Source organism: Phyllobates terribilis, unplaced genomic scaffold (assembly GCF_046119375.1).
Source record: "Phyllobates terribilis strain yellow unplaced genomic scaffold, ASM4611937v1 Scaffold_1__5_contigs__length_1240528914, whole genome shotgun sequence".
NCBI classification, from domain to species: domain Eukaryota; kingdom Metazoa; phylum Chordata; class Amphibia; order Anura; family Dendrobatidae; genus Phyllobates; species Phyllobates terribilis.
The window spans coordinates 302,403,061-302,475,149 of NW_027362761.1; positions in this window are offsets into that span (position 1 = coordinate 302,403,061).

Sequence of the window (72,089 nt, forward strand, 5' to 3'; positions counted from 1 at the left end):
GACATGAATATTCCCTCTTCTCCACTCCCATGGGTGTGGAGAAGAGGGAATATTCATTCTCTTAAGTAGCAGCTGTCAGTGCCCGCTGCTAAAGAGAAAGAATATTCACGCTTCTCCACACCCATAGTCCCGGCATGGAGAAGCGTGAATGTGCCGGCAGCAGCAGCTTACCTCAGCTTCTGAGAGCGCGCGTTGCTCAGAAGTCGACATGAGCTGCAGCAGACAGGACTCAGCGCTGGAGCAGAGGTGAGGAAGGAAGGTGAGTATAAGTGTTTATTATTTTATGTGTGCAGTGATTGAGGCCATACATAGTAGGATTGGGGAATGAGGAGGCCACACATACCAGGATTGAGGGATGAGGAGGCCACACATACCAGGATTGGGGTGATTGGGGAGGCCACACATACCAGGATTGGGGGAGGATTGGGGAGGCCACACATACCAGGATTGGGGGGGGGATTGGGGAGGCCACACATACCAGGATTGGGGGGGAATTGGGGGGGATTGGGGAATCCACACATACCAGGATAGGGGAGGCCACACATACCAGGATTGGGGGGGATTGGGGAGGCCACACATGCCAGGATTGGGGGGGGATTGGGGAGGCCACACATACCAGGATTGGGGGGGATTTGGGAGGCCACACATACCAGGATTGGGGGGGATTGGGGAGGCCACACATACCAGGATTGGGGGGGGGTTGGGGAGGCCACACATACCAGGATTGGGGAGGGGATTGGGGAGGCCACACATACCAGGATTGGGGGGGGGATTGGAGAGGCCACACATACCAGAATTGGGGGGGGGGATTGGGGAGGCCACACATACCAGGATTTGGGGACTGGGAAGGCTACACATACCAGGATTGGGGGACTGGGAAGGCCACACATACCAGGGTAGGGGACTGGGAAGGCCACACATACCAAGATTGTGGGACTGGGAAGGCCACACATACCAGGATTGGGGGACTGGGGAGGCCACACATACCAGGATTGGGGAGGCCACACATACCAGGATTGGGAGACTGGGGAGGCCACACATACCAGGATTGGGAGACTGGGAAGGCCACACATACCAGGATTGGGGGATTGGGGAGGCCACACATACCAGGATTGGGGAGGCCACACATACCAGGGTTGGAGAGGCCACACATACCAGGATTGGGGGATGAGGGGCTGCCACACATGCCAGGATGGGAAAATTTACCAATAGCTGCTGCATTTCTCACCTTAGGCTTATACTCAAGTCAATAAGTTTTCCCAGTTTTTTGTGGTAAAATTAGGGGCCTCGGCTTATACTCGGGTCGGCTTATTTAAAATGTATGGTATTTTAAAATCAGTGCGTACGTGGTGCCCATAATACTGCAGGACTGTGGGGTGAATTATACTATATGGGGGCTGCATTTTACCCTATGGGGTGTGTAATATACTGTATGGAGGACTATGGGGAGTGCATTATATTCTATGGAGGACTATGGGAAGTTCATTATACTATATGGAGGATTATGGGGGGTGCATTATACTATATGGAGGATTATCGGTGGTGTATTATACTCTATGGAAGGCTGTGGAGCCATTATAATATTTTGAGGGCTATGTGGGGGGCCATTATGCTGTATGAAAGCAATTATACAGTGTGAAGGGTTGTGTGGGGTCCATTATACTGTTTGGAGGGCTCGTGCGGGCCACTATACTGTATGTAGGCACATTATAGTGTATGGAGAGCTTTGGGGGTCACAGTTGGGGGATCATACTGTGTTGGGGTCACCATACTTTGCCTTGGGAGTTGAAGTTGGGTACAATAGGGTCATTATACTGTGGATGTGGAGGCTAATGTGGAGGAATGCACCATGGGGGTATCATACTGTGTTTGGGGTGCACTTTTGTTGGAATCACACTTTATGGCGCAATGAAAGAGGAATCTAGGACTTCAGCAGGAGGAAAATTACTGTGTAAACTATGTACGCTCCTGCAGTGAACCACCCTCCTTTTGCACTCTGAGATGTCCCCTAGTGTATGACGGTAGTGACAAAAGAAAGTATTTTTTTAGTGTGGATGAGGCCTGTATAACATAGGAGATATGCTTCGAACAATTTCAAACTGAGATGTCCTCTACTGTATCACATTAGTAATACTGTATCACATTAGTAACAGAAGAAAGTATTTTTTTCTTGTGGATGAGGCCTGTATAACATACGAGATAGTCTCCAAACTAATTCAACTGAGATCCCCAGCTGTATAACGTTAGGAATCAAAGAAAGTATTTTTTGACTGTGGATGAGGCCTGTATAACATAGAATATATGCTCCAAGATATTTCAAACTCAGATCTAGCCTGCTGTATCACGTTAGGCACAGTAAAAAATAGATTTGTTTACTCTGCATAAGCTCTGCATGCAGCTGAATTTCACCGCCACTAAAATAGTATGTGGCTTTTAGCAAAGTGTATCACGTTTGTGACAACAAAAAAACTTTGGTGGACTGTCACTAGCAACAAAAAAAATATTTTTTTTTACTCTGAAAACAGTTGAATTTCACCGCCACTAAAAGCACTAGGTGGCTTATATCAGATTTTAACACGTCTGCGACACAAAAAAATCTTTGGTGAACTGTGGCTAGCAACAGCAACAAAATATTTGTTTTACTGTGCATAAAGCTGAAGTTCATCCACCAAAAAAATGACAAACTGGGCTAACACAGCTTGCACTATCATATTAGCAAATGAAAAAAAAAATTTTTTTGTGCTCTGCACTCAGAAGCTTTGCACTGACAAGCTCTGCAGATAGATGAATTTCAGCCCCACAAAAACAAAAAGTGGCCTACAAGGACTTGCTTGCTTGATTTATCTCATTAGCAAGTGCAAAAATAGATTGAAAGTCTACATGGAGCACAGTGCAACCGATGCACAGCACTGTTCTGAGCCATAGGCCCTGCTCTTTCTGTGAGAATCTCAGTAATTGCACAAAAACAAAAAAAGGTTGGAAGGTCGATTTAACAGGTGCACAGCACAGGACTTATCTACACTATCTGACTTCCACAGAAGCGCCCGTCTATCTAGCTAATATCTCTCATTACACAGGAGCTGGGTGCAGGAGCAGCGTCTAACACAAGTGACATGGCTGGTTTTTATATGGAGAGGACATGTGTTTTCAGCAGCCAATTGCAGAAGCCCTTGTGTCTGGGACACTGTGGATGCTTTCTGCTCACGCAGTAGTTGCCCCAAAATCACGTAACCACGTAAATTCGCCGAACTTGACCGATTTTCCTGAATTTAACAAATTTTGCTTGCCTTTCCGATCACGAATGTGAATGTGCAACATTTGTGTCGAACTTAAAATTTGAGATCTGATTTCGAACATATTCCCTCATCACTAGTGCTGAGATGCCATGAGAAAGTTCGGACCCCCCCCATTCAGATGAATGAGGTCTAGGTTCGAGTTCAAGTTCGGGTACCGTTCTGGTACCCAAACCAAACTTTTTTTAGACATACACGGGTTCGCCCATCACTACATATGACTCCCACCAACAGATAATAAAAAATTTGGGTACACACAGTACTATCATGTACACGGGTGCAGAGCACATATAGAGAGTGTTTTTGGAAAACTGCACACACACAAAACCTAATCCTGTCCCTCACTACAGCTGTGTCCTGTCTTTACACTATGCAGAGCAGAAATAAAAAAATAATTTTGAACCAGGAGGAACAAGTCCAAGTGGAGGAGGAGGAGGTCGGCGTAGCGGTATAGGTGGAAGGGGCAAGGGAAAAGTAATCCAACACTGTTTTTTTTTTTTTTTTTTTTAAATCTAGGACCAGGAAGCGTAGGTCCAAGTGGAGGAAGAAGTGAATGTGGCGGTACAGATGGAAGAGGCAAGGGATTAGTAATCCAACAATATTTTTTTTATTTTTGGTGTATTTTTTGTATTTATTTTTCTTTTTTTCATAGTTTTTTTTTTAGATTTTTTTTATGAAACTGACTTAAAACAACCTAGAATTAACAAATCTAAAACTAGCAATCTAGAACCAGGAGGCTTAGGTCCAAGTGGAGGGAGAGGTGGACAAGGCAGTATAGGTGGAAGAGGCAAGGGAGTTTTTTTTTTGTTTTTTGTTTTTTTAGTGAACTTGCTTAAAAGAACATAGAATGAACTGAAAATAAACTAACAAGCTACAACCATTGAGTGGAAGTCCGATTGGAGGTGGAGTAGGTGGACGTGGCAGGTGTAGGTGGAAGAGGTGGAGGAGGAGGTAGTCAACACAGTGTTTTGGGTTTTTTATTTGTGGAGGAGGCACCCAAATAAAACGCCTGTCTGTGATGTTAGACACACGATCCGACAGTACACTTGCAGCAGGGAGGCCAGCCCCTCCAAGGCATAAAGGGCAAGTTCGGGCCATGTGTCCAATTTGGAGACCCAGAAGTTAAATGGGGCAGACCCTTCAGTTAGTACGTGGAGACGTGTGGACGGGTACTCTCCCACCATGTTGTTGTAACGCTGGCTCCTGCTAATATCAGATGATGGTGCCAGATGTTGTGGCATGCTCATAAAGTTTTGCCACATACAGGCCATGCTAACCCTGCCTTCTGAGGTTTTGGCAGTGCCTCAGCTGCGTTGGTGACTTCATCCTCTACCTTGTTCTTCCACTGAGCCCCTGCTGTAAGGTAGGATAGCCATCAGTAGTTTCTCTACCAGCGTGTGCTTGTATTTACTCATTTGTGTTCCCACTCCAGTGATGGAAGTAATGATGGTACGTTGTCCTTGTAGCAGAGATCCAGCAGGGTGGCCACCCAGTAATATGTCCTGGTAACAATATGGGCAACTCGGTGGTCATTGCGCAGGCACAGCAGCATGTATTGGCTCATGAGTGCCAGGCTGCTCAGAAGCAAAGACAAGCTGTCCTAAGTGGGAGGTGTATCTGTAAGCCACGCTTCAGTGATGCCTGAGAGCTACTCTGAATGCCACAGTGCTGTGAAACACAGTAGTTTCTCCTCAACCTCCTTCTCATCTTCCCAATGGTCCCCTGGCTGCACAGTTGGGTACCTGGTCACTGTTGGGACAGTAATCCACCCTCCGAGCCATGTGTGGACGACAGGCCTGATAATGGTGTAAATTGGCCTTCTCCTCCTGTTCCTCTTCCTACTGTGCCACCAACTCATCAATGAAAGCCTGAATTGTTTTCTCCAGCAGGTATATAAATGGTATAGTAACATTGATTATGGCATCATCAGTGCTGGCCATATTGGTGGAATATTCAAAGCAGCGCAACATGGCACACACGTCCCACATGGAGGCCCACTCATTGGTGGTAAAGTGGTGTTGTTCTGCTGAGCGACTCACCCGTTCGTGCTGCAGCTGAAACTCGATTATTGCCTACTGCTGCTCACATAGTCTCTCCTGCATAAGCAAGGTGGAGTTCCACCTTGTTGGTATGTCACATATCAGCCGGTGAGCGGGAAGGCAGAAGTGACACTGCAACGCAGACAGACGAGCAACATGAGGGTGAGAACAGAGAAAATGCGCACACACTGCCCGAACTTTCAGCAGAAAGGCACAGGATGTGCAACAAACTGGCTAGGCCCAAAGCTGTTACAAGATTTTGCCCATTATCGCACACCACCAGGCCAGGCTTGAGGTTCCCCGGCCCCAACTATTCATCTGTCCGCTGTTTGTTCCTCATCCACAGACTCTGCGCATTGTGCAATTTGTCCCCTAAACACAGGAGTTTAAGAACAGCCTGCTGTCATTCACCCCTGGCTGTGCTGAAGTTGGTAGTGCAGGTCTTACTGTGACTGGATGAGGAAGCAGAATAGGAGCAGGAGGCAACTTGGACAGAGAAACGTCCAACAATCCTCGGTGGTGGTAGGACTATGGGCTACCATGCCTTCTGCCTCTGTCCCAGCCACTACTACATTTACCCAGTGGGCAGTTAGGGAGATGAAAAGTCCCCGGCGTGCTTACTGGTCCATGTTTCGGTCGTTATGTGGACCTTGCCATTGATGGCGTTGCTCAGTGCACATCTTATTTGTCCACAACATGTGTGTGCAGAACAGGCATGGCACGCCTGGAAAAGTAGTGGTGGCTGGGAACCACACACTGCGGGACAGTCATCACCATCAGTTTTTTTAAACTCATCTCCACCAAAGTCCAGTGATTTGGAAATGCTCTCATTCAGGACCAGGGCTTGTGTGTGGCTAAGGGAGTATCTCCTCTTTCAAGGGTTTGGGTGATGAAAAGCTGAACACTTCCAAGGGACGGTGTGGAGTTGCTCTGTGACACTGATGGTGGTGCTGTCACATCCATCGTCAGTGGGAGGAAGAGGCCAAGACCACAGCAGAAGAGGAAGCAGGAGGAGGCTCAGATCTGTCATGCTTTTTAAAGTGTGTACTCTACTGCACCTCATGCTCAGAATTCAGATGCCTCGTCATGCAGGTGGCCTCAGGTTCAGAAGATTTATGCCTTGCTTCAGGCTCTTACGGCACAGCAAGCAAACCACCCGTCGCTTGTCATCAACACATTCCCTGAAGAAATGCCATGACAGTGAGTTCTTTTGAGCAGGACTTGTTATGCTGATTTTAGCGGTGCGGTGGGCAGTAGTAGCCGACGTATTGGCTAGGGGCCACCAGCTGTGTCTTTCCACCCTGCTCCATCTTTTTTTGTGCTGCTGGGGCAGAGTAACCACCTCCTCTTCCTCCAAACTGTGCTCTTCTCCAGGATAGCCTCTGCTGCATGTGGGGTCTAGGATCTTATCTTCCCCCGAATCATCCTCCACATACTTCTCACCCCTGCCCTCCTTGCTGGTCTGCACTCTGAAGAAAGTCACTTCAGTTGGCAACTGTGTTATGTCATTGTGAAGAAAATATATAATTGTAAGGGAAACTACAATATCAGTAAAATAACATCTGCCTACTCTTATTGCAGGAACTCAGAAGCACAGGGGGGCTCTGCTGTGAGAATACTCAGAAGTGTCCAACTTAGCTTCAAAGGGGTTAGCAAATGGTCTGTACCAGGCAGAATATTTCCTATTGACTGTATAGAGAGGAGGAGGGGAGACACAGGATATTTGACATGCCGCAACTTAGCCCATCGTCCATTCACAAACAGCAACTTTTAAATTAGCCTATCTGGGTCATCCTGGAGATATGAGCCTATGGTCAGGACTATAAAAATCTGGGTGGCACAAAAAGAAGTTTTTCACATGTGGGGGCTGCAGATGCTGCTTGTGATCCATAATTCAATTTCTCCTTCCCTCAAGGAAACCAAAGAACAATAGGTATTTCTGTTATTTCTCCCTTTTTATTTTATAACTGTTTTGCATATTTGTTTGCCCTTTTATTTATTCCTTTTTATATCTTTTATTGTAAGCACTGTATATTTTTATATTAAAGCTTAAAATCTTTAACAAGTCTGATTCTTGTATGCTCTGAAGAACCCATAACCTTTCAGAGAGTGTGAGACCTTTTAATTGTTTGACAGTAACATATTTGGGGACTCATCACCCCGTATGTTTGATGAGTGGTGACAGCAGCGTTAAAAAATCAGGGGGCGCTGAATGTATCTGGGTTTGATTTATGCTCACTTTGTTTTAGACTATAAAGGTTGAGAGCTGTATTGAGTGAGAGGAGATAAATTACCTCTTGCAGGTGCACCCCACATCATGTACTAAGAAGTGTGTGTGTGACAGTCATCCTCTGGCATGTGCTTACCATGTGCACTAGCCCTTTGACATACTAATCCTCCAACAGAACGAGTGGTTGGGCATCAGTGCACTCAGCCTCTTCCACTTGTGAAGCAGGAGCAGGTGGATGGGCCACAGAACCCAAGCCAGCAGGGCCATGAAAAAGCAGAAGAGACTGCCGGATGACTTGGGGCTCAGACTGCTTGACTGATTTGCAAGGGGGTGATGTGGAAGCTGAATGACCATGTTCCTCAGGTGCCAATTGTGCACTTTCTGCAGTGGACCAGGTGGGAGATAATGCAAAGGAACTGGAGCCACTGGCAGCCATCCAATTTAACACATTTTCAACATCTTGTGGCCTCACTATTTGTGCAGCAGTTACAGAATGGCCACATTCTCTCACTGCAGCAACTACACCACCACCAACATGAGCAGCTACACCACCATGGCCACGTCCACTTCTCCTATTTGATGCTCTCCTCATTTTTGGAAATCATTTTTCTGCATAATACTCACAAAGAGTTGGCAGAAGAGTAGATTTATTTTTTTGCCACACTACTCGTATAGACACAGCGGTACAGAAAAATGGCAAAGAGACGACTGCCAAGATTTATTTATTTGCCACACTACTAGAAAAGACACAGTAGTCCAGAAAAATAATTTTTTGGCCTACAAATGGCAAAGAGATGGCTGCTGAGATCTATTTATTTATTTGTTTTCCACACTACTAGAAAAGACACAGCGGCCCAGAAAAAGTATTTGCTTGGCCTACAAATGGCAAAAAATGGCAGCAGAGTAGAATTATTTTTTATGCGCACTGCTCATACAGACACAGCTGCAGAGTACACACTGACTTTTTTGCACAGTACTCCCACAGGCGGGGTTGCAGAGTACACACAGATTTTGGCACAGTACTCCCAAGAGGTGGGGTTGCAGAGTACACACAGGAGCTTTTGTCACAGTACTCCTACAGATAAGTTTTGCACAGTACACACAGCGGCTTTTGGCACAATACTCCAACATACATAGGTTTCATATATATGGGTTGCAGAGTACACACAATGGCTTTTGGCACAGTTCTTCCACTGAGACAAGTGCAGAGTACACACAGCGGATTTGTGGCACAGTGCACTTCCTAACATTGTTCCTCACTCCAGCTGCATCCTGACCCTACACTACACTACACTACACTAAGCAGAGCAAAATGGCAGTGGCATCCATTATTCAGCATTTATACAGTGTGGGTCATGTGGTGTGCTGGCCAATCACAGCCATGCCAATATTTGGTATGGCTGTGATGGCTCCAGTGTTAGGGTTTTGCTGGATTTGAAATGGGTCCAGAACCTTCTGTGGTCTCCCATTGTGGTCTAGCCAGAGCTGATGCTACTCAGCATCATCATCAGTCCCAACACCAAGCTGGTCCATGAGACATACAGGTTGTCTCTTGGGTCTTTGTGCCTAGCAACATGAAGCATAGGTTGCGGAGGGAGACAGGGCTGCTAAAGCCTAAGTCCAGGTTTCTCTGTACTGAGCATGCCCGTGACACGGCGGGCCGTGATTGGTGGTTTGCGAGTCAGCTGATCCGGTGACCTGGGACCGCCTGATTGGTCGTGGGTGACGTCACCAATGGTGCGACGGTGGGCAGGGCTTAATCTTTAAAAAGCCCGCCCACAAACATGGCGCCACGCTCTGATCATTGAGCAGTGATGGTGTTGTGTGGACGCTAGGTCTCTTGGGCTCCACATGTGCTTTAGTTTCTGCAGGCAGGTTTAGTGGAAATAGGCAGGCTAGATGAAATAGGCAGGTAGCTTCATCTGACAGCCTGGCTTTGACAAAGGGGTCGCCTTACACCCCGAGCAGTCTGCAGACACCCTATTCCCGGTACCTCCTGTAGGCCACGTGGAGTGATACTTCTCAGTCCGGTAGCACGCCGGCTGAGGGTACGTATTTGCCGACGTGAGTCACACACGCATCCTAGCGCCAACAGTGTAGTCCCTGTGCCGCAACAGGACTACAGATATATTATTTATCGCACATCTCCCGTGCAGTTAACGGAGATAGTGCGAATCCGTATTCGCGTTCCGGTGTGCTTTAACATGGAGGGGATTGCTATTTAAGTTGGTTGTTTCCTTCTCTCCCGGAAGGTGTTCGGCCGCAGTCCACCAGGCTGCACCACGGACCCCGCGTTCGGTTGCGTTCCATTATAATAAAGTTGTTTGCAACCGTCCCCTTAACAGTATCAGAGCACCAGCAACTGCAGCGCTATATACAGCAGCTTGAGACCAGACTTAGGACTCTGGAGCAAGCTGACCCGGTAGCTGATATCACTGCAGTAGCTACCCAGGCGGCTTCTCAAGCAGCCAATCTGGTTAACTCGGCTGCGATAAATGCTGCGGCAGCTACAATTGCTCCATTACCCCGTTTTGCTCTCCCGGAAAAATTTTCTGGTGACAGCAGATTTTGCAGAGGTTTCATTAACCTATGCGCCATTCAATTGGAGATGATGAAGGCACGGTTCCCCTCCGAAAGGGCCAAAGTGGGTTATGTCATCTCGTTACTCTCCCACAGGGCTCTGGAGTGGGCTTACTCCTCTGTGGGAGCGCAATGACCCGGTAGTGGCTAATGCGGGTCTCTTTCTTAATGCCCTAAAGAGTGTTTTCCTAGGTCCTCAGGTCACGCATGATACGGCTCTTAAGCTTCTTGCATTGGTCCAGGGTTCGGTCACCGCCAGCCACTATGCCATCCAATTCAGAACCTTAGTGGCTGAATTGGATTGGTCTGAGCGGTCTTTAATCCCGGTGTTCTGGAAGGGTCTGGCTGGGCATATCAAAAATGCTCTATCTACCAGAGAGATTCCAACCTCCCTGGAGGAGTTAATATCTCTCGCTAACCGAATAGATTTGCGTCATGCAGAACTCAAGTTAGAGCTGGAGGTCACCAGACCTCAATATCGGTTGGCACCATCCTTCTCTAGACCCATTTCCAAACCCGCGACTCCCGACCCGGAGCCTGAGGCTATGGATATATCCCGAACAGAGTCTAGCTCTTCTCGTTCCTGACCTGCACATCTCTTGGAGTCCCCCGTTAATAAGGGTTCCAAGCAGTCGGGTAAACGAGTGTGTCTAACCACCGTTGGAGGAGGTGTGTTCGATTCTGGGGCTTCTTCCTCCAAATTATTGTATAAGGTGACATTGTCCTGCGGAGCATCCGCAGTTACTGCCAAGGCGTGGGTGGATTCTGGCGTCGATGGCAATTTTTTGTCATCTATGTTTGCCCAGAGGCATGCCATCCCTATAGAGTTACTGCCAAGACCAATGAACATTAGGGTAGTCAACGGTTCACTCCTGGACACACAAATCACCCACCAGTCGATTCCCCTCACCATGTCATCTCCTCAGGGTCACCGGGAGGTTATCTCCTTTCTTATTATTCCCGGTGGATTAGATGAGGTGTTATTGGGTCTTCCATGGTTACGTTGTCACACTCCACACATTGACTGGAATACAGGGAGAATTTGTTCCTGGAGTGAGAATTGTGTGTCTCAGTGTATGGTTACAGTCACCCGGAGGGTAGTCTCTGACCCTTCTACCGTTGTGGCCCCAGTGCCCTTAAACCAGGTTCCTTCGGGGAGGACGTTCTTTCCCCCTAATCTACAAAATTAGGTGCTCTCCTGGGCTCATGCCCCTAAGATCCGAGCCCATCTTGGGGTCAAACGTACCACAAGGTCCCTTCAACGGTCCTATTGGTGGCCCCGGTGGCGCCAGGACGTTAAGGAATATGTTCTTGCGTGTGCCTTCTGTACGAGAGATAAATCTTCCCGTCAAAGTCCGGCTGGCCTTCTCCACCCGTTACCCGTGGCGGACTCCACAGATAGAGAGTCAGTTGACACTCTTCGTCGTCCTGCTCCCGTATTCTATCCGGGCGACAGAGTGTGGCTCACGGCTCACAATACTAAAGTATGCGAGGAATCTGCTAAGTTTGCCCCCCCCCCCGCTTTACTGGTCCTTTCAAAATTTTGGCCCAAGTAAACTCTGTAATGTACTGGTTACAGTTACCAAGACACCTGATGAGTCACGACACTTTCCATGTCTCGCTCCTTAGACCCATTCACCTGACAAAACTCGCTGAACCTCAACCTGCTACAGACACCAGGGGTGATAATCTCGAGGTGCAGGCTATTATGGGGTCTAAGATGGTTCGTGGGAGAAAAGGTTACCCAGTACACTGGAGGGGCCATGGACCTGAGGATCATCCCTGTGAACCGGTGGACCACATTCATGCTCCCCTGCTCATTGAGGAAATTGAGCGTCAAGTGGAGGGGGATAATGTTAGGCATTGGGTGTTTGCTGGATTCAAAATGGGTCCAGAACCTTCTGTGGTCTCTCATTCTGGTCCAGCCGGGGCTGATGCTGCTCAGCATCGTTATCAGTCCCAACGCCTAGCTGGTCCACGAGACATACAGGTTGTCTCTCAGGTCTTTGTGCCTAGCAACATGAAGCATAGGTTGCAGAGGGAGACAGGGCTGCTGAAGCCTAAGTCCAGGTTTCTCTGTACTGAGCATGCCAGTGACATGGCGGACAGTGATTGGTGGTTTGGGAGTCAGCTGATCCTACCTCCTGTAGGCCACGTGGAGTGATACTTCTCAGCATGCCGGCTGAGGGCACGTATTCGCCGGCGTGAGTCACACACGCATCGTAGCGCCAACAGTGTAGTCCCTGTGCCGCAACAGGACTACAGATATATTATTTATCGCACATCTCCCGTGCAGTTAACGGAGATAGTGCGAATCCCTATTCCCGTTCCGGTGTGCTTTAACACGGAGGGGATTTCAATTTAAGTTGGTTGTTTCCTTCTCTCCCGGAAGGTGTTCAGCCGCAGTCCACCAGGCTGCACCGCGGACCCCGCGTTTGGTTGCGTTCCATTATAATAAAGTTGTTTGCAACCGTCCCCTTAACATCCGGAAGTGCCCACAGTCTAAAATCTTGTTGATTGGCTGCACTGCAGACTTTTAACAAACTTTGTTAGGCATCTGAACCAAAAGAGTAAACTGGACATCCTGTCAAAATTCCTTGTTCATGGTTCAGTACCAGAAACTAGGTGTCTGGCACGGATCCTAAACTTTGCAGTTCAGGTTCGCTTATCCCTTCTTAGGACTCCAATGTACCAAATATTGAAGAGACCAGCTTACAAAGCGAGAATCAATAATCTTTGCTATCTGGAATTTCAAATTCCCATCAACAATGACTGGGGAAAGTGGTGGTAGAGATGGTTCAGAAGAAGCAATATATTTTTTGAGAAGTGATCGGTGAAACACAATATGAATCTTGAAAGTGAGTGGTAAAGCAAGGTGAAACACTACTGGACTAATGACTGCAACTATCTTATAGGGGAGATGAACCTGGGTCCCAGTTTCCCAGAAGGAACCTCCAACTAAATGTTCTTTGAGGACACACCAAATCAACAACACTCACGTCCGGACCCACCAAGCGTTTCCGATCAGTCATACACTTATATTTGGACACCATCCTCCTTAAATTATTAAGAACACCTTCTCACATTGATGTAATAGATGAAAGAAAACCATTCCTCCTCAGGTACTCAGGAAGAACGATTCCTATTGAAAGAGCAGAATTGAGGATGAAAAACCGTATGCCCTGAAGAACGGGGACTTGCCAGTAGATTCATGATAACGGTTATTCACAGCAAACTCAGCAAGAGGTAAATAAGAAACCCACAAAGCACCTAAGATACGTCTCAAGATTCTGATTCACTCGTTCAGTTTGCCCGTTAGAATGTGGATGAAAGGCGGATGAAAATGAAAGATGGATCCCTAAGCGAGCACAAAATGCTTTCCATTTGGAAATAAATAGAACCCCCTGGTCGGAAACAATATCAGATGGAATCCCATGTAATTTCACGATTTCTTTCTTGGCATTTGGTAAAGCAGGTAGCACAATGAAATGACCCATCTTGCTGAATCTATCCACCACCACCAATATTACAGTGCTACCTGCTGACACAGGGAGATCAGTGATGAAATTTACAGTCAAATGAGTCCATGGTCTACAGAGAATTGCTAAAGGTTGAAGAGCCCCGGATGGACGAGTATGTGGGGTCTTAGAATGCGCACAATTACTGCAGGCAGCAAAATATTACCGAACATCCTGGTGCACCCGAGACCACCCAAAACGATGAGTAAGAAAATCTGTGGTGGCTTTACTACCAGGACTGAATCATGATGTTCACTCAAAATTTTAAAACGAAGGTTCACAGGGTCAAACAGTTTACCTGAAGGACAGGCAGCAGGGGTGTCCCTCTGAGCTTCTATGACCTCCTTCTCCAGATCAGAACATATAGTAGCAATAACTACCCATTTCTGTAATATTGGAACTGGCTCGCAATTACTTTCTCCCCCCAGAAAACAAAGAGATAAAGCATACACCTTAATGTTCTCATCCCCCAGCCTATAAATCACAAAAAACAATAATCATCTTGCCTGTCTAGGTGTCAGATGTTTTGCAGATTCCAAATGCAAAAGATTTTTATGATCTGTGATTATCATGACCGGATGGAACTGTCCCTTCCAAAAAATGACACCACTCCTCAAAGGCCTACTTTATTGAGAGTAGGTCCCTATAACCAATGTCATAGTATCTCTCGGCGGACGACAGTTTCTAGGAGAAATATGCACACGAACGCCATTTGCTTGGAGATGAACCCTGTGACAATACAGCCCCAACCTCCACTTCGTCAAATTCTACAATAAATGGCTGAGTGATGTCAGGTTATGTAACAATCGGCACAGCAGCAAACATCTCTTTCAAGTAACAAATGCCTCACTGGCCGGACTGGACCATTTAGAAAAGTCCGCAGCTTTCCTGGTCATATCCGTCAGTAGTTGACCTCTACCAAAAAGCTTTTGATGATCTAATAATTGGTGAACCCTAAAAACCTTTAGAAAGCTTTTAAGTCTTCAGGATGATCCCCATCCAGTACTGGCCGGACTTTTGCTGGATACATGCGAAAACCAGTGGACAATAAAAAATATCCTAGAAAAGGGATCTCCTGAACTGAAAACATACATTTCTCTGACATATAATTTATTGTACTTTAGTATTTGTAAAACCTACCTGACATGTACCTGATGTGACTCACGGTTGGAGAACTAAATGACTACACATCAGGGGATGGAGAACTAAACCACTACACACCAGAAGATGGAGAACTAAACGACTAGACCACAGGGGTTGGAAAACTAAACTACTAAACACCTAGGGTTGGAGAACTAAACCACTACACACCAGGGGTATGGAGAACAAACCACTACACACCAAAGGAAGGAGAACTAAATCACTAGACACCAAGGTGACACTAGACACCAAGTATTGGAATTTCCAAGGCTTGCAGGACAAATCTCTGTATCTAAAACTTAGTCCACTGCTTCAGCCTCCTCCACTTTCTCTAGGGTCTCAACCTGTGCCCTCAAACTCTCCCTTAATGAGACACGCGTTCCAACAGAGCAATACTACCTAAATTAATATGCCTTGGAGATTGCAGTCACACAGCTCAAGAGTTGTGGACAGCTATCCAGGCCAATTTTGAGCAATGGCTGTCTCCACTGAACCTGGAGCCAAGGAAGGCCATGTGTGATAACGGTGCGAATCTGGTGGCCTGCTCTATGCTGGGACAACCTCACACATGTGCCTTGCATGGCTCACGTCCTCAACCTGTTGGTACAGCAATTTCTTCGCCACTATACTGGCCTGGATGAACTGCTGAAGAAACCACATTTGCTGTGTGCTCACTTCTGGTCTTTTGCACCCCGCGGGTCATCGACTTGCATCGCTACAGAGATCTTTCAGCCTACCGGTTAACTGGTTAATATACAATGTGCCAACCAGGTGGAATTCCACTCTGCACATGTTGCAGCCACTGGGGCAGCAGCAACGAGCCCTGGTGCGGTATGTCTTCTTGCATAGCCTGGGCCAATGCAGTAAAGACCTGTAGCAAATCACGCTTGCAAATGAAGGACATTCTGCACAGCTTCAAAATGGCTAATAAGATGGTTAGCACTGATGATGCCTTCATCATCATCACTATTCCGATCATCTACATGCTGTAGCACACTTTGAATAGTGTGTGGGAGGAGATGGTGGTCCCAGAGGAAGAGGAGGAAGCAGAGGAGGATACGGAAGGGATAACAATATCTCTAAGTTCCAGACTGTCGTTGCACAGGCGGGTGCCATGGGAGGGTGGATTACAGCGATAGAGGGGGTTCATGGTACCAGACAAAGTGTTAGTGAAGGTGCAGGAGCCAAGGAACAAATGGAGGAGGATGAGGAGGAAGAGGTGATGAGCGTGCAACAGTCAGGAGATGAAGAGAATAATGATCCCATCTCTGTTGTTTGGTTGGCGGGAGGGGACTGACTAAGCAAGCTTCAGTGTTACTTCAGTGGGCTTCATACAGTCTGATCAGAATGTTAAACTAAGAACTTCATGTTCATTTACATATATTTTTGCCGAGAGGCATTAGATCAAATGTATGATTTTTTGGAGGTGCGGTCCATGCTCTTTTTTTATTTTGCATTGCATATTCATTCCCCTTTCTTGGACCAGCACTCCTCCCATTTGGCACAGGTGATTTTAATTAGCAGGAGACTGCAAAGAGGGTATAGCCTTTCTGCATTGCTAAAATGTCCAGGGGGTGTGTTCTGGCTGACCATGTACCTCCCCTCAGGTGGCTGATCACATGACTGTGACATCATCACAGGTCCTGTGTGCACAGACTGATATATAAACCCTGGTAGTTTTGAAACAGGTGTGAAAGGCGTGAGGCCTGATCCCTGTGTGTGGGACACCATTAGCCTAGAGAGGCTGGAAGAGAGAGGCCTGGAGAGGCCTGGTGAGGCAAGAGGCTAGATCCCTGTGTTTGGAATGCAGTAGCCCTGGAAGGCACGTGGCTTGGAGACCACGGCTGGGGAGCCTTAAAGCCACAGCTGTGGCAGAACAGAGCTGAGAAAAGCAGCTAAGACCCGGCAAAGGTAAAAATGGTTCTTTATATGGACATTGATGTTGCACCTTGCTGAAGTCTGTATCTAAAGCCAAGCGGGCATAGCTGCCACTGAAAAGGCTCTAGGACATTACATGTGTAACATGCCTGCTAGCCACTGAGATGGACTATGTTATAAGCAGTTTATGACGTGTAATAAACTGCTGGACTTTAGTTTACTGGAAAACATGGCTTGTGTGCTTTAATTGACCCGGTGAAGTGAGTGCCCCCCAACATGATCAATACCACTACCTTACACCTGTTTTTGCTCTCACTTGAGAGCTTGAGGAAGGTGAGTTGAAATGCTCCTTTCATGTGGTGTTGGTCCAGTGTGCCGGCCATTGTTGCTATGGTTTTGTGCTTGTGCGCCAGAGCAGCCTGGAGTCATGGGGACTCAGTCTTGCAGCATGGGTGTTATGAGGCACCAGGTCGCCCGCTCTACTGGTGTACTGCCGCTGCGGAGGTGGTTGGCGCACAGCGGCACTCCTTTTAGGTAGGAAATGTTAGGACCCACTAAGAGGTGTGCCGTGAGGTGGCAGTGGGCTTCATACAGTCTGACCAGAATGTTTAAAAGAGGATCTAGCCTGTTTTTGCTCTCACTTGAGAGCTTGAGGAAGGCGAGTTGAAATGGTCCTTTCATGTGGTGTTGGTGCAGTGTGTCAGCCATTGTTGCTGGTTTTGTGCTTGTGGGTTTCATACAGTCTGATCAGAATGTTAAACTAAGAACCTTATGTTTAGTTATATTTATTTTCGCCGAGAGGCATTAGATCAAACATATGATTTTTTGAAGGTGCAGTCCATGCTCTTTTTTTTTTTTGCAAGCTTCAGTGTTACCCCACCACCAAGACACCATGGACTTGGACCTCATAGTAGTGCTCGACACATGAGCGTTGCACCATGATTGTTGACCATATTTTTAGGATTAGAAAAAGTGCTGCCTACTGGGTTGCCACTCTGTTAGATCCATGGTACAAGAGTAAATTTTTCCAGATGTTTCCCATCCTGGAAAGGAACGTGCATGCTGGAATATCAAAACATGCTTGAAGACAATCTTAAGAGTGGTTTTCCCCAAGATAGCAGTGAGGCACACAGTGTGCATCGCAGTTCTAAACTTCCAACCCCGGGAACGTCGAGTCATCAACGCGAAAACATTAGGAGTAGCAGTGTAAATGGCAGAAGCAATTTCTGTGAGTTGTTTCACATATTTATCAGACCAGCCCGTGCACCAGCAGCATGTAGTGTAGACCCCCTAACTTTCATTAAGATGAACAAGTCATGGATCTCCAATGACGTGTGCACCCCAGTCACTGACTGGGCAGACTAGGCGATGGTGTAGTTTTTAGTGTGCTGCATTGATCTCGCGTTATTGCAGTTTGTGACACCTTTGTCATGGCTTCTGTGCCTGTTGTTGCTAGTGCTGCTGATGGTACTAACATTTTTTCAAAATGTGGCGACTCTAAGTTGGGTCTCCATCATGAGGGTTGCCTGTTGTGGAAGGGTTGTCAGAGCTCCATTATATTATAATTTAGAATTTAAAGCTAAAATGGGGTCTGCTTTATGTAGCATTGTAGTAAAACAACAAAGTTAGATTTTATCATGGGAACTCCTGGATGGAGCAGAATATCAGCACCAAAGAATTAAAAGATCAAATATGGCATGGTTTATGTAGCACGGTAGTAAAAAACAAATTAAGGTTTTTTAATGTGAACTCCTAGATGGAGCAGAATATCAGCACCAAAGAATTAAAATCTCAAATGTGGTCTACTTTGTGTAGCACAGTAATAGCAGCAAATATTGAGATTTAGTCATATCAACTCCTGGCTGGAGCAGAATATCAACACCACAGAATTAAAAGCTCAAATATGGCCTGCTTTATGTATCATGGTAGTAAGACAACAAAGTTAGATTTTATAATGTCAACTCCTGGCTTGAGCAGAATTTCAGCACCATAGAATTAAAAGCTCAAATGTGGCCTAGTTTGTGTAGCACAGTAGTAGCAGCAAATACTGATATTTAGTAATGTGAACTACTGAATGGAGCAGAACATCAGCACCAAAGAATAAACTCTCAAATATGGCATGGTTTCCGTAGCACAACATTAACAGAAAATATTGAGATTTAGTCATGTTAACCCCTGGCTGTAGCAGAATATCAGCACCACAGAATTAAAAGCTCAAATGTGGCCTAATTTGGGAAGTATGGTAGTAGCAGCAAATATTGAGATTTAGTAATGTGAACCCCTGGATGGAGCAGAATATCAGCACCAAAGAATTAAAAGATCAAATGTGGCATGGTTTCTGTAGCACAGTAGTAACACAACAAATTTTTATTTTATAATGTTAACCCCTGGCTGGAGCAGAATATCAACACCACAGAATTAAAAGCTCAAATGTGGCCTGCTTTATGTATCATGGTAGTAAGACAACAAAATTAGATTTTAGAATGTTAACCTCTGTCTGTAGCAGAATATCAGCACCACAGAATTAAAAGCTCAAATGTGGCCTAGTTTGGGAAGTATGGGAGTAGCAGCAAATATTGAGATTTAGTAATGTGAACCCCTGTATGGAGCAGAATATCAGCACCAAAGAATAAAAACTCAAATGTGGCAGGTTTCTGTATCACAGTAGTAAGATAACAAATTTTTATTTTATCATCTGAACTCCTGTATGGAGAAGAATATCGGCACCAAAGAATTTAAAAGATCAAATGTGCCATGTTTTCTGCAGAACATTAGTAAGACAATATGTTTAGATCTTATCATGTGAACCCCTGTATGGAGCAGAATATCAGCATCAAATAATTAAAAGATCAAATGTGGCATGGTTTCTGTAGTACAGTAGTAAGATAACAAATTTTGATTTTATCATGTGAACTCCTGCATGGAGAAGAATGTCAGCACCAAAATTTTTTTAGAATGTTAACCCCTGGCTGGAGCAGAATATCAGCACCACAGAATTAAAAGCTCAAATGTGGCATAGTTTGTGTAGCATGGTAGTAGCAGAAAATAGCAGATTTAGTAATGTGAACCCCAGGATGGAGCGGAATTTAAGCACCAAAGAATTAAAAGCTCAAATCTGGCCTTCTTTAGGTATCACGGTAGTAAGACAGCAAAGTTAGATTTTATAATTAGTGTTGAGCCACCCCCGTAGTGTTCGAGTTCGGTTCGGTTCGTCGAACACCCGTGTGTTCGCCGAACTGTTCGTCGAACTGTTCGTCGAACACCTTCGAACACCGTTAAAACCAATGGCAGGCAAACAAAAACACATAGAAACACATAGAAAACACCTTCAAAGGTGTCCAAAAGCTGACAAACTGCTCAGAAGACACAACTAACACATGGAAAAGTGACAAGTACATATAGTCATGCGAAAAGAAAAGAGGTGGAGGAGTAAAAGGAGGGGGAGACACAGATATAGGCATGTCATGCCCTTCTAAAATCCAAAAAGTGAGAAGCCGAGACGGCCAGTCCGCTCCTGCCCGTGCCACCTCCGTGTCGCCGGGTTTGTGCCAGAGCCGCGGTGAACCCTGACGGCCAGCCCCCCTCTCCCAATACTGGTGCCTGTCCGCTGGTGGGTCGAGAGAGCCCCCCTGTGGTGGAGGCAGCTCTAAGCTTTTTAATTTAAATTGTCCCTCTAATTTGAATGAATACACTTTAAATCCATTTACAAGGATCTATTGGAGGGCAAGTCTCATGCCAGCAGCCGCGTAATTCCAGCTCCAGTAGCGTCCACTAAAGCTGCTGCAGTTAAAAAGCTTTTATAAGGATCGAGCTCGGCTGTCCACCGCAAGGCATCCTAGTGCCAGTCCCAGCCCCTATGCCTTGGGGTGCCTCCTGATGCTCTTCACTAAGTATCCCGTGGTCCCGAAGCATTTCCTTTGAAAAAATTAAGTGTCCAAACTACAGGTGGTGTAGCTTGCTTAACAGCCGGGATAATCCGCTGACTAGCAGACACTGCTACTAGGCACAAAGTATTTCCTGGGCTAGATGCAGTTAAAAATTTGTAAGTAGATACTCTCGTTGGATGCTGAGAAAGCATTCCATAGAGTCTCCTGGCACGCCATATATGATTCTCTTAAAAAGCTTGGGGTAGGGGTCTAGGGGACCCTTTTATAGCCAAAATCACGGCCCTGTATCACAATACGTCACCTAGGCTGAAGATAAATGGAACTGTAGCACCGAGGGCTCGGTTGCTACAGACGTATTGCACCTCACCCAGAGGTGTGATATCTCACTCTCAGATAAGGATGGAGTGTGGATCAGGACCCGACACCTGCATGCATTACACCACATTGCCGTGGGGCAGGGCGACCAATATGCCCCTGAGATGGGCACGACAGTCCCTGTCCCTGGCTGGAGTGGGGGGAGGGAACACTGAGGAAGGGGAACCCTGCAGTGCAGGAGCAGGGAGGAAGCAGTTCCTGGGTGCATTGAGAAGGGAGTATAAAAGGTGGGCACCATCTTAGTTCAGTGCAGAGAAGTCTGAGCAGAAGTGGCAGGGAGCAGGGGCTCTGCATGAGCTCTGCTCCGGAGGCGGGCCTAGTAACAGAGGCCCAGGCCTGCAAGAGGGAGAAGGAAGGAAGAGGAGCGGAGAAGGCTCCAGGAACGAGGAATGAAGGGATCCCAGGGGTGCGGACGGGCGAGTCGCCACCGCACGCCCGAATCCACCTGCGTGGAGGGGTCAGGCCAAAGGGGGAGACCGGTCCCCGAACTAGTGGAGGCAGGAAACGACCCTCAGCTAGAAACCGGAGGCTCTGACATTTTATGTGGCGCAGCCCCTTGCTCCACCTGCTAGGAAGGCACCACATAGGGTCAGGGAAACTGGCGCCAAGTTTACCAAGAGGAGGCCCGAGGCAGCCGGACAGAAGTGTTGGTAAGAAAGGCCAGACAAAGGACACACAAAGGGGGTCCTGTGAAGCGCTCCAAAGTTATCTGGGAGTTGTCTGAGCCCCTCACCTGGTGAGCACAGTACGACGTGGGCAGCCGTTACCTGCAGACGTGGTCTGGATAATAAGAACTGTGAGTAAAGGCCCTGAACTGCATCACTGATTCCGTGTCGTTACTGCTGCTACCCTGCACCATCACCCCCATCCTCCGCATGCACTGCCCTGAGGCTATACTCCTCCCGTGGGGAGTTATGCTACGCTCTGCTGCACCCACAACACCAGCCTTAGCGGTCTGCCCTGTAGCGGCGGTTCACTCTGACCGCAATCCACGGGTGGCGTAGTCGGACATTTAAACATCAAAACCACATAAATAGTTCCGCCACTGGTTTGACCGCCCTGAGCCACGGAACCGGATCGCCGCCACGAAGACTACAACCACCAGCATCCACCAAAAAGGGTCCGGCTCCGGGTGTCCCAAGTCCCAGGGGGTGCGTCAGAACATTTTCATCACCTTTCACAATCACCAATGGGACAAGGCAGGGATGTCCTCTGTCCCCTCTCTTATACATCCTAGTGACGGAGCACCTGCTCTCATCAATTCGCCATAACCCCAATATTAGGTGGATTGAGGTGGGAGGCACCGAGTACAAGTGCTCTCTATTTGCTGATGATGTCCTAGTATATATCACTCAATCACATATATCCATCCCTGCTGTTATGGCTGAAATAGATCACTTTGTTACATGGTAAAATTTTAAAATCAATGCAGCGAAGTCTGAGGCCCTCGATGTCTCCCTCCCTAAATCCATATAGGATTCCATCCAGTCCAACTTTCCCTTTGCCTGGCCCTCACAGGGTATCAAATACTTAGGAATTCCTATTCATAGAGACCTCTCCCATCTATGTTATCTTAATTTTGGGCCCTTTATTGAACAATTCCATACAGACCACGGTTGGCAAGTTAGAACTGTAAGATTCACTACGTGAACCACTGGTGTTTTGTGGAAAAGCACATGTACACCGCGTTCCAAATTATTATGCAAAAAGTGTTTAGGAGTGATAAGGGAAGAATTTGTTTGTTTGTCAGTTAAACTCATTGATGGTGATGTGTGTCAGGGCTCTTTATATCACTGTAAGCAATTGCAGACACCTGTGCTAATTAGTTTGGCAGGTGTGTCCAATGAAAGGCAAGACTACTTAAGAAGGCTCTCTCACATTATTAAGCAGCCTACATTTTCTGCCAAAATGGGAAAGAAAAAGGATGTGTCGGCTGCTGAGAAGCAACAAATTGTGGAGTGTTTAGGTCAAGGCATGACTACAATCAACATTGTGCGATGATCAGGATGAAGTGTCTTGGCAATCAAGAAGTATGTAGCTGATTCACAGTACACACGTGTGCGTGCTGATAAGGGCAAATTGAGGACTCTTTCCTACAGGCAATTACGTCAGGTTGAAACAGCAGCGGCAAAAAAGCCTTGTCATAGCAGCAGACAAGTTTTTGAAGCTGCTTGTGCCTCCAACGTCCCCCGAACAACAAGATGCAGGGTCCTTCAGAGGTTTGCAGCTGTGCATATGCCATCCTGTCGACCTCCTCTATCCACTTCACACAAGCAGAAACGGCTCCAGTGGGCCAAACATTACATGAAGACTGATTTCAAAACTGTTTTGTTCACGGATGAGTGCCGTGCAGCGCTCGATGGTCCAGATGAATGGAGTGGAGGATGGCTGGTTGATGGACACCCCACGCAAACACGGCTACAGCGCCAACAAGGAGGAGGTGGAGTAATGTTTTGGGCTGGAATCATGGGGAGAGAGATTGTCGGCCCCTTTAGGATCCCTGAAGGCGCTAAAGATGAACTCCATAATGTATGTGGATTTTCTCAAACAGCACTTCCTGCCATGGTTCAAGAAGAAGAACCGTGTATTTCACAGCAAGATCATTTTTCTGCATGATAATGCACCATCTCATGCTGCACATAAAACATCTGCATCTCTGGCTGATATGGGCATAAAAGGGGACAAACTTATGGTGTGACCCCCATGCTCCCCTGACCTCTACCCCATTCAGAACCTTTGGAGCATCATTAAAAGGAGTGTCTATGATGGCGGGAGGCAGTTCACATCTAAGCAACAGCTCTGGGAGGGTATTCTGTCCTCATGCAAAACAATTGAAGCAGAAACCATCCAAAACCTGACAAATTCAATGGACGAGAGAGTTCAGAAGCTCCTTTCGAACAAGGGGTCCTATGTGAAAATGTAACATCACCTAGAATAAAGTTTTGAGTTGAAAACTGTTTGATTTCAGTTTCTAACAACCTGCTAATGCTTATAATTTCAAAAATGACCATTTTTTTGGTCTTTATTAAAATGAAAAGGTTGATCGAAAAGTTTGGGGGATCTAAGAGTGTGGCAACCCAGTAGTCATGATTACTTCGAATTCTGACAATATGAGGGTCATGCTGCAGGTAGTGCAGCAAGAAGGCACTTATGTGTCTTGCGCATCTCGGAGCCCCAAAATTATTTTCCGGGCTAGATGCAGCTAAAAATTATTTTTAATTTTAAATCTGGTGAAGCTTATTATAGATGGCCTAATAGGATCAGTGCTGCACACTGCTACAAAGCCCAAATTATTTTCCAGTCAAGGTACAGATAAACATGATTAGTAATTTGAAAGCTTAAAACGGTTGGTAGGGTGATTTTAACCAATCATCAAGCTTTTACTCTCCCCAGGATGACACAGGGGTAGAAAAGTCGTTTCGGATCCATGATTTGTTCATCTTTATGAACGTGAGTCTGTCTACATTATCAGTGGAGAGCCGCGTGCGCTTATCTGTCAGCACACCACCAGCAGTGCTGAACACACGTTCAGACAGAACGCTGGCTGCGGGGCATGACAAGATCTCCAAGGCGTAAGTGGCTAGCTCCGGCCATTTATCCAGATTGGAAGCCCAAAAAGAGCAAGGGTCCAGTGACACAGTCGTGGCTTCAATGTTTACTTGGAGATACTCCTGTACCATCGTCTCTAGGCGTTGACTATGTGTCAGACTTCTTGTCTCCTGTGGCCTTGCAAAGGATGGGCTAAAAAAGTGGTGAAATGATTCCGCAAAATTGATGTTACCAGCAGATACTGTGGTTCTGTTACGGTTTGAGTGCTGAACACTTGACGGTCCCACGGTTGGCAAGTTGGAACTGTGAGATTCACTACGTGCACCACTGGTATTTTGTGGAAAAGCACATGTAAGATTCTGCAACAGTCTCTGCTGATACTCCTGCATGCGTGCATCCCTTTCTATGGCAGGAATAATTTCTGCAAATTTACTTTTGTACCAGGGATCTAACAGTGTGGCAACCCAGTAGTCAGGATTATTTCTAATTCTCACAATTCGAGGGTCATGTTGCAGGTAGTGCAGCAAGAAGGCACTCATGTGTGTTGCGCATCCAGGAGCACCAAGTCCCTGTTGTGTTGGTGGCGAGGTAGCAACCATGCTTCCTTCCTCTGTCCTCTCCCCCCAACCTCGCACAACAGAAATGTGATCAAGGTTTCCCTCATCTGATGAGTCTTCCATCAGTTCGTCCTCCACTTCTTCCTGGGCTCCTGCACCTTCCTCACTAGTTTGGCTGCTACCATGCACCCTGGTAAAATCATCTCCCCCACCCTCACATGCCTGCCGCCTTGGTGCTGCCGACCGTCTGGACCTTGCAGATGTTAGCCCTTCCGCATACAACTCCTCCTCCTCTACTTCCTCCACCTCCTCTTGTGCCACCACCTGACTCCGAATTCTGTTTAACATGTGCTCCAGCATGTAAATCACCGGAATAGTCATGCTGATAATGGCATCATCAGCACTAAACATCTTCGTCGCCATTTCAAAACTGTGCAGAAGGGTGCATAGGTCCCTGATCTGAGACCACTCCTCCAGCGTGATTTGCCCCACCTCTGAATCTCGTTGGCCCAGGCTATACGTCAGAACGTATTGCACCAGGGCTTGTCGGTGCTGCCACAGTCGCTGCAACATGTGCAGAGTTGAATTCCACCGGGTAGGCACATCGCATTTTAGCCGGTGAAGTGGCAGGCCCAACGACTTCTGTAGAGATGTAAGTCGCTGAGCTGCGGGATGCGAACGGCGGAAGTGAGCACACAGCGACCGTGCCCTCTGCAGAAGGCCATCTAGTCTGGGATAGTGGGCTAAAAATTGCTGGACAACCAGGTTCAACACGTGAGCCATACAAGGCACGTGTGTGACATTGCCCCGGCGAAGGGCCGCACCCAGGTTTGCAGCATTGTCGCACACGGCCTTCCCTGGTTTCAGGTCCAGTGGAGACAACCATTCATGAAATTGGTTCTCCAGAGCTGACCACAACTCCTCAGCTGTGTGACTCACATTTCCCAGACATTTCAATGTAAAAACCGCCTGATGACGTTGAGCCCTACTGCCAGCATAGTAAGGAGGTGTGCAGGATCCCTTCTGCGCAGTTAGAAAGCTTGTGGCATGACCAGACAGCCTTTGGGTGCAGGTGGAAGACCGAGAGGAGGTTGAGGAGGCAGAAGCAGTGGAGGAAAAATGACATAAAGAGGATTGACGCACAACTCGTGGGGACGGCAAGACTTGGACAGCAGCCCCTTGTCCTGCTGTCACCATAGTTACCCAGTGCCCAGTCAGCGACATGTAACGCCCCTGTCCATGCCTACTCGTCCAAGTGTCTGTGGTGAAATGCACCCTGTCACACACAGAGTTTCTCAAAGAAGCGGTGATGTTGTGTGCGACATGCTGGTGGAGCGCAGGCACACCTTTCTTTGAGAAGTAGTGCCGACTGGGCATCTGGTACTGGGGCACTGCGACGGACATAAGGTCTCGAAAATCCTCTGTGTCCACCAGGCGGAAAGGCAGCATTTCTGTAGACAAGAGCTTGCAGATGGTGAAATTCAACCTCTTAGCTTTCTCATGGCTAGGAGGAAATGGTCTTTTACTTGTCCACATCTGAGGGACCGAGGGCTGGCTATTGTGCTTAGACGGGGTTGATAAGGGTGTCCCCGGCAAACTGCCGGTCTGTGAGGAAGATGCAGGCGGTCATGTTAGGTTGCCTTGATCCAAAGGTGGTGCTATCGATGTCGGACAGCGCTCAAGACCAGCTGGTGTTACCACCTCCAAAGAAAATGATGACCTGCCAATCACGCTGGCTGTTGCGGGTAAAGAGGTGGCAGGTCTGCGCCCCAAAACAGGTGTGACTGCTGTCCCCCCAGTCACAGAGGATGAAGAGGCCGCGGATGCACAAGATATGGCAGACGGTGGTTGGCCCGGCCGGCTAGACCGCATTGTAGCACACTGAGCTTCCCACTGCAACTTATGCTTCATGTCCATGTGCCGGTTCATGCATGAAGTACTCAAACTATGTATTTTTTGGCCTCTACTTAGCTTTTGCTGACAAATGTTACAGATAACACGAGTTGGGTCATCTTTATCGATCTGAAAAAATGCCCAGGCTATGCAAGGCTTAGCACCCATGCGACCTGAAGAGCCACCACGACTTGTGGTGAGAGGCAGAGTTGTGTTTGAGGATGCAGTTGTTGACGTGCTTCCAGTACTACGTCTCTGTCCAGGAAGGCGCAACCTGACCTCGTCGTCACTAGCATCTTCCTCCACCTCCTCTGCTGACCTCATCTCTTGGCTGACTGTGGGTTGACAGTAAGTGGGATCTCCGACCTCATCATCATCACCCTGTGCGTTATCACACCCGTCGTCCTCAGAGCCAACCTGTTCCTGCCCTGACAAAAAACTAAAGTTGTCGCTCCAATCAGGTATTTGAGTCTTATCATCGTCTTCCTCATTGTCTCCACCAACAGGAGTTACAGTTTGGGAATGAGGGTCTACATTATGGTCAGAACCTTCTGCGTCTGGTCCTGGATCCGACTCATAAAGATTCTGGGCATCAGTGCAGATCATTTCCTCGTCTGGATTCACAGAAGCGCTGGAGTCGACCTCTGATTCCCAGGCTATAGTATGAGTAAACAGCTCTGCAGACTCAACCATCTGTTCTACCTCATACTCAGACGGGCAGCTGGAGATTTGGGAGCTGTGAGGAAGCAAGTGCGATTTGGGTGACACCTTTGAGGACTGGAGTATTTGTGATGTTGAAGTTGATGTGGAGGAGAGCCCACTTAAAGGAGCACTTGATATCCGTTGAAGCACCTGCTGTTTTTGTGCCTCATCTGGAATTTGTAGCGATTGGCGTGGCCGTAAGAAAGGGATCTTATCACATTGTCCGCTAAAAGAAGTAGACATTTTAGTTTGGCTGGAAGATGGTCTTTCTTCTGCACCTACCCCACGGACACAACCTTTTTTCCCCTTCCCAACACGCCTATTCCCCTTTCCACCAGCAGCAGGCCTTTTTCCACTCATTTTGGTGGTTAACTAATTCACAACTCTGGAGTTGTTTGCACAAAAAAACAATGGATGGTAACCGAGCAGAGCTGAGTGGCCAAACTGTGGTATTAGGCCAAAACTATTGGCTGGGTTAGATGCAGAAAAAAATTATTTTTAATTTGCAACCTGATGGAGGTCAGTATAGATGGACTAATAGACCAAGTCCCACACACTGCTAGAAGCCCAAATATTTTTTCAGAGCTAGATGCAGAAAAAAATTATTTTTAATTTGCAACCTGATGGAGGTCAGTATAGATGGACTAATAGACCAAGTCCCACACACCGCTAGAAGCCCAAATATTTTTTCAGAGCTAGATGCAGAAAAAAATTATTTTTAATTTGCAACCTGATGGAGGTCAGTATAGATGGGCTAATAGACCAAGTCCCACACACCGCTAGAAGCCCAAATATTTTTTCAGAGCTAGATGCAGAAAATTTTTTTATTCAATTTGCAACCTGATGGAGGTCAGTATAGATGGACTAATAGACCAAGTCCCACACACTGCTAGAAGCCCAAATATTTTTTCAGAGCTAGATGCAGAAAAAAATTATTTTTAATTTGCAACCTGATGGAGGTCAGTATAGATGGACTAATAGACAAAGTCCCACACACCGCTAGAAGCCCAAATATTTTTTCAGAGCTAGATGCAGAAAAAAATTATTTTTAATTTGCAACCTGATGGAGGTCAGTATAGATGGACTAATAGACCAAGTCCCACACACCGCTAGAAGCCCAAATATTTTTTCAGAGCTAGATGCAGAAAAAAATTATATTCAATTTGCAACCTGCTGGAGGTCAGTATAGAAGGACTAATAGAACAAGTCCCACACACTGCTAGAAGCCCAAATATTTTTTCAGAGCTAAATGAAGAAAAAAAATATTTTTAATTTGCAACCTGATGGAGGTCAGTATAGATGGACTAATAGACCAAGTCCCACACACTGCTAGAAGCCCAAATATTTTTTCAGAGCTAGATGCAGAAAAAAATTATTTTTAATTTGCAACCTGATGGAGGTCAGTATAGATGGACTAATAGACCAAGTCCCACACACTGCTAGAAGCCCAAATATTTTTTCAGAGCTAGATGCAGAAAAAAATTATTTTTAATTTGCAACCTGATGGAGGTCAGTATAGATGGACTAATAGACCAAGTCCCACACACCGCTAGAAGCCCAAATATTTTTTCAGAGCTAGATGCAGAAAAAAATTATATTCAATTTGCAACCTGCTGGACGTCAGTATAGAAGGACTAATAGAACAAGTCCCACACACTGCTAGAAGCCCAAATATTTTTTCAGAGCTAAATGAAGAAAAAAATTATTTTTAATTTGCAACCTGATGGAGGTCAATATAGATGGACTAATAGACCAAGTCCCACACACTGATAGAAGCCCAAATATTTTTTCTGAGCTAGATGCAGAAAAAAATTATTTTTAATTTGCAACCTGATGGAGGTCAGTATAGATGGACTAATAGACCAAGTCCCACACACCGCTAGAAGCCCAAATATTTTTTCAGAGCTAGATGCTGAAAATTTTTTTATTCAATTTGCAACCTGATGGAGGTCAGTATAGATGGACTAATAGACCAAGTCCCACACACTGCTAGAAGCCCAAATATTTTTTCAGAGCTAGATGCAGAAAAAAATTATTTTTAATTTGCAACCTGATGGAGGTCAGTATAGATGGACTAATAGACCAAGTCCCACACACTGCTAGAAGCCCAAATATTTTTTCAGAGCTAGATGCAGAAAAAAATTATTTTTAATTTGCAACCTGATGGAGGTCAGTATAGATGGACTAATAGAACAAGTCCCACACGCTGCTAGAAGCCCAAATATTTTTTCAGAGATAAATGAAGAAAAAAATTATTTTTAATTTGCAACCTGATGGAGGTCAGTATAGATGGACTAATAGACCAAGTCCCACACACTGCTAGAAGCCCAAATATTTTTTCAGAGCTAGATGCAGAAAAAAATTATTTTTAATTTGCAACCTGATGGAGGTCAGTATAGATGGACTAATAGACCAAGTCCCACACACTGCTAGAAGCCCAAATATTTTTTCAGAGCTAGATGCAGAAAAAAATTATATTCAGTTTGCAACCTGATGGAGGTCAGTATAGATGGACTAATAGAATGATGCTATGCCCAAAAGATTTTACTTCACTAGGTGCAGTAAAAAAATTGGTATTCTATACACAGGTGGTATATCTTGCAACACAGATAGGCTACTCCACTGACTAACACACTCTGCAATAGGCCAAAAAGGATTAGCTTTGCTAGATTCAGCCAAATGCTGTGAAAAAAACTTGCACAGCACTGGCACAGACCTGCCTGGCAAAAACTGATAGGAACTGATGTAACCTAGTCCTGAAAAGGACTCCAATTACTATTAGTCTTTACTCCCACAATCTATCTATTTAAGAGCACAGACCTGCCTGATAAAAGTCGTAGGAAATGCTGTAACCTAGTCCTTAAAAGGACTGCAATCACAACTATTCCCTACTCCCAAGCTATCTGTATATTTGTGCGAAAATTGGCTTGAAATTAACAAGGTATAGCGCACACAGCAACAGCGGTGCCGTCTAACACGCAGCTGCAGCAGTGAGAAAATGGTGGCGACGGGGAAAATGGCTTGGTCTTATAGGGCAAGGACATGTGACATACACTGCCAATCACACATGCCCTTGCTTGTGTGAAAAAAAGCACTTCGCTCCGTGTGTGCGCTGCTGATAGGCTGACAGATTGCACCTCCCCACTGCAAATGCGGGAAAGAGAAAAAAAAATGGAGATCTTCATTGTTCCTGCAGAGATCCATCCCCTGCCCCTCCCCCCGCCCCGCTGTACACTCAAACTGCGTATTAACATTAATTTTCATCATTACTGAGAAAAAATCCAGTTATGATTTTGGTGCACGAACAGTTATCGAACATAACCTCGAACAGCCGAATTTTTCTCAAATTGTTCGTGTTCGCCGACCGGCTCGAACACCGCCCAAAACAGCTCGAATTTGAGATTGGCGAACAGTTCGAGTAGAACAACGCTCATCTCTATTTATAATGTCAATCCCTGGCTGGAGCAGAATTTCAGCACCACAGAATTAAAAGCTCAATGTGGCCTAGTTTGTGTAGCATGGTAGTAACAGAAAATATTGAGATTTAGTAATGTGAACCCCTGTATGGAGAACAATATCAGCACCAAAGAATTTAAAGCTAAAATGTGGCCTGCCTTATGAAGCACGGTAGTAAGACACCATGTAGAAGAATATTAGCACCACAGAATTAAAGGCTCAAATGTGGCCTTGTTTGTGTAGCATGATAGCAGCAGGAAAAATTAAGATTTACTAATGTGAACCCCAGGATGGAGTAGAATATCAGCACTAGTGATGAGTAGAGATGAGCGTTGTTCAACTCGAACTGTTCGCCAATCTCAAATTCGAGCTGTTTTGGGCGGTGTTCGAGCCGTTCGGCGAACACGAACGATTTGAGAAAAATTCGGCTGTTCGAGGTTATGTTCAATAACTGTTCGTGCACCAAAATCATAACTGGATTTTTTCTCAGTAATGATGAAAATTAATGTTAATACGCAGTTTGAGTGTACAGCGGGGCGGGGGGAGGGGCAGGGGATGGATCTCTGCAGGAATAATGAAGATCTCCATTTTTTTTTTCTCTTTCCCGCATTTACAGTGGGGAGGTGCAATCTGTCAGCCTATCAGCAGCGCACACACGGAGCGAAGTGCTTTTTTTCACACAAGCAAGGGCATGTGTCATTGGCAGTGTATGTCACATGTCCTTGCCCTATAAGACCCAGCCATTTTCCCCGTCGCCACCATTTTCTCACTGCTGCAGCTGCGTGTTAGACAGCACCGCTGTTGCTGTGTGCACTATACCTTGTTAATTTCAAGCCAATTTACGCACAAATCTACAGATAGCTTGGGAGTAGGGAATAGTTGTGATTGCAATCCTTCTAAGGACTAGGTTACAGCATTTCCTACGACTTTTATCAGGCTGGTCTGTGCTCTTAAATAGATAGGTTGTGGGAGTAAAGAATAATTGTAATTGCAGTCCTTTTCAGGACTACGGTAAGTTACATCAGTTCCTATCAGTTTTTGCCAGGCAGGTCTGTGCCAGTGCTGTGCAAGTTTTTTTCATAGCATTTGGCTGAATCTAGCAAAGCTAATCCTTTTTGGCCTATTGCAGAGTGTGTTAGTCAGTGGAGTAGCCTATCTGTGTTGCAAGATACACCACCTGTGTATAGAATACCAATTTTTTTACTGCACCTAGTGAAGTAAAACCTTTTGGGCATAGCATCATTCTATTAGTCCATCAATACTGACCTCCATAAGGTTGCAAATTGAATATAATTTTTTTCTGCATCTAGCTCTGAAAAAATATTTGTCCTTCTAGCAGTGTGTGGGACTTGTTCTACTAGTCCATCTATACTGACCTCCATCAGGTTGCAAATTCAAAATAATTTTTTGTCTGCATCTAGCTCTGAAAAAATATTTGGGCTTCTAGCAGTGTGTGGGACTTGTTCTATTAGTCCATCTATACTGACCTCCATCAGGTTGCAAATTAAAAATAATTTTTATCTGCATCTAGCTCTGAAAAAATATTTGGCCTTCTAGCAGTGTGTGGGACTTGTTCTATTAGTCCATCTATACTGACCTCCATCAGGTTGCAAATTAAAAATAATTTTTTGTCTGCATCTAGCTCTGAAAAAATATTTGGCCTTCTAGCAGTGTGTGGGACTTGTTCTATTAGTCCATCTATACTGACCTCCATCAGGTTGCAAATTGAATATAATTTTTTTCTGCATCTAGCTCTGAAAAAATATTTGTCCTTCTAGCAGTGTGTGGGACTTGTTCTACTAGTCCATCTATACTGACCTCCATCAGGTTGCAAACTGAATATAATTTTTTTCTGCATCAACCTCTGAAAAAATATTTGGGCTTCTAGCAGTGTGTGGGACTTGATTTATTAGTCCATCTATACTGACCTCCATCAGGTTGCAAATTAAAAATAATTTTAATCTTCATCTAGTTCTGAAAAAATATTTGGCCTTCTAGCAGTGTGTGGGACTTGTTCTATTAGTCCATCTATACTGACCTCCATCAGGTGGCAAATTAAAAATATTTTTTTGTCTGCATCTAGCTCTGAAAAAATATTTGGCCTTCTAGCAGTGTGTGGGACTTGTTCTATTAGTCCATCTATACTGACCTCCATCAGGTGGCAAATTAAAAATAATTTTTATCTGCATCTAGCTCTGAAAAAATATTTGTCCTTCTAGCAGTGTGTGGGACTTGTTCTATTAGTCCATCTATATTGACCTCCATCAGGTTGCAAATTGAATATAATTTTTTTCTGCATCTACCTCTGAAAAAATATTTGTCCTTCTAGCAGTGTGTGGGACTTGTTCTACTAGTCCATCTATACTGACCTCCATCAGGTTGCAAATTGAATATAATTTTTTTCTGCATCTAACCCAGCCAATAGTTTTGGCCTAATACCACAGTTTGGCCACTCAGCTCTGCTCGGTTCCCATCCATTGTTTTTTGTGCAAACAACTCCAGAGTTGTGAATTAGTTAACCACCAAAATGAGTGGAAAAAGGCCTGCTGCTGGTGGAAAGGGGAATAGGCGTGTTGGGAAGGGGAAAAAAGGTTGTGTCCGTGGGGTAGGTGTTAAAGCAACAGTAACATCTGCAGAAGAAAGACCATCTTCCAGCCAAACTAAAATGTCTACTTCTTTTAGCGGACAATGTGATAAGATCCCTTTCTTACGGCCACGCCAATCGCTACAAATTCCAGATGAGGCACAAAAACAGCAGGTGCTTCAACGGATATCAAGTGTTCCTTTAAGTGGGCTCTCCTCCACATCAACTTCAACATCACAAATACTCCAGTCCTCAAAGGTGTCACCCCAATCGCGCTTGCTTCCTCACAGCTCCCAAATCTCCAGCTGCCCGTCTGAGTATGAGGTAGAACAGATGGTTGAGTCTGCAGAGCTGTTTACTCATACTATAGCCTGGGAATCAGAGGTCGGCTCCAGCGCTTCTGTGAATCCAGACGAGGAAATGATCTGCACTGATGCCCAGAATCTTTATGAGTCGGATCCAGGACCAGACGCTGAAGGTTCTGACCATAATGTAGACCCTCATTCCCAAACTGTAACTCCTGTTGGTGGAGACAATGAGGAAGACGATGATGAGACTCAAATACCTGATTGGAGCGACAACTTTAGTTTTTTGTCAGGGCAGGAACAGGTTGGCTCTGAGGACGACGGGTGTGATAACGCACAGGGTGATGATGATGAGGTTGGAGATCCCACTTACTGTCAACTCACAGTCAGCCAAGAGATGAGGTCAGCAGAGGAGGTGGAGGAGAAGGCTAGTGACGACTAGTGTTGATCCACCCCCGTAGTGTTCGAGTTCGGTTCGGTTCATCGAACACCCGTGTGTTCGCCGAACTGTTCGTCGAACTGTTCGGCGAACACCTTCGAACACCGTTAAAACCAATGGCAGGCAAACAAAAACACATAGAAACACATAGAAAACACCTTCAAAGGTGTCCAAAAGCTGACAAACTGCTCAGAAGACATAACTAACACATGGAAAAGTGACAAGTACATATAGTCATGCGAAAAGAAAAGAGGTGGAGGAGTAAAAGGAGGGGGAGACACAGATATAGGCATGTCATGCCCTTCTAAAATCAAAAAAGTGAGAAGCCGACACGGCCAGTTCGTTCCTGCCCGTGCCACCTCCGTGTCGCGGGGTTTGTGCCAGAGCCGCAGTGGACCCTGACGGCCAGCCCCCCTCTCCCAATACTGGTGCCTGTCCGCTGGTGGGTCGAGCCCCCCCGCAGTGGGGGGGGGGTAACATCTGCAGAAGAAAGACCATCTTCCAGCCAAGCTAAGATGTCGACTTCTTTTCGTGGACAATGTGATACGATCCCTTTCTTACGGACACGCCCATCGCTACAAATTCCAGATGAGGCACAAAAACAGCAGGTGCTTCAGCGGATATCAAGTGCTCCTTCAAGTGGGCTCTCCTCCACCTCAATTTCAACATCACAAATATTCCAGTCCTCAGAGGTGTCACCCCAATCGCACTTGCTTCCTCACAGCTCCCAAGTCTCCAGCTGCCCGTCTGAGTATGGGGTAACACAGATGGTTGAGTCTGCAGAGCTGTTTACTCATACTATAGCCTGGGAAACGTAAGTCTGCTCCAGAGCTTCTGTTAATCCAGACGAGGAAATGATCTGCACTGATGCCCAGAATCTTTATAAGTCGGATCCAGGACCAGATGAAGAAGGTTCTGAGCATAATGTAGACCCTCGTTCCCAAACTGTCACTCCTGTTGGTGGAGACAATGATGAAGACGATGATGAGACTCAAATACCTGATTGGAGCGACAACTTGACTTTTCGGTCAGGGCAGGAAGAGGTTGGCTCTGAGGACGACGGGTGTGATAACACACAGGGTGATGATGACGAGGTTGGAGATCCCACTTACTGTCAACCCACAGTCAGCCAGTCGATGAGGTCAACGGAGGAGGTGGAGGAGGATGTGACTAGCCCAGGGGATGGGGATGACTCGGTACCCGGGCCTTTGCCTGGCCTTGGGGATGTCGCGGTGGTCGGCTCCCTGGCCCGTACCCTGGGGTCACTCTTTAAAAGAGTGGATAATTGTTAATTTTATAAGAGTTTGTGACGCCACCTGTGGTATCTGGTTAGAAGCACCAGCGCTGCAGCAGTCCACTGAGACCCGTGATAAGGCTGCTCGATGGTATAGCTCCCCACAGGTGGAGCTAGGTCTCAGGGCAGCGTATGCAGGGGGAATGCAGGACAGGCGAGACCCAGCTGGGTCAGAGCAAGAACGGGAACGGACATGGTAGTCACTTCAGTACCTTTTACTGGAGGAAATTCAGGCACATCCCGGAGCACTGTAGGGTGAAGGGTGAATATCAGGATCCTCCCCAATGAGCGGGTGTAGGGCCTCCTGTTTCTTGCCTCTGCGTAGTAAGTTTCTGACCTGCCTGGAGCTAGGACTAACTTTGTCTCTGTCCTGCGCTGGCTGACCTTGTGGTAGGGCCTTCTCTTGGAGTTCACGCTCCCACTATGCGGGGCCTAAGCGTCTCCTGGCTCTGTTACGTATCAGCACCTTAGCCATCCTGGGACTTGTAGATCTCCAGGGATTCCGGTTATGCCTTACTGAATCTAGTTAGCAGGAGCCTCGTGCTCCACTGCTGAACTATTAACTGAGTTCTCTAGACTAGACTGAGCTCCACTGCAGACTGACCTCTCTTAGGCTTCTCTACTGCAGGAACTCTTCAGAGGAACTGAACTGCCTAGCTCCACCTTCCCTATTTATATCCCTAACGGGCTCCCTCTGCTGGTCTGAGGTGGAAGGTGGAGATGTGTGAATGTTTATGGGGGCCTCTTGTGGAGGATTCCATCAATACACTCTTCTAGGATATGTGATACCAAGCACAGCGGGGCGTCACAGATGCTATTGACGACGAGGTTAGGTTGCGCCTTCCTGGACACAGATGGAGTACTGGAAGGACGTCAACAACTGCATCCTCAACCACAACTCTGCCTCTGACCACAAGTCGTAGTGGCTCTTCAGGTCGCATGGGCTCTAAGCCTTGCATAGCCTGGGCATTTATTCAGAATGATAAGGATGACCCAACTCGTGTTATCTGTAATATTTGTAACCAAAACATAAGTAGAGGCCAAAAAATCCATAGTTTGAGTACTTCATGCATGAACCGGCACATGGATATGAAGCATAAGTTGCAGTGGGAAGCTCACTGTGCTACAATGCGGCCTAGCAGGCTGGGCCAACCACCGTCTGCCCCATCTTGTGCATCCGTGGCCTCTTCATCCTCTGTGACTGGGGGGACAGCAGTCACACATGTTTTTGGACGCAGACCTGCCACCTCTTTACCTGCAACAGCTAGTGTGATTGGCAGGTCATTAGTTCATTGGGAAGTGGAAACACCTGCTGGTGTTGAGCGCTCTCTGACATCGAGAGCACCAGCTTTGGATCAAGGCAATCTAACATGTCCGCCTGCATCTTCCTCACAGACCGGCAGTTTGCCGGGGACATCCTACTCAACCCCGTCTAAGCACAACAGCCAGCCCTCGGTCCCTCAGATGTGGAAAAGTAAAAGACCATTTCCTCCTAGCCATGAGAAAGCTAAGAGGTTGAATTTCACCATCTGCAAGCTCTTGGCTACAGAAATGCTGCCTTTCCGCCTGGAGGACACAGTGGATTTTCGAGACCTTATGTCCGTCACAGTGCCCCAGTACCAGATGCTCAGTCGGCACTACTTCTCAAAGAAAGGTGTGCCTGCGCTCCACCAGCATGTCGCACACAACATCACCGCTTCTTTGAGAAACTCTGTGTGTGACAGGGTGCATTTCACCACAGACACTTGGACGAGTAGGCATGGACAGGGGCGTTACATGTCGCTGACTGGGCACTGGGTAACTATGGTGACAGCAGGACAAGGGGCTGCTGTCCAAGTCTTACCGTCCCCACGAGTTGTGCGTCAATCCTCTTTATCTCGAAGTTCCTCCACTGCTTCTGCCTCCTCAACCTCCTCTCGGTCCTCCACCTGCACCCAAAGCCTGTCTGGTAATGCCACCTGTATTCTAACTGTGCAGAAGGAATCCTGCACACCTCCTTACTATGCTGGCAGCAGGGCTCAAGGCATCAGTGTTTACTTTGAAATGTCTGGGAAATGTGAGTCACACAGCTGAGGAGTTGTGGTCAGCTCTGGAGACCCAGTTTCATGAATGGCTGTCTCCACTGGACCTGCAACCAGGGAAGGCCATGTGCGACAATGCTGCATCGCCGGGGCAATGTCACACACGTGCCTTGTATGGCTCACGTGTTGAACCTGGTTGTCCATAAATTGTTAGCCCACTATCCCGGACTAGATGGCCTTCTGCAGGGGGCACGGTCGCTGTGTGCTCACTTCCGCCGTTCGCATCCCGCAGCTCAATGACTTACATCTCTACAGAAGTCGTTGGGCCTGCCAGTTCACCGGCTGAAATGCGATGTGCCGACACGGTGGAATTCAACTCTGACCATGTTGCAGCGACTGTGGCAGCACCGACAAGCCCTGGTGCAATACGTTATGACTTATAGCCTGGGCCAACGAGATCCAGAGGTGGGGCAAATCACGCTGCAGGAGTGGTCTCAGATCAGGGACCTATGAAGTTGATGTGCCCCCTGGGCCATGGGGTACCCTGAGCCGGGCCGGTAGACGCTGGGGGTTGTAGTCACTGTGGCGGTGACCCGGTCCGTGATCCAGGGCGGTCAATCCAAGGGTAATTTGTATATATGGGTTTTATAATGTCCGACTACGCCACCTCTGGAGTGGGGCTAAAGGGGCCGCCGCTGCGGAACAGTCCTCTGAAGCTGGTGGTTTTGCAGCAATGGTATTATTACTCACCACAGGAAGAGTGTAGCTTGAGGGCAGTGTGGGTGGATGATGGTGGTTGTAGTGCAGGGAGTCAGTAATGAACACAGAGTCCGTGTGATGCAGTCCCAAGATCTTTACTCACAGTTGTTGCAGTCCAGATTACAGGTACCAGAGCAATCTCACCCGTCGTGCTGTGCGTACTCAGTGAGGGGCTCAGTCCACCCCCAGATAGCTCCGGAGTACTTAGCAGGACTCCCTTCTGTGTGTCCTTTCTCTGGCCTTCTACCTGCACCTCACACCCAGTGACACTTCTATCCGGTATCCTCGGGCCTTGGCGGGCGACTTGTGTTCCGTCCCCTGGGTCCTATGTGGCTACCTTCTTAGTGAGACTGGTGTGGACTTTTACCTGCAGTACATGAAATGCTGCAGCCTCCGGTTTCTAGTTGAGCCTTGCTGTTTCTCCGCTAGTTGAGGGACCGGTTCCCCTTATCTGGTCTGACCCCTCTACCTCCTGGTAGCAGCAGGAGTACGGGTGGCCTTCTGCACGGCCCATAGCCCTAGGGTCCCTTCGGTTCCTGGAGCCTTCCTGCTTCCACTCCTCTCTTCTCTCCTTCAGTCCTGGGCCTCCCAGGCTAGGCCCGCCTCTGGAGTAGAGCTCATGCCGAGCCTCTGCTCCTGTCACTTTTCCTCCTCTGACTGGCTTGCTCTTTCTAAGATAGCTTCCTATTTATACTCTCCCTGTCATGTGCTCCGCTAAACTGCTCCCCTAAGCACCCACTACATAGGACACTTCCACCAGCTAGGGACCTGGGACTGTGCTCTCCCTTAGGAGCAATCTTGCCCTACCCCCACTGCGGGTATGTGTTGGATGCAGGTGTTAGGGTCCCGAGCCATATGCCTTCCTTACCTGAGGGTGAGATACCACACCTCTGGGTGAGATGCAGTAACTCTGTGGCGACTGAACCCTCAGGGGCGCCACACACCCTTCTGCACAGTTTTGAAATGGCGACGAAGATGTTTAGTGCTGACGACGATGCCATTATCAGCATGACTATTCCGGTGATTTACATGCTGGAGCACACACTAAACAGAATTCAGAGTCAGGTGGTGGGACAAGAGGAGGTGGAGGAAGTAGAGGAGGAGTCGTATGCGGAAGGGATAACATCTCCAAGGTCCTGACGGTTGGCAGCACCAAGGCGGCAGGCATGGGAGGGTGGGGGAGAGGGATTAACCAGGGCGCATGGTAGCAGCCAAACTGTTGAGGAAGGTGCAGGAGCCGAGGAAGAAGTGGAGGACGAACTGGCGATGGCCATGGAAGACTCATCAGATGAGGGAGACCTTGATCACATTTCTGTTGTGCGAGGTTGAGGGGAGAGGGCAGAGGAAGGAAGCATGATTCTTACCTCGCTACCAACACAACAAGGACTTGGTCCTCCTGGATGCGCAAGACTCATGAGTGCCTTCTTGCTGCACTACCTGCAACATGACCGTCAGATTGTCAGAATTCGAAGTAATCCCGACTACTGGGTTGCCACACTCTTAGATCCCCGGTACAAAAGTAAATTTGCCGAAATAATTCCTGCCATAAAAAGGGATTGACGCATGCAGGAGTATCTGCAGACGCTGTTGCAGAATCTTACATGTGCTTTTCCACAAAACACCAGTGGTGCACGTAGTGAATCTCACAGTTCTAACTTGCCAACCGTGGGACTGTCGAGTCTTCATCACTCAAACCGTAACAGTAACACAGTATCTGCTGGTAACAGCAATTTTGTGGAATCGTTTCACCACTTTTTTAGACCATCCTTTGCAAGGCCACAGGATACAAGAAGTCTGACACATAGTCAACGCCTAGAGAGGATGGTGCAGGAGTATCTCCAAGTGAACATCGAAGCCATGACTGTGTCACTGGACCCTTGCTCATTTTGGTATTCCAATCTGGAAAAATGGCCGGAGCTCGCCACTCACGCCTTGGAGATCTTGTCATGCCCTGCAGCCAGTGTTCTCTCTGAACGTGTGTTCAGCGCTGCTGGTGGTGTGCTGACAGATAAGCGCACGCATCTGTCCACTGAGAATGTAGACAGACTCACGTTCATAAAGATGAACAAATCATGGATTCGCAAGGACTTTTCTACCCCTGTGTTATCCTTGGGAGACTAAAACCTTGAGGATTTGGTAAAATCACCTCACCAACCGTTTTAAGCAACTGTGGGGCAATTGATGCCACTTAACCCTAGAACGCATGACCAGAAAAATCTACACTTTCATATACCTGGGGCCTTTTAGGCTCGTGTGCAAATAACATGGAATAACTCAAACTCAAATGACAAACAACTATATACATGAAGAATACCTAGAGTTTCAAAATTCTAACTAAAGTAATCTTGCAGAAAATAGAAAACAATTAACAGGGCAGGCCTGCGAGGCCCCAGGTATGCGTTCTAGGGTTAAGTGGTGTCTGTGCCACAATTTTTGGAAAAAATGGAGACTCTTTTTGGAGTCCCCTTGCTGTGTCTTACGTGACGTTGGCTTCGTCAATTCCAGGTGGGTTGGGTCGCTCCCCCCCCCTTTTTAACTGTAAGAAACTAGATACACTATGGCTTGGGGTAACACAGATGGTTGAGTCTGAAGAGCTCAGAGGTCTGCTCCAAATCTTCAGTGTCTGCTAGTCAGCGTAGAATTTTTAACTGCATCTAGCCTAGGCAATACTTTGGGCGTAGTAGCCCAGCTGCGAAGCAAGCTGCACCGCCTGTGTATCTAATAAGAATTTTTAAATGCATCTAGCCTAGGCAGACTGTGGGGACCCCCAACCAAACCCAGACGCTCAGCCCCCCTACCGCCCCCCTTTCCTTGACAATACAATAATGTAACTCTTACAACTGGATGGGTGAGGATCGGTCACAGCTTTACTAACTCTTTATACTCATTCCATTAGAAAGGCATTTTATTTCTAAAATAATTCAGCTTGTTGCAGCATGCCCTGGGTCTCCACTCCGGCAAGTTGGCCAACAAGTGTAACTCTCCAACATGTCCTTTCTATTTCCAGGCCACGGAGGATCCTGCGTACTCGTATGCAGGACTCTGACCCCCACCCATCACTCTTAACGCTTGTTCCACTCCGTCCTGGAGTCCTGACAGGAATATGTCCAGTTCAATATTCATTAAGTGAACAACATCGGGCCGTATGAGGCCTGCTTTATCTCCTTCCAGTTGTGGTGTCGTACCACTACACCGCCTCTGTCTCTTCTAAATTTTGCCATCCGAATATTTATTACCCGCCTTGTCCGTTCGATGGCCATGATGTCTCACGCACCTTGCCATACCGCTATCGGCACAATCTCTGACCATACTATCGCTAGTTTTGTGAAAAATTCTCTGAAGCGCTCAGTGTCTAGTTTCATTATTGCCATTAGTTATGCGCTGTTATGATGACCTAGGTTGTTTCCCCCGGCCTGTATAACTAAGATGACCGGACATCTTGCCTCTCTCCCTACCTTGATTACCTCCATTAGTACCTGTGGCCATAGCAGGCCTCTAATACCTCTCTAGTTGAAATATGTGTTATGAAACTCTAATTTCCTCCCGCCTGGGCAGACTTTCGCCCTTTTTTCTGCCCAATACATATACGACTGGCCTATCACCCATACTGTTGGCTTAGCGTCACCTTTAAAAGAAACAAACCACGTTAGGATAACAAGTCCGGTCTTATGTATCTTGCCAAACATGTGGATCGCCATCTCCCTATCCTCTGAACTTCCGTTTCTGACAGTCCTGCTCTTGCTGCTTCCGTGGCCGCGCCTATGCGGAATGAGTGTGTCCCGTAATCTTTGGGGTGGTTCCCTGCCGATGTTATGCATTTATTAAATATAGCTTGGAACTGGTATCTTGATAATGGCATTCCATCAATGTGTGATAGGAAGAAATTACTTTGTGATCTGATGGTTAGATATGTTTTTACTATTGTTACCCAACTCAGTGTACCGTTTGTGGGTTGTAGAAGTACCCAAGTGCCCCTGCCCGCTGGAACCGTTTTCGATTTGTGTATGCGTAGACGTATTGCATTATTGGCTATGACTACGTCCTGGTGTAATAAGCCTCCACTGGTGTTAATTTTGGATTGAGGGACTAATTCGCTTATGCATAGCGCCCCGAAGAAGGCGATCACAAATGCAGTAGACAGTAGTGTTGCTTCAAATTGTGAGTGTCTTGTTAATGGTGTTAGGGATATGATGTGAGAAATCAGTTTTAGTGACACGGGACGGGACGTCTACACTCCTGACTTGGCTGACCCCTTTTCCACCCTTTTATGGATTGTCTGATGATGAATCTTTGTCACATCTCCCCAATTCAGTAGTTGGAAGTGAAATGCTACTCCGGTCAGACACCGCTGCGCTGACGCCCCTGATATGCCCCTCATAATTAGCTGGTGGAGAAATTCTATGGTGACTTGTGATCTGGCTTGTTCACATTGGTCAACCCGTCTGCCTGCTACTAGTCGTGTCCACTCTTCCCATGCCTTACCGTATGCTTGCCACATCGACGGGGCAACTGACGCTCTGATTAATGGCATCAACTATTCGCCACTAGATCCCATAGGGAAGGTGGGCAACTGTTGCCCGATGGGTGGGCGTTGTGGAAGAGCTCTGTGAAAATCTGCCAATTGAATTGTTATAAAGCGTTAGCAGCAGCTTTAGACCCCTCAGCATAGTGGCTAGCGCGGACCCATACATTGTGTTTTAGGCACAGGAATGCTAGCCTGGGTAGTAGGCCTAGCACTGGGGGAGACGATGATGCCATCTTATTAATGCAGTGCGCTAGGCTGGTGTTTTTTGTTATGAAGCGTATATTTTTGTAAGACAGGCGCGCGCCCCATATTCCTATTGCTACCACTATTGGGAAGAAAAATTATTTTCAGGGCTAGATGCAGCTAAAAATTATTATTAATTTAAAAGCTGGTGGAGCTTGGTATAGATGGACTAATACAATGAGTCCCACACACTGCTGGAAGGCCAAATATTTTTTCAGAGCTAGACGCAGATAAAAATTATTTTTCATTTGCAACCTGATGGAGGTCAGTATAGATGGACTAATGGACCAAGTCCCACACACAGCTAGAAGTCCAAATATTTTTTCAGAGCTAGATGCAGATAAAAATAATTTTTAATTTGCAACCTGATGGAGGTCAGTATAGATGGAGTAATAGAGAAAGTCCCACACACTGCTAGAAGGCCAAATATTTTTTCAGAGCTAGATGCAGACAAAAAATTATTTTGAATTTGCAACCTGATGGAGGTCAGTATAGATGGACTAATAGAGAAAGTCCCACACACTGCTAGAAGGCCAAATATTTTTTCAGAGCTGGATGCAGATAAAAATTATTTTTAATTTGCAACCTGATGGAGGTCAGTATAGATGGACTAATAGAGAAAGTCCCACACACTGCTAGAAGGCCAAATATTTTTTCAGAGCTGGATGCAGATAAAAATTATTTTTAATTTGCAACCTGATGGAGGTCAGTATAGATGGACTAATAGAGAAAGTCCCACACACTGCTAGAAGGCCAAATATTTTTTCAGAGCTAGATGCAGAAAAAAATTATATTCAGTTTGCAACCTGATGGAGGTCAGTATAGATGGACTAATAGAACAAGTCCCACACACAGCTAGAAGCCCAAATATTTTTTCAGAGGTAGATGCAGATAAAAATTATTTTTAATTTGCAACCTGATGGAGGTCAGTATAGATGGACTAATAGAGAAAGTCCCACACACTGCTAGAAGGCCAAATATTTTTTCAGAGCTAGATGCAGACAAAAAATATATTTTTAATTTGCAACCTGATGGAGGTCAGTATAGATGGACTAATAGAACAAGTCCCACACACAGCTAGAAGCCCAAATATTTTTTCAGAGGTAGATGCAGAAAAAAATTATATTCAGTTTGCAACCTGATGGAGGTCTGTATAGATGGATTAATAGAACAAGTCCCACACACTGCTAGAAGGCCAAATATTTTTTCAGAGCTAGATGCAGAAAAAAATTATATTCAGTTTGCAACTTGATGGAGGTCAGTATAGATGGACTAATAGAACAAGTCCCACACACAGCTAGAAGCCCAAATATTTTTTCAGAGGTAGATGCAGATAAAAATTATTTTTAATTTGCAACCTGATGGAGGTCAGTATAGATGGACTAATAGAACAAGTCCCACACACAGCTAGAAGCCCAAATATTTTTTCAGAGGTAGATGCAGAAAAAAATTATATTCAGTTTGAAACGTGATGGAGGTCTGTATAGATGGATTAATAGAACAAGTCCCAAACACAGCTAGAAGCCCAATATTTTTTCAGAGGTAGATGCAGAAAAAAAATATATTCAGTTTGCAACCTGATGGAGGTCAGTATAGATGGACTAATAGAGAAAGTCCCACACACTGCTAGAAGGCCAAATATTTTTTCAGAGCTAGATGCAGAAAAAAATTATATTCAGTTTGCAACCTGATGGAGGTCAGTATAGATGGACTAATAGAACAAGTCCCACACACTGCTAGAAGGCCAAATATTTCTTCAGAGCTAGATGCAGAAAAAAATTATATTCAGTTTGCAACCTGATGGAGGTCAGTATAGATGGACTAATAGAACAAGTCCCACACACTGCTAGAAGCCCAAATATTTTTTCAGAGCTAGATGCAGAAAAAAATTATATTCAATTTGCAACCTGATGGAGGTCAGTATAGATGGACTAATAGAATGATGCTATGCCCAAAAGATTTTACTTCACAAGGTGCAGTAAAAAAATTGGTATTCTATACACAGGTGGCATATCTTGCAACACAGATAGGCTACTCCACTGACTAACACACTCTGCAATAGACCAAAAAGGATTAGCTTTGCTAGATTCAGCCAAATGCTGTGAAAAAAACTTGCACAGCACTGGCACAGACCTGCCTGGCAAAAACTGATAGGAACTGATGTAACCTAGTCCTGAAAAGGACTGCAATTACAATTAGTCTTTACTCCCACAATCTATCTATTTAAGAGCACAGACCTGCCTGATAAAAGTCGTAGGAAATGCTGTAACCTAGTCCTTAAAAGGACTGCAATCACAACTATTCCCTACTCCCAAGCTATCTGTAGATTTGTGCGAAAATTGGCTTGAAATTAACAAGGTATAGCGCACACAGCAACAGCGGTGCCGTCTAACACGCAGCTGCAGCAGTGAAAAAATGGTGGCGATGGGGAAAATGGCTTGGTCTTATAGGGCAAGGACATGTGACATACACTGCCAATGACACATGCCCTTGCTTGTGTGAAAAAAGCACTTCGCTCCGTGTGTGCGCTGCTGATAGGCTGACAGATTGCACCGCCCCACTGTAAATGCGGGAAAGAGAAAAAAAAATGGAGATCTTCATTATTCCTGCAGAGATCCATCCCCTGCCCCTCCCCCACCCCCGCTGTACACTCAAACTGTGTATTAACATTAATTTTCATCATTACTGAGAAAAAATCCAGTTATGATTTTGGCGCACGAACAGTTATCGAACATAACCTCGAACAGCCGAATTTATCTCAAATCGTTCGTGTTCGCCGAACGGCTCGAACACCGCCCAAAGCAGCTCGAATTTGAGATTGGCGAACAGTTAGAGTAGAACAACGCTCATCTCTAGTGACGACGAGGTCAGGCTGCGCCTTCATGGACAGAGACATAGTACTGGAAGCACGTCAACAACTGCATCCTCAAATACAACTCTGCCTCTCACCAGAAGTCGTGGTGGCTCTTCAGGTCGCATGGGTGCTAAGCCTTGCATAGCCTGGGCATTTTTTCAGATCGATAAAGATGACCCAACCCGTGTTATCTGTAACATTTGTCAGCAAAAGCTAAGTAGAGGCCAAAAAATACACAGTTTGAGTACTTCATGCATGAACCGGCACATGGACATGAAGCATAAGTTGCAGTGGGAAGCTCACTGTGCTACAATGCGGCCTAGCCGGCCGGGCCAACCACCGTCTGCCATATCTTGTGCATCCGCGACCTCTTCATCCTCTGTGACTGGGGGGACAGTAGTCACACCTGTTTTGGGGCGCAGACCTGCCACCTCTTTACCCGCAACAGCCAGCATGATTGGCAGGTCATCATTTTCTTTGGAGGTTGGTAACACCAGCTGGTGTTGAGCGCTGTCCGACATCGATAGCACCACCTTTGGATCAAGGCAACCTAACATGTCCGCCTGCATCTTCCTCACAGACCGGCAGTTTGCCGGGGACACCCTTATCAACCCCGTCTAAGCACAATAGCCAGCCCTCGGTCCCTCAGATGTGGACAAGTAAAAGACCGTTTCCTCCTAGCCATGAGAAAGCTAAGAGGTTGAATTTCACCATCTGCAAGCTCTTGGCTACAGAAATGCTGCCTTTCCGCCTGGTGGACACAGAGGATTTTCGAGACCTTATGTCCGTCGCAGTGCCCCAGTACCAGATGCCCAGTCGGCACTACTTCTCAAAGAAAGGTGTGCCTGTGCTCCACTAGCATGTCGCACACAACATCACCGCTTCTTTGAGAAACTCTGTGTGTGACAGGGTGCATTTCACCACAGACACTTGGACGAGTAGGCATGGACAGGGGCGTTACATGTCGCTGACTGGGCACTGGGTAACTATGGTGACAGCAGGACAAGGGGCTGCTGTCCAAGTCTTGCCGTCCCCACGAGTTGTGCGTCAATCCTCTTTATGTCAAAGTTCCTCCACTGCTTCTGCCTCCTCAACTTCCTCTCGGTCCTCCACCTGCACCCAAAGCCTGTCTGGTCATGCCACAAGCTTTCTAACTGCGCAGAAGGGATCCTGCACACCTCCTTACTATGCTGGCAGTAGGGCTCAACGTCATCAGGCGGTTTTTTTTTTGAAATGTCTGGGAAATGTGAGTCACACAGCTGAGGAGTTGTGGTCAGCTCTGAAGAACCAATTTCATGAATGGTTGTCTCCACTGGACCTGAAACCAGGGAAGGCCGTGTGCGACAATGCTGCAAACCTGGGTGCGGCCCTTCACCGGGACAATGTCACATACGTGCCTTGTATGGCTCACGTGTTGAACCTGGTTGTCCAGCAATTTTTAGCCCACTATCCCGCACTAGATGGCCTTCTGCAGAGGGCACAGTCGCTGTGTGCTCACTTCCGCCGTTTGCATCCCGCAGCTCAGCAACTTACATCTCTACAGAATTCGTTGGGCCTGCCACTTCACCGGCTAAAATGCAATGTGCCTACCCGGTGGAATTCAACTCTGCACATGTTGCAGCGACTGTGGCAGCACCGACAAGCCCTGGTGCAATACGTTCTGACGTATAGCCTGGGCCAACGAGATCCAGAGGTGGGGCAAATCATGCTGGAGGAGTGGTCTCAGATCAGGGACCTATGCACCCTTGTGTACAGTTTTGAAATGGCGACGAAGATGTTTAGTGCTGACGATGCCATTATCAGCATGACTATTCCGGTGATTTACATGCTGGAGCACATGTTAAACAGAATTCGGAGTCAGGTGGTGGCACAAGAGGAGGTGGAGGAAGTAGAGGAGGAGGAGTTGTATGCGGAAGGGCTAACATGTGCAAGGTCCAGACGGTCGGCAGCACCAAGGCAGCAGGCATGGGAGGGTGGGGGAGATGGTTTCACCAGGGCGCATGGTAGCAGCCAAACTAGTGAGGAAGGTGCAGGAGCCCAGGAAGAAGTGGAGGACGAACTGATGGAAGACTCATCAGATGAGGGAGACCTTGATCATATTTCTGTTGTGCGAGGTTGGGGGGAGAGGACAGAGGAAGGAAGCATGATTGTTACCTCGCCACCAACACAACAGGGACTTGGTGCTCCTGGATGCGCAACACACATGAGTGCCTTCTTGCTGCACTACCTGCAACATGACCCTCGAATTGTGAGAATTAGAAATAATCCTGACTACTGGGTTGCCACACTGATAGATCCCTGGTACAAAAGTAAATTTGCAGAAATTATTCCTGCCATAGAAAGGGATGCACGCATGCAGGAGTATCAGCAGAGACTGTTGCTGAATCTTACATGTGCTTTTCCACAAAACACCAGTGGTGCACGTACTGAATCTCACAGTTCCAACTTGCCAACCGTGGGACCGTCGAGTGTTCAGCACTCAAACCGTAACAGAAACACAGTATCTGCTGGTAACATCAATTTTGCGGAATCATTTCACCACTTTTTTAGCCCATCCTTTGCAAGGCCACAGGAGACAAGAAGTCTGACACATAGTCAACGCCTAGAGACGATGGTACAGGAGTATCTCCAAGTAAACATTGAAGCCATGACTGTATCACTGGACCCTTGCTCTTTTTGGGCTTCCAATATGGATAAATGGCCGGAGCTATCCACTTACGCCTTGGAGATCTTGTCATGCCCCGCAGCCAGCGTTCTGTCTGAACGTGTGTTCAGCGCTGCTGTTGGTGTGCTGACAGATAAGCGCACGCGGCTCTCCACTGATAATGTAGACAGACTCACGTTTATAAAGATGAACAAATCATGGATCCGAAACGACTTTTCCACCCCTGTGTCATCCTGGGGAGAGTAAAAGCTTGATGATTGGTTAAAATCACCTCACCAACCATTTTAAGCTTTCAAATTACTAATCATGTTTATCTGTATCTTGGCTGGAAAATTATTTGGGCTTTGTAGCAGTGTGCAGTACTGATTCTATTAGGCCATCTATACTAAGCTCCACCAGATTTAAAATTAATAATAATTTTTAGCTACATCTAGCCCGGAAAATAATTTTGGGGCTCCGAGATGCGCAAGACACATAAGTGCCTTCTTGCTGCACTACCTGCAACATGACCCTCAGATTGTCAGAATTCGAAGTAATCCTGACTACTGGGTTGCCACACTCTTAGATCCCCCACACTCTTCGATCAACCTTTTCATTTTAATAAAGAACCAAAAAATGGTCATGTTTGAAATTATAAGCATTAGCAGGTTATTAGAAACTGAAATCAAACAGTTTTCAACTCAAAACTTTATTCTAGGTGATGTTACATTTGCACATAGGACCCCTTGTTCGAAAGGAGCTTCTGAACTCTTTCGTCCATTGAATTTGTCAGGTTTTGGATGGTTTCTGCTTCAATTGTTTTGCATGAGGACAGAATACCCTCCCAGAGCTGTTGCTTAGATGTGAACTGCCTCCCGCCATCATAGACACTCCTTTTGATGATGCTCCAGAGGTTCTGAATGGGGTAGAGGTCAGGGGAGCATGGGGGTCACACCATAAGTTTGTCCTCTTTTATGCCCATATCAGCCAGAGATGCAGATGTGTTATGTTCAGCATGAGACGGTGCATTATCATGCATAAAAATGATCTTGCTGTGGAATACACGGTTCTTCTTCTTGAACCATGGCAGGAAGTGCTGTTTGAGAAACTCCACATACATTATGGAGTTCATCTTTACCCCTTCAGGGATCCTAAAGGGGCCGACAATCTCTCTCCCCATGATTCCAGCCCAAAACATTACTCCACCTCCTCCTTGTTGGCGCTGTAGCCATGTTTGCGTGGGGTGTCCATCAACAAGCCATCCTCCACTCCATCCATCTGGACCATCGAGCGTTGCACGGCACTCGTCCGTGAACAAAACAGTTTTGAAATCAGTCTTCATGTAATGTTTGGCCCACTGGAGCCGTTTCTGCTTGTGTGAAGTGGATAGAGGAGGTCGACAGGATGGCGTATGCACAGCTGCAAACCTCTGAAGGACCCTGCATCTTGTTGTTCGGGGGACGTTGGAGGCACAAGCAGCTTCAAAAACTTGTCTGCTGCTATGACAAGGCTTTTTTGCCGCTGCTCTTTTAACCTGACGTAATTGCCTGTAGGAAAGAGTCCTCAATTTGCCCTTATCAGCACGCACACGTGTGTACTGTGAATCAGCTACATACTTCTTGATTGCCAAGACACTTCATCCTGATCATCGCACAATGTTGATTGTAGTCATGCCTTGACCTAAACACTCCACAATTTGTTGCTTCTCAGCAGCCGACACATCCTTTTTCTTTCCCATTTTGGCAGAAAATGTAGGCTGCTTAATAATGTGGGACACCCTTCTTAAGTAGCCTTGCCTTTCATTGGACACACCTGCCAAACTAATTAGCACAGGTGTCTGCAATTGCTTACAGTGATATAAAGAGCCCTGACACACATCACCATCAATGAGTTTAACTGACAAACAAACAAATTCTTCCCTTATCACTCCTAAACACTTTTTGCATAATAATTTGGAACACAGTGTACATGTGCTTTTCCACAAAACACCAGTGGCTCACGTAGAGAATCTTACAGTTCTAACTTGCCAACCGTGGTCTGTATGGAGTTGTTCGATAAAGGGCCCAAAATTAAGATAACATAGATGGGAGAGGTCTCTATGAATAGGAATTCCTAAGTATTTGATACCCTGTGAGGGCCAGGCAAAGGGAAAGTTGGACTGGATGGAATCCTGTATGGATTTGGGGAGGGAGACATCGAGGGCCTCAGACTTCGCTGCATTGATTTTAAAATTTTACCATGTAACAAAGTGATCTATTTCAGCCATAACAGCAGGGATGGATATATGTGATTGAGTGATATATACTAAGACATCATCAGCAAATAGAGAGCACTTGTACTCGGTGCCTCCCACCTCAATACACGTAATATTGGGGTTATGGCGAATTGATGAGCGCAGGTGCTCCGTCACTAGGATGTATAAGAGAGGGGACAGAGGACATCCCTGCCTTGTCTCATTGGTGATTATGAAAGGTGATGAAAATGCTCTGACGCGCCCCCTGGGCCTTGGGACACCCGGAGCCGGACCCTTTTTGGTGGATGCTGGTAGTTGTAGTCTCCGTGGCGGCGACCCGGTTCCGTGGCTCAGGGCGGTCAAACCAGTGGCGGAACTATTTATGTGGTTTTGATGTTCAAATGTCCCACTACGCCACCCGTGGATTGCGGTCAGAGTGAACCGCCGCTACAGGGCAGACCGCTGAGGCTGTTGTTGTGGGTGCAGCAGAGCGTAGCATAACTCCCCACGGGAGGAGTATAGCTTCAGGGCAGTGTATGCGGAGGATGGGGTGATGGTGCAGGGCAGCAGCAGTAACGACACGGAGTCAGTGATGCAGTCCAGGGCCTTTCCTCACAGTTCTTATTATCCAGACCACGTCTGCAGGTAACGGCTGACCACGTCGTACTGTGCTCACCAGGTGAGGGGCTCAGACAACTCCCAGATAACTTTGGAGCGCTTCACAGGACCCCCTTTGTGTGTCCTTTGTCTGGCCTTTCTTACCAACCCTTCTGTCCGGCTGCCTCGGGCCTCCTCTTGGTAAACTTGGCGCCAGTTTCCCTGACCCTATGTGGTGCCTTCCTAGCGGGTGTAGCGAGGGGCTGCGCCACATAAAATGTCACAGCCTCCGGTTTCTAGCTGAGGGTCGTTTCCCGCCTCCACTAGTTTCGGGGACCCGTCTCCCCTTTGGCCTGACCCCTCCACGCAGGTGGATTCGGGCGTGCGGTGGTGACTCGCCCGTCCGCACCCCTGGGATCCCTTCGTTCCTCGTTCCTGGAGCCTTCTCCGCTCCTCTTCCTTCCTTCTCCCTCTTCCAGGCCTGGGCCTCTGTTATTAGGCCCGCCTCCAGAGCAGAGCTCATGCAGAGACCCTGCTCCCTGTCACTTCTGCTCAGACTTCTCTGCACTGAACTAAGATGGTGCCCACCTTTTATACTCCCTTCTCAATGCACCCAGGAACTGCTTCCTCCCTTCTCCTGCACTACAGGGTTCCCCTTCCTCAGTGTTTCCTCCCCCCACTCCAGCCAGGGACAGGGACTGTCGTGCCCATCTCAGGGGCATATTGGTCGCCCTGCCCCACGGCAATGTGGTGTAATGCATGCAGGTGTCGGGTCCTGATCCACACTCCATCCTTACCTGAGAGTGAGATATCATACCTCTGGGTGAGGTGCAATACCTCTGTAGCAACCGAGCCCTCAGGGTGCTACAGTTCCATTTATCTTCAGCCTAGGTGACGTATTGCGATACAGGGCCGTGATTTTGGCTATAAAAGGGTCCCCTAGACCCCTACCCCAAACTTTTTAAGAGAATAATATATGGCGTGCCAGGAGACTCTATGGAATGCTTTCTCAGCATCCAACGAGAGTATCTAAATACAAATTTTTAACTGCATCTAGCCCAGGAAATACTTTGTGCCTAGTAGCAGTGTCTGCTAGTCAGCGGATTATCCCGGCAGTTAAGCAAGCTACACCACCTGTAGTTTGGACACTTAATTTTTTCAAAGGAAATGCTTTGGGACCACGGGATACTCAGTGAAGAGCATCAGGAGGCACCCCAAGGCATAGGGGCTGGGACTGGCAGCAGGATGCCTTGCGGTGGACAGCCGAGCTCGATCCTTATAAAAGCTTTTTAACTGCAGCAGCTTTAGTGGACTCTACTGGAGCTGGAATTACGCGGCTGCTGGCATGAGACTTGCCCTCCAATAGATCCTTGTAAATGGATTTAAAGTGTATTCATTCAAATTAGAGAGACAATTTAAATAAAAAAGCTTAGAGCTGCCTCCACCACAGGGGGGCTCGCTCGACCCACCAGCGGACAGGCACCAGTATTGGGAGAGGGGGGCTGGCCGTCAGGGTTCACCGCGGCTCTGGCACAAACCCGGCGACACAGAGGTGGCACGGGCAGGAGCGGACTGGCCATGTCGGCTTCTCACTTTTTGGATTTTAGAAGGGCATGACATGCCTATATCTGTGTCTCCCCCTCCTTTTACTCCTCCACCTCTTTTCTTTTCGCATGACTATATGTACTTGACACTTTTCCATGTGTTAGTTATGTCTAGTGTTGAGCCACCCCCGTAGTGTTCGAGTTCGGTTCGGTTCGTCGAACACCTTCGAACACCGTTAAAACCAATGGCAGGCAAACAAAAACACATAGAAACACATAGAAAACACCTTCAAAGGTGTCCAAAAGCTGACAAACTGCTCAGAAGACACAACTAACACATGGAAAAGTGACAAGTACATATAGTCATGCGAAAAGAAAAGAGGTGGAGGAGTAAAAGGAGGGGAGATACAGATATAGGCATGTCATGCCCTTCTAAAATCCAAAAAGTGAGAAGCCGACACGTTCAGTCCGCTCCTGCCCGTGCCACCTCCGTGTCGCCGGGTTTGTGCCAGAGCCACGGTGAACCCTGACGGCCAGCCCCCCTCTCCCAATACTGGTGCCTGTCTGCTAGTGGGTCAAGCGAGCCCCCCTGTGGTGGAGGCAGCTCTAAGCTTTTTAATTTAAATTGTCTCTCTAATTTGAATAAATACACTTTAAATCCATTTACAAGGATCTATTGGAGGGCAAGTCTCATGCCAGCAGCCGCGTAATTCCAGCTCCAGTAGCGTCCACTAAAGCTGCTGCAGTTAAAAAGCTTTTATAAGGATCGAGCTCGGCTGTCCACCGCAAGGCATCCTACTGCCAGTCCGAGCCCCTATGCCTTGGGGTGCCTCCTGATGCTCTTCACTGAGTATCCCGTGGTCCCGAAGCATTTCCTTTGAAAAAATGAAGTGTCCAAACTACAGGTGGTGTAGCTTGCTTAACAGCCGGGATAATCCGCTGACTAGCAGACCCTGCTACTAGGCACAAAGTATTTCCTGGGCTAGATGCAGTTAAAAATTTGTAATTAGATACTCTCGTTGGATGCTGAGAAAGCATTCCATAGAGTCTCCTGGCACGCCATATATGATTCTCTTAAAAAGCTTGGGGTAGGGGTCTAGGGGACCCTTTTATAGCCAAAATCACGGCCCTGTATCGCAATACGTCACCTAGGCTGAAGATAAATGGAACTGTAGCACCCTGAGGGCTCGGTTGCTACAGAGGTATTGCACCTCACCCAGAGGTGTGATATCTCACTCTCAGGTAAGGATGTAGTGTGGATCAGGACCCGACACCTGCATGCATTACACCACATTGCCATGGGGCAGGGCGACCAATATGCCCCTGAGATGGGCACGACAGTCCCTGTCCCTGGCTGGAGTGGGGGGAGGGAACACTGAGGAAGGGGAACCCTGTAGTGCAGGAGCAGGGAGGAAGCAGTTCCTGGGTGTATTCAGAAGGGAGTATAAAAGGTGGGCACCATCTTAGTTCAGTGCAGAGAAGTCTGAGCAGAAGTTGCAGGGAGCAGGGGCTCTGCATGAGCTCTGCTCCGGAGGCGGGCCTAGTAACAGAGGCCCAGGCCTGGAAGAGGGAGAAGGAAGGAAGAGGAGCGGAGAAGGCTCCAGGAACGAGGAACGAAGGGATCTCAGGGGTGCGGACGGGCGAGTCGCCACCGCACGCCCGAATCCACCTGCGTGGAGGGGTCAGGCCAAAGGGGGAGACCGGTCCCCGAAACTAGTGGAGGCAGGAAACGACCCTCAGCTAGAAACAGGAGGCTGTGACATTTTATGTGGCGCAGCCCCTCGCTACACCCGCTAGGAAGGCACCACATAGGGTCAGGGAAACTGGCGCCAAGTTTACCAAGAGGAGGCCCGAGGCAGCCGGACAGAAGGGTTGGTAAGAAAGGCCAGACAAAGGACACACAAAGGGGGTCCTGTGAAGCACTCCAAAGTTATCTGGGAGTTGTCTGAGCCCCTCACCTGGTGAGCACAGTACGACGTGGGCAGCCGTTACCTGCAGACGTGGTCTGGATAATAAGAACTGTGAGTAAAGGCCCTGGACTGCATCACTGACTCTGTGTCGTTACTGCTGCTGCCCTGCACCATCACCCCCATCCTCCGCATACACTGCCCTGAGGCTATACTCCTCCCGTGGGGAGTTATGCTACGCTCTGCTGCACCCACAACACCAGCCTCAGCGGTCTGCCCTGGAGCGGCGGTTCACTCTGACCGCAATCCACGGGTGGCGTAGTCGGACATTTAAACATCAAAACCACATAAATAGTTCCGCCACTGGTTTGACCGCCCTGAGCCACGGAACCGGGTCGCCGCCACGGAGACTACAACCACCAGCATCCACCAAAAAGGGTCCGGCTCCTGGTGTCCCAAGGCCCAGGGGGCGCGTCAGAACATTTTCATCACCTTTCACAATCACCAATGGGACAAGGCAGGGATGTTCTCTGTCCCCTCTCTTATACATCCTAGTGACGGAGCACCTGCTCTCATCAATTCGCCATAACCCCAATATTAGGTGGATTGAGGTGGGAGGCAGCGAGTACAAGTGCTCTCTATTTGCTGATGATGTCCTAGTATATATCACTCAATCACATATATCCATCCATGCTGTTATGGCTGAAATAGATCACTTTGTTACATGGTCAAATTTTCAAATCAATGCAGCGAAGTCTGAGGCCCTCGATGTCTCCTTCCCCAAATCCATATAGGATTCCATCCAGTCCAACTTTCCCTTTGCCTGGCCCTCACAGGGTATCAAATACTTAGGAATTCCTATTCATAGAGACCTCTCCCATCTATGTTATCTTAATTTTGGGCCCTTTATTGAACAACTCCATACAGACCACGGTTGGCAAGTTAGAACTATAAGATTCACTACGTGAACCACTGGTGTTTTGTGGAAAAGCACATGTACACTGTGTTCCAAATTATTATGCAAAAAGTGTTTAGGAGTGATAAGGGAAGAATTTGTTTGTTTGTCAGTTAAACTCATTGATGGTGATGTGTGTCAGGGCTCTTTATATCACTGTAAGCAATTGCAGACACCTGTGCTAATTAGTTTGGCAGGTGTGTCCAATGAAAGGCAAGACTACTTAAGAAGGCTGTCTCACATTATTAAGCAGCCTACATTTTCTGCCAAAATGGGAAAGAAAAAGGATGTGTCAGCTGCTGAGAAGCAACAAATTGTGGAGTGTTTAGGTCAAGGCATGACTACAATCAACATTGTGCGATGATCAGGATGAAGTGTCTTGGCAATCAAGAAGTATGTAGCTGATTCACAGTACACACGTGTGCGTGCTGATAAGGGCAAATTGAGGACTCTTTCCTACAGGCAATTACGTCAGGTTGAAAGAGCAGCGGCAAAAAAGCCTTGTCATAGCAGCAGACAAGTTTTTGAAGCTGCTTGTGCCTCCAACGTCCCCCGAACAACAAGATGCAGGGTCCTTCAGAGGTTTGCAGCTGTGCATACGCCATCCTGTCGACCTCCTCTATCCACTTCACAAAAGCAGAAACGGCTCCAGTGGGCCAAACATTACATGAAGACTGATTTCAAACCTGTTTTGTTCACGGATGAGTGCCGTGCAGCGCTCGATGGTCGAGATGGATGTAGTGGAGGATGGCTGGTTGATGGACACCCCACGCAAACACGCTACAGCGCCAACAAGGAGGAGGTGGAGTAATGTTTTGGGCTGGAATCATGGGGAGAGAGATTGTCGGCCCCTTTAGGATCCCTGAAGGTGCTAAAGATGAACTCCATAATGTATGTGGATTTTCTCAAACAGCACTTCCTGCCATGGTTCAAGAAGAAGAACCGTGTATTTCACAGCAAGATCATTTTTCTGCATGATAATGCACCATCTCATGCTGCACATAAAACATCTGCATCTCTGGCTGATATGGGCATAAAAGGGGACAAACTTATGGTGTGACCCCCATGCTCCCCTGACCTCTACCCCATTCAGAACCTTTGGAGCATCATTAAAAGGAGTGTCTATGATGGCGGGAGGCAGTTCACATCTAAGTAACAGCTCTGGGAGGGTATTCTGTCCTCATGCAAAACAATTGAAGCAGAAACCATCCAAAACCTGACAAATTCAATGGACGAGAGAGTTCAGAAGCTCCTTTCGAACAAGGGGTCCTATGTGAAAATGTAACATCACCTAGAATAAAATTTTGAGTTGAAAACTGTTTGATTTCAGTTTCTAACAATCTGCTAATGCTTATAATTTCAAAAATGACCATTTTTTTGGTCTTTATGAAAATGAAAAGGTTGATCGAAAAGTTTGGGGGATCTAAGAGTGTGGCAACCCAGTAGTCATGATTACTTCGAATTCTGACAATATGAGGGTCATGCTGCAGGTAGTGCAGCAAGAAGGCACTTATGTGTCTTGCGCATCTCGGAGCCCCAAAATTATTTTCCGGGCTAGATGCAGCTAAAAATTATTTTTAATTTTAAATCTGGTGAAGCTTTAGTATAGATGGCCTAATAGGATCAGTGCTGCACACTGCTACAAAGCCCAAATTATTTTCCAGTCAAGATACAGATAAACATGATTAGTCATTTTAAATCTGGTGGAGCTTATTATAGATGGCCTAATAGAATCAGTGCTGCACACTGCTACAAAGCCCAAATTATTTTCCAGCCAAGATACAGATAAACATGATTAGTAATTTGAAAGCTTAAAACGGTTGGTAGGGTGATTTTAACCAATCATCAAGCTTTTACTCTCCCCAGGATGACACAGGGGTAGAAAAGTCGTTTCGGATCCATGATTTGTTCATCTTTATGAACGTGAGTCTGTCTACATTATCAGTGGAGAGCCGCGTGCGCTTATCTGTCAGCACACCACCAGCAGCGCTGAACACACGTTCAGACAGAACGCTGGCTGCGGGGCATGACAAGATCTCCAAGGCGTAAGTGGCTAGCTCCGGCCATTTATCCAGATTGGAAGCCCAAAAAGAGCAAGGGTCCAGTGACACAGTCGTGGCTTCAATGTTTACTTGGAGATACTCCTGTACCATCGTCTCTAGGCTTTGACTATGTGTCAGACTTCTTGTCTCCTGTGGCCTTGCAAAGGATGGGCTAAAAAAGTGGTGAAATGATTCCGCAAAATTGATGTTACCAGCAGATACTGTGGTTCTGTTACGGTTTGAGTGCTGAACACTTGACGGTCCCACGGTTGGCAAGTTGGAACTGTGAGATTCACTACGTGCACCTCTGGTATTTTGTGGAAAAGCACATGTAAGATTCTGCAACAGTCTCTGCTGATTCTCCTGCATGCGTGCATCCCTTTCTATGGCAGGAATAATTTCTGCAAATTTACTTTTGTACCGGGGATCTAACAGTGTGGCAATCCAGTAGTCAGGATTATTTCTAATTCTCACAATTCGAGGGTCATGTTGCAGGTAGTGCAGCAAGAAGGCACTCATGTGTGTTGCGCATCCAGGAGCACCAAGTCCCTGTTGTGTTGGTGGCGAGGTAACAATCATGCTTCCTTCCTCTGTCCTCTCCCCCCAACCTTGCACAACAGAAATGTGATCAAGGTCTCCCTCATCTGATGAGTCTTCCATCAGTTCGTCCTCCACTTCTTCCTGGGCTCCTGCACCTTCCTCACTAGTTTGGCTGCTACCATGCGCCCTGGTAAAACCATCTCCCCCACCCTCACATGACTGCCGCCTTGGTGCTGCCGACCGTCTGGACCTTGCAGATGTTAGCCCTTCCGCATACAACTCCTCCTCCTCTACTTCCTCCACCTCCTCTTGTGCCACCACCTGACTCCGAATTCTGTTTAACATGTGCTCCAGCATGTAAATCACCGGAATAGTCATGCTGATAATGGCATCGTCAGCACTAAACATCTTCGTCGCCATTTCAAAACTGTGCAGAAGGGTGCATAGGTCCCTGATCAGAGACCACTCCTCCAGCGTGATTTGCCCCACGTCTGGATCTCGTTGGCCCAGGCTATACGTCAGAACGTATTGCACCAGGGCTTGTCGGTGCTGCCACAGTCGCTGCAACATGTGCAGAGTTGAATTCCACCGGGTAGTCACATCGCATTTTAGCCGGTGAAGTGGCAGGCCCAACGACTTCTGTAGAGATGTAAGTCGCTGAGCTGCGGGATGCGAACGGCGAAAGTGAGCACACAGCGACCGTGCCCTCTGCAGAAGGCCATCTAGTCTGGGATAGTGGGCTAAAAATTGCTGGACAACCAGGTTCAACACGTGAGCCATACAAGGCACGTGTGTGACATTGCCCCGGCGAAGGGCCGCACCCTGGTTTGCAGCATTGTCGCACACGGCCTTCCCTGGTTTCAGGTCCAGTGGAGACAACCATTCATGAAATTGGTTCTCCAGAGCTGACCACAACTCCTCAGCTGTGTGACTCACATTTCCCAGAAATTTCAATGTAAAAACCGCCTGATGACGTTGAGCCCTACTGCCAGCATAGTAAGGAGGTGTGCAGGATCCCTTCTGCGCAGTTAGAAAGCTTGTGGCATGACCAGACAGGCTTTGGGTGCAGGTGGAAGACCGAGAGGAGGTTGAGGAGGCAGAAGCAGTGGAGGAACTTTGACATAAAGAGGATTGACGCACAACTCGTGGGGACGGCAAGACTTGGACAGCAGCCCCTTGTCCTGCTGTCACCATAGTTACCCAGTGCCCAGTCAGCGACATGTAACGCCCCTGTCCATGCCTACTCGTCCAAGTGTCTGTGGTGAAATGCACCCTGTCACACACAGAGTTTCTCAAAGAAGCGGTGATGTTGTGTGCGACATGCTGGTGGAGCGCAGGCACACCTTTCTTTGAGAAGTAGTGCCGACTGGGCATCTGGTACTGGGGCACTGCGACGGACATAAGGTCTCAAAAATCCTCTGTGTCCACCCGGCGGAAAGGCAGCATTTCTGTAGCCAAGAACTTGCAGATGGTGAAATTCAACCTCTTAGCTTTCTCATGGCTAGGAGGAAACGGTCTTTTACTTGTCCACATCTGAGGGACCGAGGGCTGGCTATTGTGCTTAGACGGGGTTGATAAGGGTGTCCCCGGCAAACTGCCGGTCTGTGAGGAAGATGCAGGCGGACATGTTAGGTTGCCTTGACCCAAAGGTGGTGCTATCGATGTCGGACAGCGCTCAACACCAGCTGGTGTTACCGCCTCCAAAGAAAATGATGACCTGCCAATCACGCTGGCTGTTGCGGGTAAAGAGGTGGCAGGTCTGCGCCCCAAAACAGGTGTGACTGCTGTCCCCCCAGTCACAGAGGATGAAGAGGCCGCGGATGCACAAGATATGGCAGACGGTGGTTGGCCCGGCCGGCTAGGCCGCATTGTAGCACAATGAGCTTCCCACTGCAACTTATGCTTCATGTCCATGTGCCGGTTCATGCATGAAGTACTCAAACTATGTATTTTTTGGCCTCTACTTAGCTTTTGCTGACAAATGTTACAGATAACACGAGTTGGGTCATCTTTATCGATCTGAAAAAATGCCCAGGCTATGCATGGCTTAGCACCCATGCGACCTGAAGAGCCACCACGACTTGTGGTGAGAGGCAGAGTTGTGTTTGAGGATGCAGTTGTTGATGTGCTTCCAGTACTACGTCTCTGTCCAGGAAGGCGCAACCTGACCTCGTCATCACTAGCATCTTCCTCCACCTCCTCTGCTGACCTCATCTCTTGGCTGACTGTGGGTTGACAGTAAGTGGGATCTCCAACCTCATCATCATCACCCTGTGCGTTATCACACCCGTCGTCCTCAGAGCCAACCTGTTCCTGCCCTGACAAAAAACTAAAGTTGTCGCTCCAATCAGGTATTTGAGTCTTATCATCGTCTTCCTCATTGTCTCCACCAACAGGAGTTACAGTTTGGGAATGAGGGTCTACATTATGGTCAGAACCTTCTGCGTCTGGTCCTGGATCCGACTCATAAAGATTCTGGGCATCAGTGCAGATCATTTCCTCGTCTGGATTCACAGAAGCGCTGGAGTTGACCTCTGATTCCCAGGCTATAGTATGAGTAAACAGCTCTGCAGACTCAACCATCTGTTCTACCTCATACTCAGACGGGCAGCTGGAGCTTTGGGAGCTGTGAGGAAGCAAGTGCGATTGGGGTGACACCTTTGAGGACTGGAGTATTTGTGATGTTGAAGTTGATGTGGAGGAGAGCCCACTTAAAGGAGCACTTGATATCCGTTGAAGCACCTGCTGTTTTTGTGCCTCATCTGGAATTTGTAGCGATTGGCGTGGCCGTAAGAAAGGGATCTTATCACATTGTCCGCTAAAAGAAGTAGACATTTTAGTTTGGCTGGAAGATGGTCTTTCTTCTGCAGATGTTACTGTTGCTTTAACACCTACCCCACGGACAGAACCTTTTTTCCCCTTCCCAAAACGCCTTTTCCCCTTTCCACCAGCAGCAGGCCTTTTTCCACTCATTTTGGTGGTTAACTAATTAACAACTCTGGAGTTGTTTGCACAAAAAAACAATGGATGGGAACCGAGCAGAGCTGAGTGGCCAAACTGTGGTATTAGGCCAAAACTATTGGCTGGGTTAGATGCAGAAAAAAATTATATTCAATTTGCAACCTGATGGAGGTCAGTATAGATGGACTAATAGAGAAGGCCAAATATTTTTTCAGAGCTAGATGCAGATAAAAATTATTTTTAATTTGCAACCTGATGGAGGTCAGTATAGATGGACTAATAGAGAAAGTCCCACACACTGCTAGAAGGCCAAATATTTTTTCAGAGCTAGATGCAGATAAAAATTATTTTTAATTTGCAACCTGATGGAGGTCAGTATAGATGGACTAATAGAGAAAGTCCCACACACTGCTAGAAGGCCAAATATTTATTCAGAGCTAGATGCAGATAAAAATTATTTTTAATTTGCAACCTGATGGAGGTCAGTATAGATGGACTAATAGAGAAAGTCCCACACACTGCTAGAAGGCCAAATATTTTTTCAGAGGTAGATGCAGAAAAAAATATATTCAGTTTGCAACCTGATGGAGGTCAGTATAGATGGACTAATACAACAAGTCCCACACACAGCTAGAAGCCCAATATTTTTTCAGAGGTAGATGCAGAAAAAAATATATTCAGTTTGCAACCTGATGGAGGTCTGTATAGATGGACTAATACAACAAGTCCCACACACAGCTAGAAGCCCAATATTTTTTCAGAGCTAGATGCAGAAAAAAATTATATTCAATTTGCAACCTGATGGAGGTCAGTATAGATGGACTAATAGAATGATGCTATGCCCAAAAGATTTTACTTCACTAGGTGCAGTAAAAAAATTGGTATTCTATACACAGGTGGTATATCTTGCAACACAGATAGGCTACTCCACTGACTAACACACTCTGCAATAGGCCAAAAAGGATTAGCTTTTCTAGATTTTGCCAAATGCTGTGAAAAAAACTTGCACAGCACTGGCACAGACCTGCCTGGCAAAAACTGATAGGAACTGATGTAACCTAGTCCTGAAAAGGACTCCAATTACAATTAGTCTTTACTTTCACAATCTATCTATTTAAGAGCACAGACCTGCCTGATAAAAGTCGTAGGAAATGCTGTAACCTAGTCCTTAAAAGGACTGCAATCACAACTATTCCCTACTCCCAAGCTATCTGTAGATTTGTGCGAAAATTGGCTTGAAATTAACAAGGTATAGCGCACACAGCAACAGCGGTGCCGTCTAACACGCAGCTGCAGCAGTGAGAAAATGGTGGCGACGGGGAAAATGGCTTGGTCTTATAGGGCAAGGACATGTGACATACACTGCCAATGACACATGCCCTTGCTTGTGTGAAAAAAAGCACTTCGCTCCGTGTGTGCGCTGCTGATAGGCTGACAGATTGCACCTCCCCACTGTAAATGCGGGAAAGAGAAAAAAAAAATGGAGATCTTCATTGTTCCTGCAGAGATCCATCCCCTGCCCCTCCCCCCACCCCGCTGTACACTCAAACTGCGTATTAACATTAATTTTCATCATTACTGAGAAAAAATCCAGTTATGATTTTGGTGCACGAACAGTTATCGAACATAACCTCGAACAGCCGAATTTTTCTCAAATTGTTCGTGTTCGCCGAACGGCTCGAACACCGCCCAAAACAGCTCGAATTTGAGATTGGCGAACAGTTCGAGTAGAACAACGCTCATCTCTAGTTATGTCTTCTGAGCAGTTTTTCAGCTTTTGAACACCTTTGAAGGTGTTTTCTATGTGTTTCTATGTGTTTTTGTTTGCCTGCCATTGGTTTTAATGGTGTTCGAAGGTGTTCGACGAACAGTTCGGCGAACACACGGGTGTTCGACGAACCGAACCGAACTCAAACACTACTGGGGTGGCTCAACACTTGTGATGAGCGAACGTGCTCACCAACACTCGGTACTCGCCCGTGCATCACGGTGCTCGACAAGCTCAGCAAGTATTTCCGGGTTGCTCGGGCGGGAGCTCAGGTCTTTGCCCTGCATGTTTGGCGCTCTTTAGAGAGCCAATGAACATGCAGGGATAGCTTGCCACACACTGTAATGCAGTAGCCATGTTGGTTGTGGGCATTACAGTGATTGGCCGGCCGCATTTAGTCATCGGGTTTATATAAGACCTGGTGCCGCTGTGCTTGTCACAGTCTAACCCAACAGGCAGAGTAGGGAGAGCTACTGCTGAGTCAGGGAGAGATTTGCTTGTTTATAGTTAGTGTAGGTATTCCACATCATATCTATATATCCATCTGAACTAACAGTCCTTCTGAGGACTAATCCTGCTGCATATATTCAGTGGTGATAGCAAGAGTTAGGCAGGCAGGCAGACTGCAATGCATATAGCACAAGGGAGTCCATGGCACATTCTGTCTGCTGCTGTTGTTACAGATATTTGTAGACATAGCCCCAGGTATCAGGGGTCAGGAGCTCAAGGCTATTTTTTTTATCTTAATCCTGGTTATTTACTTAAAAAGCAAGGCAGGCAGGGTATGTGGCAGACTGCAGTGCATACTGCACAAGAGGGTCCATTGCACGTTCTGACTGATCCTTCTATTACAGATATTTGTAGTCATAGCCCCAGATATCAGGGGCCAGGGCTAATTTTTTTTTAATCTTCATCCTGATTATTTGCTTAAAAAGCAATCCAGAGTATACCATTTTTCTCCTCCGTTTGCTTGTTAGCACTGCAGAATACAGCCAGATCTTTTCCATTTTACAGTGATGAAAATATAAAAATTTGAACTGAACGTGGAAAATATTGGCCTCCATTTCCATTTTGTTGCAGTGTGTCGGTGAAGCTATTCACACGAGGTCGCTGTGAACAATAGCGTTAGTAAACTAAGGGCCCGCTATTTAAAACTGTGGTTCTCCGTCAGACGTATCACATATAACTGCGTTCCAAAATCAGCCATTTCTGGCTTCCATTTTCATTTCGTTGCAGTGTGTCGGTCAAGCTATTCACACCTGGTCGCTGTGAAGAATAGTATTAGTAAACTACAGGCCTGCTATTTAAAACCATGGTTCTCTCTCAGACATATCACATATAACTGTGTTCCAAAATCAGCCATTTGTAGTGAACGTAAAAATATTGTTCTCCATTTATAGTTTGTAGCAGTGTGTCAGTATACACCATTTTACAGCTCCATTTGCTTGTTCGCAGACTCCAGCCAGATTTTTTTAGTTTTATTCATATTACTGTATTGTGGAAGCAGAGGAACTTTTTTCAATGATAAAAAGCACGTGATCCATATAATACAGAAATTTTTTGGTGCATACCAAATATTTCACTCTATTTAAAGTCAGACATCTGTGTTTTGTTGAACCAATTGACACTTGGTCGCTGACAAATACCATACTATTAGGTGACTGCCTTAAACCGTGGCTATCAGACGTGATCCCATATGACTGCAGTAATAATCCAGCAATTTTTGTGAGCGTGTCAAATATTGCACTCCATTTAAAGTATTGCAGTTGTGGGTTCAAACTTATTCCCAGTTGTCCGCTGACAAATAGCATATCTGTGAACAATGTTGTCAGAATATTATGCCACTTTCACGGACTGACAAAAAAAAACATACAAAAAGCAAGCTAAAATGGAAAAAAAATTAAGAAACATTCTTTCCAGGGTAATGACTAGAGATGAGCGTTGTTCTACTCGAACAGTTCGCCAATCTCAAATTCGAGCTGTTTTGGGCGGTGTTCGAGCCGGTCGGCGAACACGAACAATTTGAGAAAAATTCGGCTGTTCGAGGTTATGTTCGATAACTGTTCGTGCACCAAAATCATAACTGGATTTTTTCTCAGTAATGATGAAAATTAATGTTAATACGCAGTTTGAGTGTACAGCGGGGCGGGGGGAGGGGCAGGGGATGGATCTCTGCAGGAACAATGAAGATCTCCATTTTTTTTTCTCTTTCCCGCATTTGCAGTGGGGAGGTGCAATCTGTCAGCCTATCAGCAGCGCACACACGGAGCGAAGTGCTTTTTTCACACAAGCAAGGGCATGTGTGATTGGCAGTGTATGTCACATGTCCTTGCCCTATAAGACCAAGCCATTTTCCCCGTCGCCACCATTTTCTCACTGCTGCAGCTGCGTGTTAGACGGCACCGCTGTTGCTGTGTGCGCTATACCTTGTTAATTTCAAGCCAATTTTCGCACAAATATACAGATAGCTTGGGAGTAGGGAATAGTTGTGATTGCAGTCCTTTTAAGGACTAGGTTACAGCATTTCCTACGACTTTTATCAGGCAGGTCTGTGCTCTTAAATAGATAGATTGTGGGAGTAAAGACTAATTGTAATTGGAGTCCTTTTCAGGACTAGGTTACATCAGTTCCTATCAGTTTTTGCCAGGCAGGTCTGTGCCAGTGCTGTGCAAGTTTTTTTCACAGCATTTGGCTGAATCTAGCAAAGCTAATCCTTTTTGGCCTATTGCAGAGTGTGTTAGTCAGTGGAGTAGCCTATCTGTGTTGCAAGATATACCACCTGTGTATAGAATACCAATTTTTTTACTGCACCTAGTGAAGTAAAATCTTTTGGGCATAGCATCATTCTATTAGTCCATCTATACTGACCTCCATCAGGTTGCAAACTGAATATAATTTTTTTCTGCATATAGCTCTGAAAAAATATTTGGGCTTCTAGCAGTGTGTGGGACTTGGTCTATTAGTCCATCTATACTGACCTCCATCAGGTTGCAAATTAAAAATAATTTTTTTCTTCATTTAGCTCTGAAAAAATATTTGGGCTTCTAGCAGTGTGTGGGACTTGTTCTATTAGTCCTTCTATACTGACCTCCAGCAGGTTGCAAATTGAATATAATTTTTTTCTGCATCTAGCTCTGAAAAAATATTTGGGCTTCTAGCGGTGTGTGGGACTTGGTCTATTAGTCCATCTATACTGACCTCCATCAGGTTGCAAATTAAAAATAATTTTTTTCTGCATCTAGCTCTGAAAAAATATTTGGGCTTCTAGCAGTGTGTGGGACTTGGTCTATTAGTCCATCTATACTGACCTCCATCAGGTTGCAAATTAAAAATAATTTTTTTCTTCATTTATCTCTGAAAAAATATTTGGGCTTCTAGCAGCGTGTGGGACTTGTTCTATTAGTCCATCTATACTGACCTCCATCAGGTTGCAAATTAAAAATAATTTTTTTCTGCATCTAGCTCTGAAAAAATATTTGGGCTTCTAGCAGTGTGTGGGACTTGGTCTATTAGTCCATCTATACTGACCTCCATCAGGTTGCAAATTAAAAATAATTTTTTTCTGCATCTAGCTCTGAAAAAATATTTGGGCTTCTAGCAGTGTGTGGGACTTGGTCTATTAGTCCATCTATACTGACCTCCATCAGGTTGCAAATTGAATAAAAAAATTTTCTGCATCTAGCTCTGAAAAAATATTTGGGCTTCTAGCGGTGTGTGGGACTTGGTCTATTAGTCCATCTATACTGACCTCCATCAGGTTGCAAATTAAAAATATTTTTTTTCTGCATCTAGCTCTGAAAAAATATTTGGGCTTCTAGCAGTGTGTGGGACTTGGTCTATTAGTCCATCTATACTGACCTCCATCAGGTTGCAAATTAAAAATATTTTTTTTCTTCATTTAGCTCTGAAAAAATATTTGGGCTTCTAGCAGTGTGTGGGACTTGTTCTATTAGTCCTTCTATACTGACGTCCAGCAGGTTGCAAATTGAATATAATTTTTTTCTGCATCTAGCTCTGAAAAAATATTTGGGCTTCTAGCGGTGTGTGGGACTTGGTCTATTAGTCCATCTATACTGACCTCCATCAGGTTGCAAATTAAAAATAATTTTTTTCTGCATCTAGCTCTGAAAAAATATTTGGGCTTCTAGCAGTGTGTGGGACTTGGTCTATTAGTCCATCTATACTGACCTCCATCAGGTTGCAAATTAAAAATAATTTTTTTCTGCATCTAGCTCTGAAAAAATATTTGGGCTTCTAGCAGTGTGTGGGACTTGGTCTATTAGTCCATCTATACTGACCTCCATCAGGTTGCAAATTAAAAATAATTTTTTTCTTCATTTAGCTCTGAAAAAATATTTGGGCTTCTAGCAGTGTGTGGGACTTGTTCTATTAGTCCTTCTATACTGACCTCCAGCAGGTTGCAAATTGAATATAATTTTTTTCTGCATCTAGCTCTGAAAAAATATTTGGGCTTCTAGCGGTGTGTGGGACTTGGTCTATTAGTCCATCTATACTGACCTCCATCAGGTTGCAAATTAAAAATAATTTTTTTCTGCATCTAGCTCTGAAAAAATATTTGGGCTTCTAGCGGTGTGTGGGACTTGGTCTATTAGTCCATCTATACTGACCTCCATCAGGTTGCAAATAAAAATAATTTTTTTCTTCATTTAGCTCTGAAAAAATATTTGGGCTTCTAGCAGTGTGTGGGACTTGTTCTATTAGTCCTTCTAAACTGACCTCCAGCAGGTTGCAAATTGAATAAAATTTTTTTCTGCATCTAGCTCTGAAAAAATATTTGGGCTTCTAGCGGTGTGTGGGACTTGGTCTATTAGTCCATCTATACTGACCTCCATCAGGTTGCAAATTAAAAATAATTTTTTTCTGCATCTAGCTCTGAAAAAATATTTGGGCTTCTAGCGGTGTGTGGGACTTGGTCTATTAGTCCATCTATACTGACCTCCATCAGGTTGCAAATTAAAAATAATTTTTTTCTGCATCTAACCCAGCCAATAGTTTTGGCCTAATACCACAGTTTGGCCACTCAGCTCTGCTCGGTTACCATCCATTGTTTTTTTGTGCAAACAACTCCAGAGTTGTGAATTAGTTAACCACCAAAATGAGTGGAAAAAGGTCTGCTGCTGGTGGAAAGGGGAATAGGCGTGTTGGGAAGGGGAAAAAAGGTTGTGTCCGTGGGGTAGGTGCAGAAGAAAGACCATCTTCCAGCCAAACTAAAATGTCTACTTCTTTTAGCGGACAATGTGATAAGATCCCTTTCTTACGGCCACGCCAATCGCTACAAATTCCAGATGAGGCACAAAAACAGCAGGTGCTTCAACGGATATCAAGTGCTCCTTTAAGTGGGCTCTCCTCCACATCAACTTCAACATCACAAATACTCCAGTCCTCAAAGGTGTCACCCAAATCGCACTTGCTTCCTCACAGCTCCCAAATCTCCAGCTGCCCGTCTGAGTATGAGGTAGAACAGATGGTTGAGTCTGCAGAGCTGTTTACTCATACTATAGCCTGGGAATCAGAGGTCGATTCCAGCGCTTCTGTGAATCCAGACGAGGAAATGATCTGCACTGATGCCCAGAATCTTTATGAGTCGGATCCAGGACCAGACGCAGAAGGTTCTGACCATAATGTAGACCCTCATTCCCAAACTGTAACTCCTGTTGGTGGAGACAATGAGGAAGACGATGATAAGACTCAAATACCTGATTGGAGCGACAACTTTAGTTTTTTGTCAGGGCAGGAACAGGTTGGCTCTGAGGACGACGGGTGTGATAACGCACAGGGTGATGATGATGAGGTCGGAGATCCCACTTACTGTCAACCCACAGTCAGCCAAGAGATGAGGTCAGCAGAGGAGGTGGAGGAAGATGCTAGTGACGACGAGGTCAGGTTGCGCCTTCCTGGACAGAGACGTAGTACTGGAAGCACGTCAACAACTGCATCCTCAAACACAACTCTGCCTCTCACCACAAGTCGTGGTGGCTCTTCAGGTCGCATGGGTGCTAAGCCTTGCATAGCCTGGGCATTTTTTCAGATCGATAAAGATGACCCAACTCGTGTTATCTGTAACATTTGTCAGCAAAAGCTAAGTAGAGGCCAAAAAATACATAGTTTGAGTACTTCATGCATGAACCGGCACATGGACATGAAGCATAAGTTGCAGTGGGAAGCTCAGTGTGCTACAATGCGGTCTAGCCGGCCGGGCCAACCACCGTCTGCCATATCTTGTGCATCCGCGGCCTCTTCATCCTCTGTGACTGGGGGGACAGCAGTCACACCTGTTTTGGGGCGCAGACCTGCCACCTCTTTACCCGCAACAGCCAGCGTGATTGGCAGGTCATCATTTTCTTTGGAGGTGGTAACACCAGCTGGTCTTGAGCGCTGTCCGACATCGATAGCACCACCTTTGGATCAAGGCAACCTAACATGTCCGCCTGCATCTTCCTCACAGACCGGCAGTTTGCCGGGGACACCCTTATCAACCCCGTCTAAGCACAATAGCCAGCCCTCGGTCCCTCAGATGTGGACAAGTAAAAGACCATTTCCTCCTAGCCATGAGAAAGCTAAGAGGTTGAATTTCACCATCTGCAAGCTCTTGGCTACAGAAATGCTGCCTTTCCGCCTGGTGGACACAGAGGATTTTCGAGACCTTATGTCCGTCGCAGTGCCCCAGTACCAGATGCCCAGTCGGCACTACTTCTCAAAGAAAGGTGTGCCTGCGCTCCACCAGCATGTCGCACACAACATCACCGCTTCTTTGAGAAACTCTGTGTGTGACAGGGTGCATTTCACCACAGACACTTGGACGAGTAGGCATGGACAGGGGCGTTACATGTCGCTGACTGGGCACTGGGTAACTATGGTGACAGCAGGACAAGGGGCTGCTGTCCAAATCTTGCCGTCCCCACGAGTTGTGCGTCAATCCTCTTTATGTCATTTTTCCTCCACTGCTTCTGCCTCCTCAACCTCCTCTCGGTCTTCCACCTGCACCCAAAGCCTGTCTGGTCATGCCACAAGCTTTCTAACTGCGCAGAAGGGATCCTGCACACCTCCTTACTATGGTGGCAGTAGGGCTCAACGTCATCAGGCGGTTTTTACATTGAAATGTCTGGGAAATGTGAGTCACACAGCTGAGGAGTTGTGGTCAGCTCTGGAGAACCAATTTCATGAATGGTTGTCTCCACTGGACCTGAAACCAGGGAAGGCCGTGTGCGACAATGCTGCAAACCTGGGTGCGGCCCTTCGCCGGGGCAATGTCACACACGTGCCTTGTATGGCTCACGTGTTGAACCTGGTTGTCCAGCAATTTTTAGCCCACTATCCCAGACTAGATGGCCTTCTGCAGAGGGCACGGTCGCTGTGTGCTCACTTCCGCCGTTCGCATCCCGCAGCTCAGCGACTTACATCTCTACAGAAGTCGTTGGGCCTGCCACTTCACCGGCTAAAATGCGATGTGCCTACCCGGTGGAATTCAACTCTGCACATGTTGCAGCGACTGTGGCAGCACCGACAAGCCCTGGTGCAATACGTTCTGACGTATAGCCTGGGCCAACGAGATTCAGAGGTGGGGCAAATCACGCTGGAGGAGTGGTCTCAGATCAGGGACCTATGCACCCTTCTGCACAGTTTTGAAATGGCGACGAAGATGTTTAGTGCTGACGATGCCATTATCAGCATGACTATTCCGGTGATTTACATGCTGGAGCACATGTTAAACAGAATTCGGAGTCAGGTGGTGGCACAAGAGGAGGTGGAAGAAGTAGAGGAGGAGGAGTTGTATGCGGAAGGGCTAACATCTGCAAGGTCCAGACGGTCGGCAGCACCAAGGCGGCAGGCATGTGAGGGTGGGGGAGATGGTTTTACCAGGGCGCATGGTAGCAGTCAAACTAGTGAGGAAGGTGCAGGAGCCCAGGAAGAAGTGGAGGACGAACTGATGGAAGACTCATCAGATGAGGGAGACCTTGATCACATTTATGTTGTGCGAGGTTGGGGGGAGAGGACAGAGGAAGGAAGCATGATTGTTACCTCGCCACCAACACAACAGGGACTTGGTGCTCCTGGATGCGCAACACACATGAGTGCCTTCTTGCTGCACTACCTGCAACATGACCCTCGAATTGTGAGAATTAGAAATAATCCTGACTACTGGTTTGCCACACTGTTAGATCCCCGGTACAAAAGTAAATTTGCAGAAATTATTCCTGCCATAGAAAGGGATGCACGCATGCAGGAGTATCAGCAGAGACTGTTGCAGAATCTTACATGTGCTTTTCCACAAAATACCAGTGGTGCACGTAGTGAATCTCACAGTTCCAACTTGCCAACCGTGGGACCGTCAAGTGTTCAGCACTCAAACCGTAACAGAACCACAGTATCTGCTGGTAACATCAATTTTTCGGAATCATTTCACCACTTTTTTAGCCCATCCTTTGCAAGGCCACAGGAGACAAGAAGTCTGACACATAGTCAACGCCTAGAGACGATGGTACAGGAGTATCTCCAAGTAAACATTGAAGCCACGACTGTGTCACTGGACCCTTGCTCTTTTTGGGCTTCCAATCTGGATAAATGGCCGGAGCTAGCCACTTACGCCTTGGAGATCTTGTCATGCCCCGCAGCCAGCGTTCTGTCTGAACGTGTGTTCAGCGCTGCTGGTGGTGTGCTGACAGATAAGCGCACGCGGCTCTCCACTCATAATGTAGACAGACTCACGTTCATAAAGATGAACAAATCATGGATCCGAAACGACTTTTCTACCCCTG